This window comes from Delphinapterus leucas, chromosome 2, assembly GCF_059928025.1.
Source record: "Delphinapterus leucas isolate spDelLeu-1000000601 "Yukka" chromosome 2, BTC_Dleu_Yukka2, whole genome shotgun sequence".
NCBI lineage: Eukaryota > Metazoa > Chordata > Mammalia > Artiodactyla > Monodontidae > Delphinapterus > Delphinapterus leucas.
The window spans coordinates 177,910,867-177,981,798 of NC_143130.1; the positions used below are offsets into that span (position 1 = coordinate 177,910,867).

At 53.4% G+C, this 70,932-nt stretch overlaps 2 protein-coding genes and 1 long non-coding RNA gene across 4 annotated transcripts; 1 reads left to right on the forward strand and 2 right to left on the reverse strand.

The window, feature by feature from the left end:
* Positions 1-12,427: 12,427 nt before the first annotated feature.
* LOC111176067 (uncharacterized) lies at positions 12,428-15,557 on the reverse strand. Its single transcript, XM_089906288.1, is given in 8 exon segments — positions 12,428-13,627; positions 13,630-13,702; positions 13,704-13,846; positions 13,919-13,997; positions 14,181-14,252; positions 14,370-14,767; positions 14,912-14,963; positions 14,965-15,557. Coding segments are annotated over 8 exon segments (1,914 nt in total). The 5' UTR covers positions 15,490-15,557; the 3' UTR covers positions 12,428-13,055.
* Positions 15,558-16,742: 1,185 nt separating this feature from the next.
* On the forward strand, positions 16,743-17,657 carry DIO3 (iodothyronine deiodinase 3). Its single transcript, XM_022575848.1, has one exon. It carries the CDS (start codon positions 16,743-16,745, stop codon positions 17,655-17,657), a length of 915 nt encoding a protein of 304 aa, XP_022431556.1.
* A 26,596-nt stretch (positions 17,658-44,253) lies between these two features.
* LOC149750365 (uncharacterized) lies at positions 44,254-53,742 on the reverse strand. Of its 2 annotated transcripts, XR_016392272.1 has the most exons (4): positions 53,180-53,742; positions 46,155-46,233; positions 45,163-45,328; positions 44,254-44,521 (listed from the first exon to the last, which is right to left on the reverse strand). It is a non-coding gene; the product is annotated as an uncharacterized LOC149750365 (long non-coding RNA). The 2 variants fall into 2 exon arrangements; XR_016392273.1 differs by lacking the exon at positions 45,163-45,328 and having other exon boundaries at positions 44,269-44,521; positions 53,180-53,369.
* Between the last annotated feature and the right edge of the window lie 17,190 nt (positions 53,743-70,932).

The window sequence follows — 70,932 nt, forward strand, 5'->3', positions numbered from 1 at the left end:
GAAGTGGGTGCTGCTGGGGGGCTGTAGTTTCATCTGTGAAAGCTACGATCCCCCCTCCATGGAGGGGCATCTACCACAGCCATGCCCTAGTCCACAGGCTCCCACAGCTCCAGCGGCCTCCCAAAGAGATGTTTTTCAAGCCCACATCTGACCTTCTGCTGTTTAACACCTTCAGTGGCTCCCCTCACCATCCAGAAAAGGCTGTACCCAGTGGTCAGCAAAATCACTGCCCCCAAAGACGGCCTCATCCCGTTGCTGGGAACCTAGAACATGTTCTCTTCTGTGGCAGAGGGGACTTTGAAGAAGTGATTGAGTTAGGGATCTTGAGATGGAGGTGATCCTGGATTGTCTGGGTGGGCCCAGTGTCATCGCCAATGTCCTTTAAATGAAGGGGGGGCGCGGGGGCAGAAGAGTCAGAACCAGAGTGATGTGAGGTTGAAAGGAGGTCAAAGAAGTAAGGCGGCCTCTAGAAGCTGGAAAGGACAAGGAAATAGATTCTGCCCTGCAGCCTCCAGAAGCAACCAGCCCCGCTGGCCCATTTTGGGCTTCTAACCTCCAGTACTGTAATATGTGGTGTCTTCTACAACGAGGCATCACCTCACACCTGTCAGAATGGGCATCATCAGGAAATCTACAAACAACAAATGCTGGAGAGGGTGTGGAGAAAAGGGAACCCTCCTGCACTGTTGGTGGGAATGTAAATTGATACAGCCACTATGGAGAACAGTACGGAGGTTCCTTAAGAAACTAAAAAGAGAACTGCCATACGACCCAGCAATCCCACTCCTGGGCATATACCCAGAGAAAACCATAATTCACAAAGACACATGCACCCCAACGTTCACTGCAGCTCTATTTACAATAGTCAGGACATGGAAGCAACCTAAATGCCCATCGACAGACGAATGGATAAAGAAGATGTAGTACATGTATACAATGGAATATTACTCAGCCATAAAAAGGAACAAAGTTGGCTCATTTGTAGAGACATGGATGGATCTACAGACTGTTATATAGAGTGAGGTAAGTCAGAAAGAGAAAAATGTCGTATATTAACGCATATATGTGGAAACTAGAAAAATGGTACAGATGAACCAGTTTGCAGGGCAGAAATAGAGACACAGATGTAGAGAACAAACGTATGGACACCAAGGGGGGGAAGTGGCGGGGGGTGTTGAATTGGGAGACTGGGATTGACACGTATACACTAATATGTATAAAATGGATAACTAATAAGAACCTGCTATATAAAAAACTAAATAAAATAAAATTCAAAATATATATATATATATGTTGTTTTACTCCTTTTCATTTATGGTAATTTGCTGCTACAGCAGCGATAGGAAACTCATACAACCCCAACCCTTGCAGGGGTCCCCAAGGCCTGCCTGCCCGCATGCCACCCTTGAGGGAGCCTCTCCCCTCCCCCACTGCCTCTTTGGCCTTCAGCCATGCTGTCCCTTCTACCTGATATAACCCTCCTTGACCAGAGGCTGCCAGCAACTCCTCCCACACAGAGCTCTCATCTCAGTGTCCCGTCCTCAGTGGAGCATTCTAAATCTTCAGGGTTCTCTGCCTTGAAAAAATGAGGAATCTGTTGGAAGCTAATGGGGTAGTCCATGGCCTCCAGTTCTTGGATGGGATGGGCCTAGGGTTTCTAAAAGGCCTGAGCCTCAGGAAAGAAAGGACAGTCACTAGAGGGTCCCACCAGCAGGTGGCTTGGCAGTGACCATCCCCTGGCCTTGGGTCCCCCTACTCAAGACCCAAGTTCTGGCTTCTCGTGGGCTGTATGCCCATTCAGGGTCAAAATGGGGTGGGGCACCTTCACTAATGGCCCTGATCTGAGGCCACAGAAAGGGCGGCATTTTAGGAATGAAGAAAACTCAGGGGTCCCTGCCCCCTCCTGGTCCACCTCCCGGGTGGACCCCCATTAGAGTACATCTCACACAGGCACCCATGTGGCCCCTAACCCAGCCAGGAGCCCCTCAAGGGCAGGTGGCTGAATGCTCATCCCCTTTTCGGGATCTCTCCTCTGGAAGTCTGCCCGCACCTTCCTGAGCAGGCCTGTCAGGGAAGCATCCAGACTCGGGTGCCGGAGGGGGAGGCACACGGGGAATCACTGCCTAAAGCTTCGGTGAGCTCGGAGGCCGAGGGCTCTCAGGAAGGCCACGGGCCACCCCTAGGACGACCCCCTGGGGTGGACAGGGGAGCCTGAAGGCTGGACTTCCCAAGGGTCCCCACCCTAGACCCACAAACAGCCTTGGGACCAGCCGCCACCCTGCGTCTCCGTTCATCCCCTGTAAGAAGGGCGGCTCTGACCCTATGAGGATGGCTACTCTGAAATAAAACAGCAAAGAAAAGGAAAGAACGAGTGTGGTGAGCATGTGGAGACATAGGAGCCCCTGTGCATTGTTGGTGCGAATGTCAAACGGGGCAGAGGAGGTAGAGGACAGTACGGACCTGCCTCGAAGAAAAACATTCACAGGATTACCGTACGATGCAGCAATTCCACCCAAAAGAACTGAAATATCGAAGAGGCATTTGTACATCCATGTTCGCAGCAGCATTATCCACAATAGCCAAAAGGTGGACGTCACCCAATGCCCATCAACGGGATATTTACCAGAATGGAGCACTATCCGCCGTAAGAAGGAAGGGAATTCTGACACAGGCTACACCAGGGATGAATCTTGAGGACATTATGCTGGGTGAAATAAACCAGTCACAAAAGGACAAAGACTGTTATGATTCCACTTCTGTGACGTTCATAGAGACAGAAAGCAGAAGCGTGGTGGCCAGGGGCTGGGGGAGGGGGCTGGGGGAGGGGAAGGGAAGTTAGTGTCTAACGGGGACAGTTTCAGTTTTACAAGATGAACAAGTTCTGGGGATGGATGGTGGCGATGGTTACACAACACTGTGAGTGCCCTCAAGGCCACTGAACTGCACACTTGAAAATGGTTAAGATGCTAAATTTTATGTTATATGTCCTTTACCACAATTAAAACTGTTTAAAAGTGGGGGGCTTGGACCTGCACCATTTAATCTCAAACCATTGTTCTATAGCCATGAAACCCTTTGTAGCTTATTGAAAGGGATACCCTGTTCTTAAAGCAAGAGAGAGCAGGGCTGCCCAGGTTGACGTGGGGTGGGACCCCAGACCCACATTCTCAGTTCTCCACCCCTCAGCACCACCTGTGGGGACCCTGAAACTCCGGGCCTCTCTGGCCCCTTCCAGGCAAGTGGGTCTTGTAGTTCAAGGTCCTGAAGATGGATGGGGCTGAGGGAAGCCTTTTCCTGACTTTGCTGGTCAGAACTTCAGGGGCCCTTTATTGTCACCTGGAGGTTGCCAAGGGGCCAGGTGTGGCCGAGGGGGCACCGCGCAGCCAGCGAGAGGTGGGCAGAGGCCGCCAAGGAGCCTCCTGGAAAGGGTCAAGTCAGGACTGCTTCCTGTGGGCAGCTGGGCCTAGAGGGGCACATGGGCAGCCCTGGAGGCCCGTAACTCTGCAATATTAAAAAAACAGCTTCTGCAAAGGAAACGCCCCTTTCTCTTCTGCTGCCATTTCCAGAGATTTTGAGATCATTAATTTAAGCGCAAGAAAAGTCCTGGTGGAAAATATTCATTGTTACAAGCTGGATGTTTCATGTGGGCTCATTAAATCCACCAGCCCTCCCAGGGAAAGATGAGGGTGCAGGGGAGTGGAGGGCGGTCCCTTTGAATGGGAAGGGGGAGGGACAGGCGAGAGGAGGGGTGACCCTTCAGCTCTCACTAAAGCCAGTTCAGCCCAGGAGAAGAACCAACACGAGCAAGCACCTTTGAAACCAGGCCCTTTACATGCGTCACCTCATCTCAGCCACAAGTCATAGAAGAGGCATCTGAGCCGCTGAGCCATTACGCAGACTTGTCCGAGGAGCCACAATTACGACAAGGCAGAGCCAGCACGCAAACCCATGGACACACCCCTCCATACCGCAGAGTGCCACGTGCTCTAAGAAGCAGCCTCCAAGCTGCAGCTCGCTGACCTCTGGTTGGTAATCACTTAGTCATTCTGCAAACAGTTGACTGACTTCTCCGTCTAGATCTGTACTAATTAGGATACATCTTGGCTGCTGTAACAAATGCCAGAATAACACTGGATTTAACAAGAGAGAAGGTTGTTTTTCTTCCCCCCCCCTCATGTAACAGTCTGAGCTTCAGCCGTCTAGGCTGATGCCATGGTGACCCAGGTCCTTTCTGCCCTGTTGCTCTGTGATCCTCAACATCCAGCTTCCATCCTGCAGTCAACATGGCTGCTCCGGCTCCTGCCATCACTTCTGTCATCCAGCAGTGAGAACAGAAAGAAGAAGAAGGGAAGCCACCTCTCTTCCCGTTAGGAGCAGGACCCATAGGTTTCACACGTCACTTCTCACATGTCATTGGTCAAAGAGCTACATGGAGCTATGAGTGAGGCTGAGAACTTAGAAGAGCAGCCACGTAGCCAGCCCAAGTCTGGGGTTTCTTTTACTTTAGGAAGAGAGGAGATTGGATGTTGGGGGACAGCTAGCAATCTCTGCCTGGAACACCATCTCCCCTCCCCGCCCAGGACCATGGTGAGCCAAGGTCACGAGTAAAAGGCCACGCAGAAGGCAGGGGAGGGGAGAGGTGGTCTCAGGAGCCAATGTCCAGGCCAAGCCTTGAAGGACAGCTGGGGTTTGGAAGACAAGCTGGAAGGAGTTCCAGAAGGAGAGGTGGTAGCAGTAGCAGGTGGAGCACGTGTGCAGAAACTGTGGTTTGTTGTGAAGAGCGTGAACTTGGAGCCAGAGACAGGGGCCCAAGTCCAGACACTGAGTCAGATGACAAGGAGCCCCATCTCCCTGGTGCCTCGTGGAAAGGCTGATGGTCTCCACCACTGCTCGCAGGCCTGACATTCGTGGAATCGCGGCTGTGATGTTTCCATGGCAGAAGCGCTGGGTCAGTGTCAGGCAGGGGCAGGAGATGGACAGAAGAGGGAAGCAGAGGCCCCACCTGGAGGCCTCAAAGGCCAGGCCAAGCGGTTTGGATGTTACTCAGAAGCTGCGGGCAGTCGCAGGCAGGGCAGCCTCCTGAGCAGAGAGCAGATTTTCAAAGCCGGCTCTGGAGGATGGAGAGGAGGAGGTGAGATCGGAGGTGTGGAAGCCGAACAGAAGGCAGCTACAAAGTCCCCAGAGAGAGACAGCATGGCGCAGACCTGCCGATATCAGGGAACCCTTCAATCCTGAGCAGGCGTTTGGGTTTGGGAAGACAGCCTGGAGGAGGCAGCCCTGAAGCTGTGCCAAGGCAAGGGAAGGGAGAGGACTCACCCTGGAAGGGACGAGCAGATAGAGGGCGGATGAGCCGAAGCCCGGCCACGCCCAGGGCAGACAGGCCCCGCCCTCCCCACCACCCTGTCCCGAGGCACCCCATCCCAGCCACTCAGAGCACCATGGCAGCTGGAGCTGTGCCCGGCGATACACCCATGTCCCAGCTGACCCTCCCAGTAACTAGCAAGGTGGAGATCCTGCTCCCATTTACAGAAGAGAAAGCTAGAGCCCAGAGAGAGCCCATCACCTCACCGAGGCCACACAGCAGTCACGCCCAGAGCCCTCGGCACTCTTGAACCTTCCTGGGTCCAATAGGATGACCTTCAGAAATGCTCTGACCCTATCATCCTGGACTCCGGAAGGCTTTTTCATCCTGAAAAAAGGGATGAAGATCAAGAACTGCTTTATCCACATCACGTCCTCAAAGCATCCCTTATGAGGCAGGGAGGGGGGGCCCCATTGAACAGAAAGACAAACTGAGGCCAGAGAGGGCAAGTCGCCTGCCCGGGTCCCACTGCCAGTCGCTGGCCGGCAGGACTTGCATCCAGGTCCCTCTGGCTCCGCATCCTGTTTCCAGGATCCTCGTCCTTGCCGAGGCCTTTCTCCCCTCCCCCTCCCCCTCCCCCTCCCCCTCCCCCGCTCCCCCGCTGTTTTCCTGGCTCTGTCTCAGGGAAGGGAGCATGCTCTGAGTCTCTGTTTCCCTGGGAGAAATCCATTTTCAGAATCTGGAGGTGTTGAAATGTGTTCTTTTTTCCTCTCCAAAGAGCCCTTCTTGAGGACAGAGGTACCCCAAGAATCCCTCTGGGGCCACCACCAGCCAGGCCAGGCTGCCTATCAGGAGGGTCTGGCCCCAGCAGGGGGCCCTGCACAGGGTCTGGGGAGGTGACCGTATCCATCCTGGGATGATGGGCGGCTGGGCTGCCCCGGACATGCCCACGACCTGCAGCCTGATTTCCGGAGACGCTCACTTGCCATTACTCAGCTCTGGCTGCAGCCCTTCTGGTCCCGGAAGCAGGGCGGTTCTGAGCCCACCTGCTCAGCTGAGGGCCGGGGGTGGATTCCATGTCTTTACCAGACTGTCCCCGCTCATCGTCAGCTGACCCCATGGTGCTCACAGAAGCTGTAGCCGTAAAAGGCTCAGACATGGCTGTGAGCACCTTCTAACCTGCAGAGCCAGCCTCCAGGGAACACGGTCATGGGCACAGGGGTCACTGGCCGAGTGAGGGAGGGAGAGGGGGAGGAAGGGAGGGGCAGGTGCGGAGGAGGGGGGAGGGGGAGAGAGGAAGGGAGGGGCAGGTGCGGAGGAGGGGGAGGGGGAGAGAGGCAGGGAGCGGGAGAGAAGGAGGGAAGGAGGTCGGGGGCTTGGCCCTCTGTGCCAGCACACTCACGCTACACCTGCCCCAGCGCTTGCCAGCCTGCTACTTTCAAAATCTGCTCTAGAATGAGGATATGGCCTCTCCCTCCCCATCCTGGTCTCCGCCCACCCCATAGGCAGCTCTGACCCACCCTCCAGGGCTCACGGGCCCTCCCCTGGGCTCTCCTTGTCTGGTGTGGGCCCCACCTGCCGACCACCCACCCCCAGGGAGACCGGTGGCAGGCCTGGGGTCTTGGGGAGCAGTTCCTAGAACCCAAATCCCAAATTGTGGACTTGGGGGCTGCCCAGGCTGAAGCCTAGAAAGGCCCCAGGAAGACTAGGCTGTCCACCGCCCTCCCCAGGCCCCCAGGGCTCCCGGGAGTTCTCGGCCTCGGTGCTAAGCCTTCAGAACAGGAAGCAGGCTTGGGGACACCAAGGGGCGTCAGGGTGAGGATGTTCAGGAACCCACCCCAGGGGAGCCTCCCCACAGGGCGGCCACGTGATTACTCTTCCTGTCCCCCTCCTCCCCACAACCAAACCCACCGTATCTCTTACATCCCCAAACAAGTCGCTCTAAAACTCCAACGAAACTGGCTCACTGTGGGTCCCAGAAGGGCCCATAGGAAGCCAGGTCCTTCCGGGATGGGGTCTCTTCCCCTACCACCAGCAGTGGCATCTTGTCCCGCTGGCCACAGGGTACAGACCAGGTTTACACAGACTTGTGAAGACTTCCCGGCTGAGGGCATGACCACGCCATCATCTCTGCGATGCCAGCCCCAGGCCAACACCCAAACTGACCTGGAATTCCAGCACTCACCGTCCGCCGACCAGAGTCCCACCAAGACAGGGCTGGTGTGGTCTTCAGAACAGCTGAGCACTGCAGGTGCTGAATGAACGGACATGCCACCCCGCACGCCCTCGGCAGGACTCTGCGTGGACCCCTCTTCCAGCCTCCTCACCACGGCTGAGAACAGAGGTTCCTACCACAGGACTAACTCGTGCAAACACACTTCGCTTAGTACTTGGCACACAGTAGGGACTTGATGAAAGTTCTAAAGCATCCCTGCATCCCTCTCCCTCTGTCTACAGGCGGAGCAGCCAGTGCAGCTGTTGCTCTGCTCCTGAGAAATAACTTAGAACAGATCGTCCGCAGTCCCTCTCAGCAGCTGTACTTCCTGCATGCTGAAGAGCTTCACGGTAAGACGCTCCCGTCCCAGATGAACCCGCCCGCCCTACCAGGAACACCCCCAGGCAGGGAAGGGAGCCAAGATACGGCCCCTGATTCAGAGGGACCCCCACCCTGCCCTTCTGCCCAAAGGCCTGCCCAGCAGGCCAGCTGACAGGCAAATGGGGGGGGGGGGAGTTTCAGAGTCACAGAAGGGGGTTACATACCCCTGCAGCCACCCCCCAACCCAGGGGCCTGCAGAAGCTTCTGGAAAGAGGCAAATATCAGAGGCAGGAAGCCTGCCTGCCAGACTCCTGTCTCTGCCTCTCTCGATGGCTCTCTCTCAAACCTACTATCTGTCTCTCTCCCTGAGACCCCTTGACCCCCCAGCCCTAGGCTGGAAGTTCCTTTACAAATCACTGGGACCATCCCCATCGTATAGGTGAGAACAAGAGGCCCCTGGGAGCGGGAGTGTACCCCAGGTCACGCACAGGTCAGTGTCCAAGCAGGAAGTGGGGCCATTCCCTGAAGGACTCGCCAAGTGCATCAATGAGCCCACATGCCATTCGGTTATGGGACACGGGTCCTCCGAGAAGGGTGCTGCATCTCCCTCCCTGTCGCTGACGCTGGCCAGTCCTCCAGCCTCATATGGCTGTGGCAGGGGAGGGGTGAGGGGGGACCTGAGACCCTATGGAAATGCGTCTTCCCTCGAGACCGGGCTTGAGTCAGACAGGCTGGGTCTGGTCCAGCTTGGGCACCGGCTCCTACGTGACCTTGGGCCAGGCGCCAGGAGGGCAGGGTGAGGGTGCGACCAGCTCCAGTCCTGGCTCCATCCCCATGGCAGAGGGTCCTGCATACCTCCCGGTGCCCCGAGCTTCCCCGGTAGCTCTGCAGGCCCTCACTCCCGTGTGGGTGCTCTGCCGGGACCTCCCTGAGCCAGCAGGATGTGAGCAGACACAGAACCAGCAGTGGCTTCAAACGAGCTCGTGCATCAGGGCCGCTTCCTTTCTATGCCTCTCTGCCATCCCCATGGGATGGGGCCCGGGTGAGCCTGCTGGAGGACGAGGGACCCGTGGAGCAGAGCATCCCAGCCTGGGCCATCCTAGGTGAGCTGACACCAGCCGACACCCAGGCACACCAGGGAGCCCGCCAAGATCATCAGGGCACCCTGAGCCCCTGAACCCCACAGCATGTGAGAAACCGTGCTCGCTGCTGTGTGGTTATTTGTTACCCAGCATCGCAGGAATTGCCGCCTGCTCTGAGACGCGCCGTCACATCCCCTCAAGCAACTGAAGCTTAGAGAGGCTGAGGTCTTGCTCGAGGTCACCCTGGGAGCGGGTTCAAGTCCAGAAGCTCTCCTGGGCCCACCATGCGCTGGCCTGGCAGACAGCTGAGTCAGTCCCAGTCTGCCCTCGGGAAGCCCTAGGTCAGTGAGGGGACACGGGGAAGCACAGCTCTCTGTATTCAAAGTGTAAGGAGAAGGGGCAGTTGTGGAAGGATGAGATCAGCTTGTGCAGCTGGAGAATGAGGTGGCAGGGTCTTCTTGGTCCACTCTGGCTGCACGGTCACCACCACCACCCCCATTCACAGCCCATGAAACCCTGTGACACCACCAGTGCCGGTGAATTTCACCCTTTCAGAGCTGAGCTGCCGCCAACCCCTTCCATCCGATCCGTCAGACACTGGCAAAGGAAAAGCAGCCATATACAGACAGCTGCCATGTGCCAGGCACACCACATCCACGCCCTCCTGAGCTCTCCACAAACCCACAAGCAGAGGGTACTAGCACCCTCCTTCAGAGATGAGCAACCACAGCACAGAGAGGGTCAGGATCGCACCCAAGGCCACACAGCCTAGAGGAGGCGGAGGCGGGATTTGAATCAAGTCTGTGAGATTCCAAAGGTTGAGAGCGACCCCTCAGAGGGAAAGGCCTGGTCCTTACGGGATGGCCTTGGCCGATGGACATCCACACCCTGCCACAGCCCAAAGGCCCTGGAAACGCCATCCTCAGAGAAGTGTTTGCACTGGCTCGCGGCCAGCAGCCCAGCACTCGGCCCGCTCCGCCCGGGGTTAGCTGGCTTCTCCACCAAGGGGAAGGCACCGTGGAGTTTATCCCTCCCGCCATGTTCCCTCTGCTTGTCAGCAACCACCTTTCCCCACACAGTGTGAAATCCCAAAAGCAAAGCTTTATTATGCCCGTGATGCTGAGGCTCGACCCTCTGCCCACCCCCCCCCACCCCCGCCCAGTGCTGGAATCTTCTCCTGAGACCTGCAGACACCTCCAACTCAGTGTGTCCTCAAAGACCACAGCTGACCTCCTCTTCCCCAGGGCTCCCATCAAACTCAGAGGCCACATATCCCCTCCTCCCAGCCTCCCCCCGCCCAGTTCCCCTCCCTCCTCGGGTAGGCCCCTTCTGTCCCCAGAGTACGCTGATTGGACATCTCCTGTTAATCACTGAGTGTGAGCTTTGGAGTCAGACATTAGCTACGTGTTCCTAGGTAAATCACCTCTCTGAGCCTCAGTTTTCTCATCTATAAAATGGGAGTAATAAAAGTTCCTACCTCATTAAAAGGTGGGGTTGAATGATCTGCCCATTTCATAGATGATGAGATGGAGGCACAGAGAGTTCAGGCAACTTGCCCAAGATCACACCCCTTGGCCATGGTAGAGTGACACAGAGGCTGCTGTGACACACAGAGCCACACAGACCCTGCTTTCCCTGAGCCTTCGCGTCTCCCACCAGCTCCTGAAGGTCTCGTCGAAGACAAGGGGCCTTGCCCACGAGCACACCTACCCCTCCCAGGGACCTGGCTGGGCTGGGGGGCTCCTGGAGGGCAGACACCATGCCTAACTCACTGTGCACCCAGACCCCTCTGGGAGCCTGGCATGGACCAGGGCTTGGACTGGGGGCAGGGGGCGGGGCCCCAAAACAGTTCAGGAGGGCACTCTCACCACAAGACAGCCGGGTCTGTGGCGAGCCATCCCCGGAGAGCACACTGCTACCCTCGCCGCTTTACTGGCTGTCTCTGAGCCCTCAGCAATGCCGGGCAAGTGTCCCTGTCTGCTCTGAGCTCCTCGACGCTGGCAGCCACGAGCCTCATGGCATTTAATTTGCACACAGCCCTGGGGTGTCTGCACCATGGTGATCCCCGGATTCAGAGACCCAGGCTGGCTCGCCTCAGAAGCTGTATTGCTGGGATGCCGACCAGCACGGCCACACCCACAGGCGCACATTTCGGGCAGCTGGACTGTCACTTTTGTCTTCTGGACATTGGGAGTCATAGCCAATTGGGTTTAACCACCAGGATATTCAAGGCAAAATCTGTGATGGGTCCATGGCCCATGTGGAGGATGCTGAGGCTGCCCTGGGTCCCCAGTGGGGAGTGGGTCCTTCCTCTTGTTTGCACTTTTTCTTCTCCCCTGTGGCACCCGTGCTATTCCATGGCTTCCTGCAAGAGGCTTGAAGTGCACTTCAGAACAAGGCCGGGTGTAAACAGACACACACGCACACACATGCACAGCAGGCCCTGCCCGGCGTCAGTAACGTGAATACAGCACAGCCACAATGTCAGGCTCACCTCTCAGTCGAGGAAACTGAGACCTGGAGAAGCAAAGTGATTTGGGGGGCGTCTGCTGGCTGGTTGCACCCCACCTTTTTCCAGAGAGGGTAAGAGATGGACAGGACAGACTGACCCCAAAGATGGCTCTCCAGCCAGCTTTAGGGCTCAGAGCAGGGTCTGCCAGTCACACGAGTGGCCAAGCCTCCCACCGTCCCTCTAGCCCCAGGCAGGTCCCACAGCCACGGCCTCCCACACAGGCCCTTGGGCAAGGAGTCGGCCCAGCCTCCGCAGGGTCTGGCCGAACACTAGGCAGCGTGGAGGATGCTCAGTTGGGTCTGAGCTCAGGGCAGAACAAGTCAGAGCCAGGCCGGGTTTGAGAGTTAGGGATGGGCCGCAATGTGAGGTTCCAGGGCTGTGGCAGGAATGGGGCAGGTGAAAGATGGGCTGGGAGCAGGTACTGAGGACCTGAGGCCACAGGCACCTTCTGGCCTCAAGTGGGGGTCTCATCAGCCCCAGAGCGGCATGCAGGGGCAGGGCCCAGAGGACTTCCTAGAACCTTCTGGAACCTTCTGGAATTGTGGAGGAAGAGCACAAGAAGGCACTGGAAAGCGGTCATCCAACCCCCTTGCAGTGCAGATGAGGCCAGAGGGAGGGACAGGACACAGCCAGGTCACCAGCAGGTAGCCAGGGCCTCACCTCCAGGCCTTCCCCTCTCTTCGACCGGGAGCCCCGGGCCTCCCCCAGTCCTGGGATGCTGCCAACAGACCTGCTCCATCCAAGCTCTGGGGCCCCAGCAAGCTCTCCGGCCCTGGGTCCCAGGCTGCCAACCACCCCAGGGCCCCACCGTCAGCTCCCGGGAGGGTGCCCGGCCGGGGTGTGTCACGTGAAGAGGGATGGAGACCCTCTGTGTCAAGGACACCTCTAAGCCCAGACCGCTGAGGCCGCAGCCGCCAACCCACCTGCAGGGCGTCCACCCTTCAGCCGAGCCAAGCTGGAGTTGAGAGAGGTCGGGTCAGAGGGGAGGTTTGGAAAGAAGAAATCACTCTTGAAGCAAAAAAAAAGGGTGAGCACATTTGGGGGACGGCCCGGGTACCCGTGGGAGGACCTGCTTATCCCAGGAAGGGAAACCGATGGGCCAGCGGCCAGGGGACGGGTGGATTCGGGGACCCGGGGACTGCCTGCCCATGGCCCCAGTCCTCACTCTGCCCAGCCGCAGACACGCCCTACCTCGCTCACAGCTGCCTGCCAGCGTGCAAAAGGGCACGATGAAATATCTTGAAGTCCGCCCGAAACAAGTTTTCAATTAGTCCACACTGCACGCAGGTACTCATTTCACAAAGGTTTATTGGGCTCCTCCGGGGTGCTGGGTGCAGGTTAGTCACTGCAGAGGATCCCAGCCGGGCCTGAGTAGCAGCCGACACAGAAACTAGTGGTGAAACATGCCCGGGCTGAGGACGCGGCTGTGACGAAGGGAGAGGGCACAGGAGGGCGAGGAGGGAGGGCTCAGCTCCCCCAGTGGGGACGGGGCAGGCTGGACCCAGGTGGAGGTGAAGGCAGAGGAAGAGAAAAAATGGGTGTCGCCAGGGGAGGGAGGAGGGTAGAGGCAACAGCATGAGAGGAGGCTCAGAGGCAGGACAGGGCCTGGGATCTCCCAGAGCATCAGGAGGCCAGTGGAGGGGGCAGGGGAGACAGAGAGTCAGTAGCCAAGGAGGGCTGGGGCCCAGAAGCCAGGTCACTATGACGCTGGGCAAGGACACAGCCAAGGACACAGCCGTCACTCTGCGACCCTCTTCGGCAGGTGTGCCGGCGGCTGCCCCTTCTCCTCCCTAAAGCTCCAGGAGGCCCTCTGTAGGGTGGCCGGACCCGCCCCATGGTAAGTCTCAGCGTCAACCTCCCTGGCGCTGGGAGCTGCTCTACCCATAGGGAGACAGAGGCCGTGCCCACCGCACTCCCACCCACCAAGCCCCACACGGGGCAGTGTGGCAGAGGGGTCGGAGACAAGCCTTCCCTGTGTGGGTACCCAGCCCCCGGAGTACAGTCTGGGAAGAGGGGAGGCCCTCCCCACCCCGCCCCGGATGTTCCAGGGCCCCAGCTGCCTGCCCCTCCCCCTAGCCCGTGTCCAAGTTGCTCCTGGACACCAAATGGACCCCGTCCAACTTGTCTTTCCCTTTCTTTCCCCTGCCCGCCCCCTGCTGGAGCTGCTGGAGGGCAGGCAGGAAGGAGGCCAGCCTGCCCAGCCCAGTGGCGTGGGCACAGCCCCAGCTCCAACTCTGGTCCCCCTGGGCCCGAGGCTCAGTGCTCCCAGAGTCCCAGGTAGGACTTGGCCTTGGGCCAGGACAGGTCAGGGCAGGATGGGCAGCTGGTAGGAAGGGCCCTGGGGAGGTGGGGAAGGGGGCAACGGCTGCCTGGGAGGACAGAGGGAGGGAGGAGTGGGGCGGAGGTACAGAGCACTGGAGTGAGTCACCACACCAGGGTCTGTGTCCCAAAGGCCAGTATCACCTGGACCTTGGGCCTGTCCTCACCTGCACTAGCGTCTGTGGGAGCCAGATGGTCCTGAGCACCTTGTCCGATGTCCTGGAATCCCAAGGTGTGAGGTGTAGCCTGCCAGCCCAAGGAACAGAAGCACATCCACCGGAACAGCTGACAGCCCTGAGGGCAAAGCACTGCTGCCCTGAGCCTCCCTGGGGCCAGAGGGCTTGTGGGTTGGTGGTCTCGCTGGATGCCCACAGAGGGTCCAGAGGGACCAGTCTTGCCTCTGCGCCAGCCCACGTCTTCCCCACGCACCACCACCACCGCCACATCCCAGGCAGCTCCGAAGGCTCTCCAAGCCCGTGGTGGCTTTTTAATTTTCTGAGGCTAAATGTGGAAAGGGGGTAGGGGGTACTGCCCCATGCCCCTAGCCCAGTTCCTGTGTGGGTAGGGGCAGGGCACAGGTCCGAGACTGGCACCCCGAAGAAATCAAGGAAGCAGGGCTGGAGGGTCTGTGCAACAAAAGTTGGGGCTTCCTCGGCCCCTGCCCGGGAAGGGGCAACCTCGGGCCCCCAAAACGCCTCTCAGAGACCAGCCAAGTAGAAGACTTCTCTCCCTATTCCCCCCCGCCTCCCCCGCAAAAAATAAGGCAAGGAACCGATTTGCCAACTCAGAGGTGCCCTGCGGGGGTGGGGAGCAGGCAGGGGGGACGCCACCCCCCCAGCCAGGTTTGGATCGGGGAGAATTCCCTAACCCACCTGAAGAACCCCCCTTACCCACGGTGGTGAGGGGCGGTGCGGGGCCGCTGAGAAGAGCGGGGAGGAGGCTGCCTTTCCTCTGGGTGGGAAGTTCCCCGGCTGCGCAGCCCCCAACGCCGCCACCCCAGGCAGCAGAGAAATCTCCTGGCTGGAAGAAAGAGCAAAGGGTCTACCTTCACGCCCCGGCCTTCCTTCCACTCGGGTCTTGACCTGCTGGAGCCACGGTCCCAGGTGGGAGCTCGCGGGTCAGAGGGTCCCGCCAAGGCCGCGAAAACCGGAGGAGAGGACCCCTGCCCAAGATGGGCATCTCCCCCCGCGCCCGCTGGGGCCCGGTGAGTCCTAGGTTGGGGGCTCCTTGCCCCGAGGTTGACTCCTCCGGACTTGTGTCCTCGCCGCCGCCGCCGAGAGCGGTGCCCTCGCCGGGTACGGCCCAGCGAGCTCCCACCTCCGCCCGGGGCGCGAGCGCTGTCTCCGTCCCGGGAAGAAGTTAGGCGGCCGGTCCCCGGGGCGGGTGGCGCACGGGACGCAGGCGGCAGTGGCGCCGGACTCGGGCTCAGCCACCGCCGCCCCAGGCGAGTCCCCGCGACCGCGAGGGCGTCCCGTGAGGCTCGACTCCCCAGGGGTCCAAATCGCTCGCGACCGAGTCCAGGCCTCGCCCCGGGGGGCAAGGCGGGCCGAGGCTCGGCGGGCCTGGCTCCCGGCTTCGGGGACCCCAGGTCAAGGTACTCCCCGCCCCGCCGCCCCAAGTCGCCGACCCCGCGCCGCGCGCAGCGAGTCATCAGCAGATCTCGGACACGGCGGCAGGGCCGACCCCGGCCCCACGGAGTTGGGGAGTTGCCCCGCACCCTAAAAGCCTCCACACACATTCCCCGTTGAGAGTACGCACTTCCCGCGTCCCGGCGCCTCCGCAGTGAGTCGAGCCGCAGCGCTCCGGGTCGGCGAAGGTGGCTCAGCGCGGGCGCTCCAGTCTCGACGTTCCCGGGGCAGAGAGCAACGTCCGGGGACGCACGGGACGGGTGCGCCCGGCGGCCGGGTTTGCGCCGGGCGAGGCGAGCGGCAAGAGGGGAGCGCTCCGGCGTTCAGGCAACAGCTACCCCTAGTGGGAGAGCCGCCCGGGGCCGCCGCCGCCCCGCGCCCGCCGCCCAGCGCCCCGCGCCCGCCGCATCCCGCGCCCGGAGCGCTCCCGGCTCAGCTGGGGCGCAGGGACGGTGCTGCCTTCCCCGGCCCTCTGCGTCTCCGGCGCCGGGCGGTAACGGGCCCGCCGGCTCTGCCCTCCGCACCTCCCCGCCGGGCCCCGGAGGCCGCTGACCCGAGAACTGCGGCGCCGAGCCGGGGCGCGATGGGACGGGGCGGGCGCGGCCGGGGCGGCGCTCGGCGGCCTCGGGCGGCTGCGGGGGTCGCAGAGCGCGGTGTGCGTGGCGGGGCGATGCGGGGGGCGGCCGTGTGCGAGGCGCGAGTGTGAGCGCGCGCGGGAGGCGGGCGGGCTCCGGAAGGCGAGCGGCACCCGCGGGCGAACGCGGCAGGCGGCGGGGGCCCAAAGTTGCCTCCTCGCGGGCCCGCGTCCCTGGCGGGGCGGGAGCCAGGGCCGGCGAAGCGGCGGCCGCGGACCCGGCCTCCCGCGGCACCTGGGCAGCGGCCCCGCACGAGCAGCAGCGGCGGGGGCGGCGTTGGCGGCGGCGCGCGGGAAGCGAACCGGAGCTCCGGCGCAGCGCGGCGGCCGCCGGGGAGCTCGGCTCAGGTGCGCGGCGAGGGGGGCGCGGGCCGGAGCTGGGCCGCCGGGACCGGGACGGCGCGGCGCTCGCGCTCGCCGGAGGACCTCCGCCGCGGACCGGGTCCCAGCTTCAGCTGCCCGTCCCGGGCGCCCGCTGAGGTCCGGGTTACCCGCCCCCGCGAGCGGGCTTCGGGGCCCGGCCCCGCCCCCGCCGGCCCCCGGCCGGGCCGCCCCGCCCTCCGGCCGCCGGTGCCAGCGCTCGGCCCGCGATTTCTAAGGCACTGGCCGCGCCGCCGGGCGATCCCTCCGGGCTCCAGTTGCAAGGGGGCGGACCCGGGCCGGAGGTGGAGTCTCCCGCCAATTGAAGCCTCGGCTATAAATTGAGCTCCCCGCAGAGCCCAAGCCCAGATGCCTCGCCAAGCCACCCCGCGTTTGGTGGTGGGGGAAGGTAGAGGGTCCCAGGGGGCTCTGGGGGGCGCCGCCACCATGCTCCGCTCCCTGCTGCTTCACTCCCTGAGGCTCTGCGCCCAGACCGCCTCGTGCCTCGTGCTCTTCCCGCGCTTCCTCGGCACGGCCTTCATGCTCTGGCTGCTCGACTTCCTGTGCATCCGCAAGCATTTACTGGGCCGCCGACGCCGGGGTCAGCCCCAGACTGAAGTGGAGCTCAACAGCGATGGCGAGGAGATGCCCCCCGACGACCCGCCTATCTGCGTGTCCGACGACAACCGCCTGTGCACCCTGGCGTCGCTGAGGGCAGTGTGGCACGGCCAGAAGTTGGATTTCTTCAAGCAGGCACACGAAGGCGGTCCGGCGCCCAACTCCGAGGTGGTCCTGCCCGACGGCTTCCAGAACCAGCACATCCTCGACTACGCCCGAGGAAACCGCCCGCTGGTGCTCAATTTCGGCAGCTGCACCTGACCACCGTTCATGGCGCGTATGAGCGCCTTCCAGCGCCTGGTCACCAAGTATCAGCGCGACGTGGACTTCCTCATCATCTACATTGAGGAAGCACACCCTTCGGACGGCTGGGTCACCACGGACTCTCCCTACAGCATCCCGCAGCACCGCAGCCTGGAGGACCGGGTCAGCGCAGCGCGGGTACTGCAGCAAGGTGCTCCCGAATGCTCTCTCGTCCTCGACACCATGGCCAACTCTAGCAGCTCCGCCTACGGCGCCTACTTCGAGCGCCTCTATGTCATCCAGAGTGGCACCATTATGTACCAGGGCGGCCGTGGCCCTGATGGCTACCAGGTCTCCGAGCTGCGCACCTGGCTGGAGTGCTACGATGAGCAGCTGCATGGCCCTCAGACCCGTCGAGTGTAAACAGCCAATGGACAATTGACTGAACTTGGCGGGCTATGCCTTCGAGCCTTCGAAGCCCACGTGCAAACGCACCCAAACAAAGGCAGGCTTGGTGAGGGCCCAGTGACACAGCTGTGCTGAGCCATGGATCTGAGGCTGAGTCTGCGCTCTCAGCCAAGCCACCTGAAGACTCTCCTCCGCCCCGCCCCCCGCCCCCAGACTCTGCCTTTGTGACTGCCCTTGCCTGTACTTGCCTGGCTCGCTCTAAATCCCCTTCTGAGTGCGGAGGCAGCGCCACCCTTGCCTGTGTGCCCCTGGACTTGTCCTCGCAGAGGCCCCTGCCACGCGATCTCACACGCCCTCCTCAGAAGAGAATAGCCAGTGTGCCTTTAGCCAGGCGCAGTGGCCCCGCGCGAAGAGACTGGCTGCGCCCGCGCGCCCTGAGCGCAGCTGGGTTCCAGCAGCGCGAGCCGCTCGCCTTAGTTGCCTGGCACCCACACCTGTCGCGCACGGGGAAGGGATGCCCTGCTGCTTTTGTGTCTATTTCTTGTCCCCGAGTTGGGGGAGGAGGTTTGGGGTGGGGAGGGGTGGGCAGGGTTATTTCCCCTCCCTTTATTTTCGGTGCTCACGAGCCCCGCTGCTGATGACGAACTGTCTCTAACTGGTCTTGACCACGAGCTGGTTCTGAATTGCAGGAGGCCCGCAGTAGCGCCTAAAACGAGAGGGGAAAGTGCTCTGGGTTTCCATGTGGAAACCGCGTCGACGGGGTGGGAGAGGGAGGTTGGGGAACTGCTTCGGGACAGAGGAATACGGCTTGGGAGGCATTGGCGAGGTTCGCAGCGCCCCAGGGAGAAGGAAGGGGCTGGGGCTCCTGGCACACGGGGTTTGAGTGGTGGAGTCTGGGGGGGAGAGCCTGGGAACCCCGAACGAGGGGTCTCCCAGGCAAAGCTGCCGACTGCGGGGCCAGAAAACGGGGGGTCCCTGATCCGAAGGCCATTTAGTGAGTGTTTTACTGGAAATATTCCCTGTATATAAACTTCTTTTTACACTACAACAATAAAGGCTTGAAGTAAATTGCTTTCGGGTTGCCTTCGGTCCCTTTATTTTTTCTTCCCTCTGAATAGCGGTAGTAATTAAACACAAATCTCTCCTCTCCCTCGCGCCCCCATAGTGACCCTGGGGGGAAGGGTGGAGAGAAGGAGCCTACGCTAGCGGGGGCGCTGGAGGGGAAGGAAGAAGGAAAGGGGTCCGTGGCGGTGCCCGGGAGGCGCACAGGCACGCACGCAACCGCGGTGGGGAACGTGAGGTCGCGAGGAGAGCTAAGAAGTCGAGCCCGGCTGGGTCCTGGAAGGAGGCGGGAGAGGCAGCGGGGCCCGCACTTGCCACCGCGCGCGCGCACACACGCACGCAGTTACAGCTGACCCTGCAGCCTCCCATCTAACTTCCCCCAGCGACAGTCGATGGGGGGAGGGGACGGTGTGGGGGAGGGCCGGGGGACTTTGGACCCGGTAGGTCTGGGCTCACGCCCACCGCGGGCACCTCTGCGCACCTGGATCCTCCCTAACCCCCTTCTAGCACCTCCCTACTCCCTCGCGCCCTTCTCGAACCTACAAGATTGTCTCCCCCACCCCCCAATCTCCGCCTGGCTGCTGGGGTCCCCGGGAGGCGCTACTAGAATAGCGCAAGGTGGCGGAGGGAGGGGCGACGGGGGAGGGAGAGCGGGCCTGCAGCGCCATCGCTCTAGCAGCAGCTCCTACTGCGGGGCGGGGGTGGCGCCGCGTGCGCCCCCTGCCCAGGACACACCCCCCTCTTGCCCCTCCGCCGCTTCCCCAAGTTCAAGCCAAACCTCGTCACCACCCCCAACGCGCTCGGGTCTGGGAAGCTGAGGAGAGCGTGGTGGCTGAGCTGAGGGAGACCAGAAAGAGAGGGATGGTGGTGGCCGGGACCGGGGCTGGGAGAGGAGGGGGTCGTGGCTTTGGGCATAGACCCCCGCCCGCTGCCCAGGCCAGGCGCTCTGCCGCAGTCCCCGCTCTCACAATCTCCCCTGTTGCTCCCCAGGTGAGGAAGACTCCGGGAGAGCGAGATTAGCTCGGCCCCCTCCCTCTGCTATTGACCCCTTGAGCAGAAAAGTGGGTCGGGGGAGACAGAGGAAGGAGCGCTGAGGAGGGAGTCCGTGGACCGGGAGTCGGGGTAGGCGAGCAGCCTAACCTCCCCGGCCAGAGAACCCAGGACCATCCCAGTCCCGGGAAGGGGCGGGGGGCGGTGTCGGTGAGCGCCTGGGTGTGAGCGCTCGCGCTTGAAGCTGGGGCGTGGGGTAGTGGGGGTCTGCGGGGATGAGTGGAGGAGAAAGGCCCCTGCTCCACCAACGCCGCCTCCAATTTCCCGCCCAGCCCCCACGCCGCTCCTCCGTGAAACTTTTTGGAACTGACACCCTGAGCTGGGGAATTTTTTTTTTTTTTTGCTTTAAAAGTATTTAAATTGAAAAAAAATTACTTTTAAGAAAAACTTGGCACAGATGGTATTTCTGCGTCTCCTCCCATCCCCCTCCTCCCGCGCGCTTCTTCTCACCCCAAAACCCCCAAGAAGAATACTGAGCAAGCGGCGGGGAAGCGCCCGGACGCCGGGGAGGACCCGCCCAGAGCTCTTGCGCGCGCCGCCCGGCGGTGGGGGGGGGGCGCTTGGTGGCCGGGAGGAAGCGGAGGGAAGCCCGGGACGGCGGGGCGCCGCCGCGGGGTTCCCACTGCGTGCTCGGGCAGCTCCTCGACCCGGTCCTCCACTTGGGGGACTAGTTGGACGCGCTGAGCGCCCTGCCCTCCCCGTGGAGGCTGCGCCCCCTGAGCCTCCTCGGGCTTCCCGGACCGAAACTCGGAGCGCTCGGCGCCGGGACCTGCGGCTCCTGCCGCAGCCTGCGCGGCCCGGTGCGCTCACCGCTCCAGGGGCGCCCCGGCCACCCCCTCTTCTTTCTCTTCTCCGGCCTCTGTCTCCCTTCCTCCCCTTCATCAGTCCGTTGCCTTCTCGCTCTTCCTTTTCCCTCCTTTTCTTGTTTCTTTCTCTCCTTTCTTTTTCCCCCTTTAAAACCTCCCCTTCTTACAAAAAGAATGCATGCTCATTGCCGAAAACACAGAAAAGTCCCAAGAAAATAAAATCAACCTAAGGTAACCTCCTGGTGTGTGCACTTTCTCACTTGCCTCTCGCATTCAAGAACGGGATTATCCTTTTACAGGCTGGCATTAACTTTTGACTCCCTGGCACCCCTCTTTCCGTGCACCCCTCCCCTCTTTCCCTGTCTGTAAATAAGTATTGAATGACTCCAGGCCACGTCTTGGACCAGAGGGCCAGAGATGGCTCCATGGGCGCCCCAGGTGGGAGGGATGCTTCATTGTTGTAAACATTCTTCAAACTGTGCCCAAGGCTCTACACACTTTCACCCCGCTAGCACGTTTCTTAAAGTGAAATTGCTAGACACATGCACATCTATAAGATGCCTGTTTTGCCACATTTTGCTAAACTGCCTTCTAGAAAATCTATTTGATTTTATTGTTTTGTATTTTCCCGGTGCGCGCTCTCTCTCCCTTATTTTTAAGTGAAAAATATGAAGATACGACATAAATGCATTTTCAATATTAAATTTTAAATACAGAAGAACATACAGCAGAAAGTGCTTGCTTAGATCAGGAGTTTTCAAACTGCATGTCACGTCCCAGCGGTGGGTCAAAAACAACTTCTCAGATCAAGTCAAGCATTTTGGAGAACTGAAATGGAATCAATACCATGTAAACACCAAGGTACATGTCACCTAAGGTAACTATGGTTTCCTGAAACTTTGTTTTAACTGTGCGTGTGTGTGTGTGCACGTGTGCACACACACAAGCAATGTGGCTGATGTGAAATGTATTTCTCCCGAGGGACTAAAAATGTTTGGAAATGTTTGAAAGCCACCACCAACTGTCCCCAGTCTTTCCATCTCCAGACGGCCCCTGTGAACTGTTTTGTGTGTTTCCTTCCAGACTCTACTTCACCGATTGACAACCCTATCCAAGCACATTCTCAGATCTAGTTTCCGTCATTCTGTCGTCAGGATCATGCTGCAGAGTGTTTGATGATCACCCACACCGGCCCCACACACTTTTCATGCCGTTCCCTATCCCGGCATCCTCTGCCCATCCATACATCTAGTCTCAGCAGGTCTGTGCCTGCAGGATAACTTGTGCCAGGCACCATTTAGATGTCTGAGTGCCCCCCACCCCCAGAAGGAACTCATCTCTGCCCTCAAGGGATGCTCAGAGCAATGGGCAGGAGGGGGTGAGACAGCCGTCATTCTTATCATTACCATCACCAGCATCATCATTAGTATTTTCAAGGTCCATGTCAGCTTAGCACACGGTTTAGCCTTAAGCAGGGAGAGGGGCATGAAAGGAGTTCCTAGAGAAGGTCTTATTTGCCCCTTGAAGACACAAGTGCCTCCTCCAGGCAGACGGCGAAGGAAGGGCATCCTTGGCAGAGGGCACTGCCAGTGCAAAGCCACGGAGACGTAAAAGTGCAAGTTGTGTTCAGAAAACAATACCTGAAGGAAATAAACTGTTGGGTAAAGGGCTAGTTAGGTAACCAAGAGGTCCGTGGCCTCCTATTTATAGTATCCAGACATCCATCTGCAGAGAAGTAACATTTCCAACTGTGGGACTACCCACACGTGCCATAGTAGGAAGTGACATCTGAGTGTTTGATCTAGGGGCCAGGCACTGGGCAGAGTGCTTTATCAGAATTATTGGATTTGGTCATCCTCACATCCCTCTTAGATGAGTACGATCATTAGCCCCATTTCAAGGATGAAGAAACTGAGACTTGGCGTGGTTGGAGTGAGCTGGGCCAAGGGGTTATGGGCTGAATTGTGTCCACCCCCAAAAGTCATATGTCGAAGCCCTAACCCCTAGCCCCTCAGAATGTGACCTTATTTGGAGACAGGATCTTTAAAGAGGTAATAAGTTAGTATGAGGGCATCGGGGTGGGCCCTAATCCAATCTGACTGGTGTCCTTAAAAGAAGAGCTTAAGACACAGACACACACAGAGGGATGACCCTGTGAGGACACAGGGAGAAGACGGCCATCTACGAGCCAAGGAGAGAGCCCTCAGGAGAAACCAACTCTGCTGACACCTTGATCTCAGACTCACAGCCTCCAGAATTGTGAGCATAAATTCCTGTTGTTTAAGTCACGCAGTCTGTGGGACTTTGTGACAGCAGCCCTACAAAGTGAAATACAAGATCATGGACTAGAAAGCAGCTTTGACCACAGGCCTCTCTGCCCCTAGTGTCCGGGGTTTAACATCAGGCTACACAGAGTCCCTCTCACAGTGGCTAAATGATCAAGGACCTCGAGTCTCCCCCATGCAGACCGTTTGCTCCCTCTGTGGTTACATGAAAACGCAGCTCGTAGGACAGTGGGTCTGATTTGGGCAGTGAGTGTGCGTGCTCGTTTTTAATATCTGCAAAGAAACACACACATGCAGCTCTGGAAAAATCTATCCCAAGGAATTCACAGTAGCTGTCTCTGTGTGGGCGGGATTATGAGTGTTTTCTTACTTTCTTCTTGTTGCTTGTCTGTAGCCTGTTATTTTTCTGTAGTGAACGTGTATTGCTCTTATGACAGAAAAATAAGACTAAAAACAGAAAAAACAATGGCTGTAGCAAGTAGAAACCCAGATGTCAGGGCAGAGAGAGGTTCTGGCTGGAGATGGGGAGCTCTGGACCAGACCCAGGGGTGGGAGGTGGGCGCTGGGTGGGGTGGCGCTGAGATAAGAGACATTGGAAAGGGAGGAAGGGGATAAGGCTGCTAAACAAAGTACAGGACATCAGTTAAATTTGAATTTCAGATAAACGACAAAAATTTTTTTAGTATAGGTATATCCCAAATATTGCATGGATATACTTTTACTAAACCAAAATTATTCATTGTTTATCTGAAATGCAAATTTAACTGGACATCCTGCCTTGTTTTTTTTCTAAATGTGACAGTCCTAAGGGGGGAGGTGACAATAATGCAATCTCTCAGGCCCAGGCAGGGCCAGCCTCAGAGCTCAAAGGACCAGAGGTGGGAAAGGTAAAGCCGTGGTCTCTAAGATCTTGAGCTCCATCTTCCAGAGGCAGCTGGGCCTCTGTGGCCAGAGAGAGGCCCCCAGACTCCCCAGGGACTGTACCTGGCGACCTGGAGCCAAGGAAGAAAGGGCCATCAGTTCAGCCAGTTATGTCATTTGCAGGGCCCAGTGCAAAAGGAAAATGCAGAGCCCCTTGTACAAAAAGCAGGGGGCAAGGGGCCAGTAAAAGTACAAAATATAACACATTTTCCTTTCTTTCCTGGTACCTCAACTTGTGGTGTTTATTTGTTGCTTAACATCATTATCAATAACGAAAAATTAGCATTTTGGATGGTGTATTAGGCTGGGTTCTCCAGAGAAACAGAGCCAACGGGAGAGAGAGGGAGAGAGATTTACGATAAGGAATTGGCTCATGTGATTATGGAGGCTGACAAGTCCAAGATTTGCCGTGGGCAACCCAGAGGCCCGGAGGGCCGTTCACATAAGTTCTAGTCCAAGTCCGAAGGCCCAAGACCCAGGAGAGCTGATGGAATAAGTCCCAGTCTGAGTCTGAGTCTGAAGGCAGAAGAAGACTGATGTCCCAGCCCCAAGACAGTCAGGCAGAAAGAGCGAATTCTCCCTCCCTCCCTTTTATCCTGGTCAGGCCCTCAACTGATTGGACGAGGCCCACCCACACTGAGAGAGCAATCTGCTTTCCTTAGTCTCCTCAGATTCCAATGTTAACCTCATCCAGAAACACCCCACAGACTCACACAGAACCATGTTTGGCCAAATGACTGGACACCCCACAGCCCAGTCAAGTTGACTCATAACGTTGACCATCTCAGACTATTAGCACGAGTTTTGCCATTCATCTTTCCAGTTTTAAAGGCAAGTAGAAGAGCATTTAGTCCATAGCATGGAATCACTGAAATTACACACTTTGTACTTTGTAGCTCATACCTGCCCCTGTATTTCATCCTCACCAGCACAGTGGAAATACTGTGCAAACCTGACTCAGCTGCTTCCATCTCACTTCATGGTGCACGTTTTAAGGACACTCTGTTGCTGAGAAAGACAGGATGGAAGGGGAAGGAGCTATGGGCTGCCCGATTGCCCCCCTCCTCCGTGCCATCATGTTCAGGGTAAGTGATCGACTGCTTCCAAACACACCTACACACCTCTGACTCACTCTGAGCCCTGCTTAGCACCCTTCTGTTGCAGGGCTCCTGGCATCCTCTGCTCACCGCATCACGAATGCCACACGGGCACTTGGCAGCAGGGAACCGGGAGGCGCTATCACCTCTGCTCCATGCGTGCTCCTGTGTCCCATCCAACTTCACTTACAAAACACAGTGCAAAGACAAAAAGTATTAAGAATTTCAATTTGCGTCATTTTTAAGACTCCATATATAAGTGACGTCATACGATATTTGTCTTTTTCTGTCTTACTTCGCTTAGTAGGATAATCTCCAGGTCCATCCACGTGGCTGCAAATGGCATTATTTCATTCATTTTTTATGGCTGAGTAATATTCCATTGTAATATTCCACATCTTTATCCATTCTCTGTTGATGGACACTTAGGTTGCTTCCATGTCCTGGCTATTGTAAATAGTACTGCTATGAACAGTGGGGTGCATGTACCTTTTTGAATTAGAGTTTTCATCTTTTCTGCATGCATGCCCAGGAGTGGGATTGCTGGATGTTATGGTAGCTCTATTTTTAGTTTTTTAAGGAACCTCCGTGCTGTTCTCCATAATGGCTGTGCCAATTTACATTCCCACCAACAGTGCAGGAGGGTTCCCTTCTCTCCACACCCTTTCCAGCATTTGTTATTTGTAGATTTGTTGATGATGGCCATTCTGACCTGTGTGAGGTGATGCCTCATTGTAGGTATCACTTATTTACAAAACAGAAACAGACCCACAGACATAGAAAACAAACTTATGGTTACCAAAGGGGAAGTGGGAGAGGGATAAATTAGGAGTTTGGGATTAACAGAGACTCACTACTATATATAAAATAGCTAAACAACAAGGACCTACTGTATAGATCAGGTAACTATATTCAATATCCTGTAATATCCTGTAATGAAAGAATCTGAATATATATATATACATATATACATATATATATTCAGTTATACATATGTAACAGAATCCCTTTGCTGTATACCAGAAACTAACACAACATTGTAAATCACCTATACTTCAATTTATAAAAAAGAATTTCAAGCCGGTGACCACAGAGCGCTGAATCCAGCATGGGGCCCTTTAAGCAAGGGGCGGCCTGTACGGCTGCCCAGGAGGCACACTTGGGAATCCGACCCCTGCAGTCAGACCACCTGGGCCAGCCTTCTCATCACACCCGGCCCAGGCCTGCACGCAACCCCCACACTCACACAGACACACCAGCCGGAGGTGCCAGGAGTAGGGTTGATTTCTGAGGTCAGCACAGTAGACCGGGTTATGGTTGCTCCCAGTTCACCGGGCAGGAGAGTGGAGCTGGGCGATGTTAGGTAACATCCCCGGGATACACGCTGCTGGCCTCCAAAGCCATGTCCCTGGCTCTTCCCGCTGTCCAGGGGGACAACCCCTACTGGGTGTTTGCTCGCCCCGGGCCGGGCGCCGCGAAGATGGCAGGTGGATGCTCACCATCACAGCATGCCAGGACCCTGCTGGCCCAGGGAGGCCAAGGCTTGAGGCAGAGCCGGGGCGGGTAAGGGGAGGTGTGAGGCAGAGGGCGGAATGCGTGCAAAGGCCAGGAAAAGGCACAGCCCGCCATTCAGCCAGAGATGCAGTGCAGGTGTGTGAGGACGCGCCACGTACCTCCATTCTCCAGACCCTCAGTGTGCCCCCAACACCCACCAGGCCTGCATGAGGCACAGGACAGGCCTGGTCCCAGGCTCACAGAGCAGTCAGGCCAGTTGGAGAAACAGAAACCAACAATGGAGAAAGCCCGGGAGGTGGGAAACCCAAGGCAGGAGGACGAGCAGGGCTGCCCAGAGGTGTACCGTGAAGGACTGGGAACTCAGGTGGGAGCCCAGGGCCTCGGGGATGCAAAGAATGACACGTGCGGAGCGTTGGCAGCAAGAACACTCGGGCAGGTTTGGGCAGCAGCAGTAAAGCCCATGAGGCCAGCAAGGGGCAGGCAGGGGTCAAAGTGGGGCTGGAAGGTCCTTTGTGGCGCTGACGCTTTAGCCTGAGGGCCCTGGGGAGAGGCAGGAAAGTGCTATGCGGTGAGCAGTTGGGCTGTGGGACAAGCCTCTGTCCAGCTCCTGGGCTCGGGGCTGCTGTCTTTGGAAAAAGATCCTGGCACCGCCAGGGTAAGGGAATAGAGCAGCTTACAGGTGATAACAAAAAAGTAAGGCAGTAGCCCAGGATGGATAAGGACCGCAGAGCCCAGAGAGAGGCTGGTGCCCCTGGGGGGACACCGCACACAAGGCAGGGGTGTCGGCAGTCAGTGCCCCACCCATGACCAATGAGGAGGAAACTACACTGTATCCCTGTCCCACACCTACAGGAAAATAAGTTGCCAGTGGGCTAAAGATCTGAGTATGGAAATCAAACAGTTACAACTTTTGGAAGAATGTGCCTCTGTCGTAATGAGCTACCACCTCGCCCCCATTAGCATGGCTACTATTTTTAAAAAAGAAGAAAGTAACAAGTATTGGTAAGGGTGTACTGAAATTGGAATCCTTGTGCTCTGCTGGTGGAAATGTAAAATGGTGCAGCCACTGTGGGAAACAGTATGGCACGTCCCCAAAAAATTAAATGTAAAATTATCATTTGATCCAGCAATTCCACTTCTGGGTACACATTCAAAAGAATTGAAAGCAGACTCCTAAAGAGATATTTATACACCCACGTTCACAGCAGCATTATTCACAGTAGCCAAAAGGTGGAGACAACCCAAGTGTCCGTGGATGGAGGAATGGATAAACAAGACGTGATCTACACTAAAATGGAATGTTACTCAGCCTTAAGAAGGAAGGACATTCTGACACAGGGCACAACCTGGATGAACCTCGAGGTCATTATGCTGAGTGAAATAAGTCAGTGACAAAAGGACAAACATTTATGATTCCACTCATATGAGGTCCCTAAAGGAGTCAGATTCGTAGGGACAGAAATTTAAATGGTGGGTGTCAGGGGCTGAGGGAGGGGAGGAATAGAAATTGTATTTTAACGAGTACAGTTTTAGTTGTGCAAGATGAAAAGAGTTCTGAGGGTGAATGGTGGGGATGCTTGCACATCAATGGGATGGAACTTAATGCCACTGAATTACACACTCGAAAATGGTTTAAAATGGTAAATTTTATGTTATGTGTATTTTACCACAATTTTTAAATATATATATTTTGTATAGATACATACAGGGTTGTTTTATTTTTTTAAGAATATCTTTAGGGCTTCCCTGGTGGCACAGTGGTTGAGAGTCCGCCTGCCGATGCAGGGGACATGGGTTCGTGCCCCGATCTGCAAGGATCCCGCGTGCCGCGGAGTGGCTGGGCCCGTGAGCCATGGCCGCTGAGCCTGTGCGTCCAGAGCCTGTGCTCCGCAATGGCAGAGGCCACAACAGTGAGAGGCCCACGTACCGCAAAAAAAAAAAGAATATCTTTATGTTCTAAGGATAGGGAAGATTTTCCTATTTAAAAAAGATAAATAAACATAAAGGAAATATCACCCTATGGAAAAATTAAAAAATATTCTCTGTAACCAAAGATGCTGTGAAAAAAGTTGGAGCTTGTCCTGGTGTTTATGCTTCTCCCTCCAGACCCCCATCACTGCCGCAGCTGGCTCTCCAGCTGGCCAGCCTGGGTTCTCCAGCTACCGGGCCCTCTTCTACAGGCTCTGGGTTTTGCCAACAGGAGGTACCAGCAGAAGCCTGGAGGCGGCAGGGTTGCCTTGGGTGGACTTTCTCCAACCAGCCCTGCCTCTCCTAGCCCCTTAAGGCCTGGGGGTGGCAATGGCTCCCAGCCCTGCCAGCCCTGGGCACCGCCCCTTCCCTTGTTGGCTTCTTCGCACCTCGGTAAGTAGTCCTCTTATTAAAGTGTCCTCAAACCCCCGATTTGAGGGTACCAGTTGTTTCCTGCTGGCATCCTAGCTGTTTAAAAAAAAGGACAAAGCAGATCTGGAAGCATATTTGTGGCCCCTAGAGCCAAGAGAAGAATATAGACAATGAACCTTCACGCATAATGGAGGGATGGACAAAAAGTGGGAACCGGAAATTGCGCAACGTGGAAAGGAAGACGGCAAAGACCACGTGAGGCCACTCACCTTCCGTGGTGGACAGCAGAGTGCCCCCAGAGGTGTTCATATCCTAACCCCCGGACCCTGTGAATAGGTCCCTTTACAGGGCAGATGCGATGAAGTTAGGTACCTTGAGGTTGGGGAGATGATCCTGGATTTTCCCACTGAGGCTAATGTCATCTTCACAAGGTCCCCACAAGAGGGTCAGAGGAGAGAGAGACTGGAAGATGCTACGCTGCTGGCTTTGAAGAGGGGGGAAGGGGCCGTGAGCCAAGGGGTGCAGGTGTCTCTAGAAGCTGGAAAAGGCAAAAACAAAGAGGGATTCTCTCCCAGAGACTTCGGAAGGAGGACAGCCCTGCCAACACCTTGATCTCAGCCCAGTGAGACCCAAGCCAGACTTCTAACCTCCAGAACTATGAGAGAACAAATTTTCACGGTTCCAAGCCCCTAAACTGTGGTACTTTGTCACAGTAGCAGTAGGAAACTATTGCACCTTCACTAGGAATCAGGGAAATGCAAACCAAGACAGCAAAGCCACGCCACTTCCCACCTAGGCTGGCGACACGTAAGGGTGTCTGCACGGAGAACCCGGGATCGGTCCTCTGCCCAGTTGGGAGGGTCCGGCAGGAGACACGTTTTGGAGACACCCGACAGCGTCACAGGAACTGGACGCACTCGTAGCCATCACGCAGAAAAGCCACCTTGAGCCCCAGAGCCCGGTCCTCAGAGACGGGCCCCAACAACCACTCCTGCTGTGACCCCTCCCGCTCTGGCTCTGGGCCGGCCTGTCACTGGCTTTAACCAGCAGAAGGGACAGTGTGGGCATCTGGGTCCGGGCCTGAGGGAGACCTGGCAGCTTCTGCTTTCATGCTTTTGGGGTCCCAGATCCACCATGTAGGGGGTGAGCTACCCTGCTGGAAAGGGAGAGAGACCCGGCCGTCCCAGCATCCATAGCCCCCGGCACCAGCCACGACCTGACTGCAGGAGAGACTCTAAGCAAGACCAGTGGAAGAACCACCCGGCTGAGCCCAGTCAGTCCCCAGAAGCAGAGAAACAATTGTTTTAAGCACTACATTCTGGGTGCCCTGCTACCCATCAGGTAAGGAGAACACCTGGATGGGGACCCTCCCCAGAAACACAGGGAGGTCCCCCAGCTGGTGTAGCACTGGAGTGACATGTGGCAGGCACAGGGGGTCGGCGGGTATAAATTATGGAGCAGTGGACCCCTTATCGCAGCTAGAAAGAGCGAACCAAATGCACACGTCTCACCAGGGGCGAACCTCAGAAACATGATGTGCACATTCTGTATAACTCCATTTGTATGAAATATCTGGAAGATACAGAAAGCATATTGGTGGTTGCCAGACGGGTTGCTACTGGGTCTCAGGTATCCTTTGGGAGTGACGAAGGGAACTAGACAGAAGTGATGGCTGTACAACTCTGTGAATGCGCTAAACGCCACTCAAGTGTACACTTTAAAAAATGCTTAATTTGGGGAATTCCCTGCCAGTCCAGTGGATAGGACACCGCGTTTCCACTGGTCAGGGAACCAAGATCCACAGCACAGCTAAAAAAAAATTAAACATGAAAAAAATAAAATGGCTAATTTTATGTTATGTGAATTGTACCCCAATTTAAAATAAAATGATGTGGGCTGGAAAAAGCAAGTTGTAGAAGGATGTGTATAAAAGCACACCATGTATGTGAAAAGTGCACAAATTATCTAAGATACACTTAGGGACACTCACACATAGACACAGTGAGGACGTAGACACACGTGCAGGAGAGGTGGGATGGACCTTAAAGTGGTGCCTCCTCTGGGGAGGGGTGGGGGGGTGAGCTTTGAAGGAGGACAAAGGGACTCCGGCTGTATTTAACATAGATTTCATGCTTAAAAATCAAAAACAAAGGTTGCCATGCATTAATTTTGAGTAGTGGCCACAGTCATGGTTATATTTTTCTCTGTGTTTTTCTGTAGGCTTGAAATATTTCATAATTTAACATGAATAGCAGAGCACACTCCCCCTGTCCTACCACATTTCACCTCTCAAAACAGGTGAAATGAGAAATAAGACCTCAGCATCTATGAGGCCCCTCTCCTCCGTGATGGGGTCACATTGGTCTCACAGTAGGACATCGCCAGCAGCCCTCCCGATCCAGGGCCCCGGTTGGAGCAGGTGCACAGGAGCTGGCACGTAACTGCGGGGCACCTCCAGGTACCACTTCACATAGGCTCCCTAAAAGCACCTTCACAGCAACGCTCCAAAGAAGACCTGATTATAATTCCCATTTTGCAGGTGGGGAGACTGAGGCACGGGAGGTTCCATTACCCAGCTAGCAAAAGGCAGAGCCGAGATCCCACCACAGGCCATCAGGCTCCCAGGGGTGGGCTTAACTGCATTTACAACTTTGACTAACGAACGTACCAGAACATCACCCCAGTCAAGTCCAAGTGACTGTGGCCTGGGCTGCAGCGGCAGCCCCAGGGCTGGCACTTCCTTGCCGGAATACGGAAGTATTCCCACGGGCCTTGTTTCTACAAACTTCTAGCACCCTTGCATGAGCCAAAGGAAAAGGTAAGGTGAGTCCCCACAACTATTGGGGGGCCCCAGATAGGGTGGCTCCACGACCACCCTTGACACTTGTCCAGGCACCCTGCACTTGGGTTATACCACAGGCAGACATGGGTAAGAATGAATTTCTAGCCACTTCTCCGAACCTGGGTGGAGGGCCACTGAGCTGCGCTGTGAGCTTCCATTGCTTCAGCCTCTGCCACGTGCCATGAAGCCGCCCCGGGATCTACTCAGAGGAAAGGAAAGGCTCCTGGGGCTCAAGACTCCAGCAGGGCCCTGGGTGGGCAGCAGGGATAAGCTAGGGGTGGGGGACAAAATGAAACAGGACGCCCAGCTTTAGGAAACCCTGATACATCTGCACAAGCTCTGAATGAAAAGTGCAAGGCGCAAGTAGTTACCATCTCCCTGGACCTCAGTCTCCCTCCTCTGTGACACGGAGTGGTACTTCCCACCTCACTGCGTGGGTTTGGATTGAACAAGCTGCTGCCGCATCAGTGTGATAAGCTCCTTCCTTTCCTAGACTCAGTGTTTCCATCTGTGCAAGGGGTGGGCAGACATCCTGGAGCCAGAGGAGCTGACATTCCCTTCCGCCTTCCTGGACCCGCTGTTCCTGGAGCCCCAGGAGCTCCACAGAGCCTCTTGGCTGGAAACGTGTGCCCTTGGTTGAGACCCTGTTGTATGGGTTCATCTGCAGGGCAGCTCCCAGAGGGCTGGGGCCCAGAGCACAATCTTCCTGGTTTAGCAGATAAAGGCAGCCCCAGGTGCTTGGGAGGAGTGCCACAGACGCCGGAACTGGGGCAGACAACCTTACGGCTGCCCCCATTAGCAAACACCCATAGAGCCCCGAGGAGCAGGCTTCCTGCAGTGGAGCTTCCAGACGCAAAGAGCGGGGGCTCAGGCTGCTAGGAAGCAGTAGAGGTGGGATTTGAACTCGGGGCTGTGGATCGCCCAAGGCCAGCCCTCTCCCCTTCGAATCACCGTAGCACACAGGTTGCCCTACTGTGTGACCAAGGAAGGGTCGTTTTTCTCCCTGTGCCTCAATGTCCTTATTTGTAAGTAGCATTTTTCTATTTGTAAAAAACATATCTAATTTGTAAAAAATTATTTTCTCTGTTAAAAAATAATAATAGTAGCAGCTACATCATAGGGTTCTTGTGAGGACTGCTGGGGTTAAGTAAGGTGTGTGTCACAGTGCCTGGATGCAGCGCCAGGGAGATGTTGGCTGTTGCTATTTTGTGCTATGAGGGTTGCCGATCACACAGAGCCCCTGCCCCCCGCTCCAAATAAATCTCATCTCTCCCCAATGAGACCCAATGGCCCAGGTCTAAAAGCTTCCAGATTTCAGAAGTGTTTGCAATTGCCATGACACCTCTAGAAAATAAATCATTTACAGAAGGAGTCCTTTTTTTATTTTTTTAATCACCTTTCATTCTTCCAGATATTGCACAGGCCACTTGAAAAGGAAAAGCAGCCGGCGGGCGTCAGCAAATAATTCCTAGAGTTATAAAAAATCTAGATGCCTGAGCAGAAGGAGGCTCGGAGAGAAATTTATCCGAGCCCCTCGTCTTGCAAGGGCTACCCTTCATCTGAGAACCAAGAGGTAGGGTCGCCCAGATGCCGGGACGAAGCCCCGGTTCCCAGACCCCCACTCACAGCTCCCATGGCTGCAGCCCCTCGCTGTCAGCAGCTCTCCAGAGAGAAATATCATCAACAAGGTGGGATTTTCTAAAGCAGTGGGGCAGGTGGAGGGCGGAGACGTCACCCACGGGCTGTGTCCATCCAGAAGACCAGCACGTGGTGAGCGTAATGGGAGTGGAAGTGACGTTCCCAGAATTCAGGGCTTTCAGGGGAGCCATCATGGGGTTCTTTCCCCTCGCTGATGGAGGGTAAAGGGCTTTTCTTAAGAATTACAAAAAGAATAGATGCATGTGTCTGTATGACTGAATCACTTTGCTGTACACCTGAAATTAGCACAACACTATTAATCAACTATGCTCCAATAAAAAAATTTTTTTTTAATTTTTAAAGGGCTTTTCTTTACATACCAGCTTTGTTTCCATGGCCAACATGCCCTTCTTCATGGAGACAGGTACCTCCCATCAATAAACAGATAAGCCTGGGAGTTTCTGGGGCTCCTAGACCCTGTGTCATACGACCAGAAAGGGAGAGTCTGAGAAAACAACTGGCGAGCACACCCGGAGTGTGGGAAGGCAGGCACAAAGCCCACCCTGGGGTCCAGCTCCTGGTTGCAAAGAATTTCTCTGTCCGTCCACACTCGCCTGATTTGTAACTGCTCAGGGTCAACCCAGTCCCGCCCACATTTCCCAGGTGACTGCGCCTGGCCTGGCGCTGGTGTCAGCCCCCAATGGAGTTAGGCTCCCTTAGACACAAACACAGAGATGCCTCAGTCAGAGCGGTCTTCACCTGGAGCCCAGGTAGGACAGCATAGGTGGCTTCACCCCATGGGACTGTCAAAGAACACCTCTCGGAGACGAGGAAGGAAAAGGGAGGGCAAGGGATGGGGCTACAGTTTGGGATTACCAGATACAAATTACTGTATATAAAATAGATAAACAACAAGGACCTACTGTGTATTATATTCAATATCCTGTAATAAACCATTAAAAAAATCTATGCTCCTCTACTTATGACTGTGTGGCCTTGGGCAAGTGACTTAACCTCTCTGTCCTTTGATTTCTTCTCTGGAAAATGGGGCTCACACCATTGTAAAGCAATTATACTCCAATAAAGATGTTTTTTAAAACTGGGGTTGAAAGAGGCACCTACCTGCCCAGGTGGTTTTGGGTGTTCGTGGTACACCTGGCTCATGAGCGCTGAAGGCTGGCTGTTACCATGGTGACTGGCCTACCTTGGCCTCTTAGCAAGATGACCCAACATCTCAATGGGGTTCATTCTGGCTACAGTTGGGGAAGGCAGACGGAGCGGTGGTGGGCTCTGGCAGGTATCTGGCATCTGCATGCCCGTGTGCCCTGCCGTAGCCTGGAAGTTTGGGGAACCTGAGTCAGGGAGGACCAGGGTTCCAAGACAGCCGTGGGAAATAGTGTCCCTGAGGAGAGGGGGTCCCCAGGACCCAATATGGGGGGATTGGTCAGATGCCATAGACTGACAGCGCCACTGGGGTGGGGCAGCAGGGACCCGGGTGCTCCCAGAGCTGACAGCGCTGAAGCCGACAGCAAAGACTTGCGGAAGGAACCCGGGCTGCAGCCGCAATCCCAGGCCCAAGTTCACCCCCATCCTCTATCCCAAACAACCCTGCTCGGTGACTTCCAGCTGTGTCCAGCACGGCTTCTTGTTTCCAAGAAGTTCGGAAACAGTTCCTGGCTGCAGGGCGCTGAGAACTCTGGTTATTTAAACGGAAGTGGACCTGAGATGTTTGAGTTCAGAGCCTTGAAGAGAGTTTCTGTTTAGCGTGGAGCCGACCAGCTAAAGAGGGCCGAGAGGGCGCCGTGTTCCACGGGGCTTCTGAGGCTTCACCCCTGCTCTGGGTGTGTCTTCTCACTGCCACAGACAGACACACACACACACACAAGCAAGCACGGACAACACACAGGCAGGTGTGCACACACAGGAGACTCTACCCAGAGACCCAGGCACACATACAAGCACACACGCCCTCATGGACATGTGTGTGCATGTCTACACACGCAGCCCCAGGCTCCCATGCTCAGTTTCCTCCAAGGATGACAGGCCTGGAGGAAAGGGGACGCAGGCCACCTCTGCATCCTTAGTTGATACACTGCACAACCCCGGGGGAGCCATTCCCACAGAACACAGGGCGTCCCCGGAGGTGTGGGGTGCTCAGACACGGGGGCCCTGGGGCCCCATTTCCTAATGGCGTAACCATGGAGGCCAATTTCTCATTTCAAATATTCTGCCTGTGCCAAGGTAGAGAATGGACTTGAGGACATGGGGAGGGGGAAGGGCAAGCTGGGACGAAGTGAGAGAGTGGCATGGACATGTATACACTACCAAATGTAAAATAGATAGCTCGTGGGAAGCAGCCTCATATCACAGGGAGATCAGCTCGGTGCTCTGTGAACACCTAGAAGGGTGGGATAGGGAGGGTGGGAGGGAGATGCAAGAGGGAGGAGATATGGGGATATACGTTTATGTATAGCTGATTCACTTTGTTATACAGCAGAAACTAACACACCATTGTAAAGCAATTATACTACAATAAAGATGTTAAATATATATATATATATATATATATATATATATATCTCCTGCCTGGGATTTTCCCGTGTTGTGTCCCTGAGTCTACCTATGTTTCTCAACCCTGAACCTCATAAACAACTCCCTGATTTATGTTCCCTATCCTAGAATTCGCCCCTGGGAGAACAAACTCCGGGATTAGGAGCCCAGGACTGAATGTGCAGTGGGCAAATCTGCCCAGGCACTGCATCCCTGCCCCTCCCCCTCCCCTTTTCCCCTCTCCCTGCTCCCCGGCCTTCCAGAACAGAGCCTGGGGAGTATCTGGGTGAGCTTGTTGAGCCCTGAGCTAGCAAACCAAATCCTCAGCCACCCCTCTTTGAGTGTCAGAGCTCGAGGTGTATGTAAGGGGACATGCCTTCCTTGACATGAGGCAAAAATGTTGGACTTCCTTGGAAGAATGGGACCCCGGTCTGAACACCTGCTTCCCCAAATTAGGAAGCTCCACCCATCTACCCAACCATCCAAAATCCACCATTCAGCCACCCACTCATCCATCTATCCATGCACCCAGCCGCCTACCCACCTATCCCTCCATCCATCCATCCATCCATCCACTCCGCAATTCAATTGTCTGCAGTGGGGGAGACCATCAAGTCAACAGATATTTCAGTGACCCCTCGCTCTGGGCTGGGCTCTGGGACTGAAATCATTAGCAAGACCAAGGCTACCCAAGCCTTCCCTGTCACCCAGCCTCTTGGTCTCCCCTGAGTTTAAAAATTCCAGAGCCCTGGAGAAGGGTGGGCTGCAGTTTCGTTAGTTCTGTTGATTTCAGCATCTATGCAATTCTACAAGAGTCAGTAAGGAAATGGGACTCCTTTTACCTAAGTACGATTTGTACATCTTGGGGACCCCTTCTTCACGCGCAACCCCATTCCCAGAGGAGAAACATTTTTACAACTTCTGGAAATGCGGTAGAGCTGTCAAAAGCTCACGAACTCAGCTAGTAAGTTGTGAAACATACGTCTCAGTTCTGTTCGATGCCACAGAAAACATGACAGCTGTTATCAATTAGAGTGGTTTGGGCCTCAAGTCACGGCTGACTCCAATTCAAATGTGTTTCCTGACATTTAACCAGGATCAGGGAGGGTTCCGTGGTGAGATGCAGTGCCTCAGGAGCGGGGCCCCTGGGGGACACAGGTCCTCTTCCTCTCTCTGCTCTTGCACCCTCAGAGCTGGTGGCAGGATGGCAGCAGCCCTTCTGGTGTCACACCCAGGCCCAACAAGGCCCAAGGAAGAGGAGGGAGAGAGGAAGCATCTCTTCCCCAGGGACTCTGGGGGAGGCAGGAATTTCCCAGAAGCTCCCAGAGGAACTGGTCAGGGGACTCCCCAGAAGCAATCACCTACAGGCAGGATTTGGGAATGGTGATGACTAACTTCATGGAGGACTGGCTTGGGGGTCGCCATTGCAGACACCTCAAAGAAATCTGTTGCTACCCCATCCCAACAATATGTGTCCTAATTCACCCATAGGAAGTAGATGTGGTTTTCATTTTGTCCAGCATCCCTACCCCTCCTTTAATAATGAACCCCTTTTCCTATAGGAAAAGCATTCCGTGTGGCTCAGTGAGGCTGATCCCAGCTGGCCACAGGACAAGGCCCATGACCCAGGCCCAGCTTTCCATTCTTCCTGGAGATTTGCTATAGGGACCTGTGGGAGGTCTCTCCTCTTTGGCTATGATCATCAACTATAACAAAAATAGAGTGTTAAGGCCTTCCTATCCCCTCTGTGCAGAAGCAAGCAGGGGGATGAAAAGAAACTGAGTCCCACTGACACAGCTTGGGCTCCTGGATTCAGCTGTCCCTAAAGCCACACTGCACATGGACTTCCCCATTTGGAAAGCCATTTTTTGTTTAAACCAGTCCAGTTGTGTTCCTATTGTTGGCAATAAGGAGTCTGTCTGATACTTTGTTGGCTACAGTAGACATTTATTGAGTGCCTGTTGTATGCCAAGGTCCATGCTGGGCACTGAGACAGAGGGATCAGCGAGATCAACTTTGCCCTGTGCAAGCAGTTAACACCCCTTTTCTTCTCTCAAGGGCGGGGGCAGGGGGGAGCTAACGCTCTGGCACCAGCTCTGTGCCAAGAATTAATCTTGACAAGTTTCACACATCTTCTCACTTATTTGCTACGGCCCCGCAGCCTGTGAGCTTGCCATCCTGAGGGGCTGGGGGCGGGGGCAGATGTGTAAACCAGCAGCAGCAAAGCCTTGCTCACAGTGAGCAGTAATCAAGCATCTCCGTAGGACCAGCCAGTGGGAAGGTCTCAGTCAGCAGACCAGTGCTGATGGATGGTCAGGAGGTGCCCAGGGCATCAAAGAGCAAAGAGAAAGTGGAACCAGAAATAGAGATTCATATCGAAGGAAAAATAAAGTTGCATGAAATCCATGATCAATATGACAAAATCTGCATGGTCTCAGACATACACACACACACACACACACATACGTGGTTATGTGTGAAGCATGTGTACATAGAGAAAAAAGATTGAAAATAAATACAATGAAACATTAACAGGAAGAATTGCAGAAAATTTTTATTTCCTTTTTTATATACTTTGTATTTCCAAATTTTCTACAATAGAGGAAGTGGTTTGTTTTTTTTTTTAATAAATAAAGCAGCATGGGGCCCCAGGATGGGACCCATCCTAGGCAATGCTCGAGACCCTCTCGGGTCACCTCGTATTCTGCCACAGCTGTGGTCACAAGCCCCATGTAGGCCTCAGCTCAGGAGCCCCCTGGCTCTCTTCCTGGCCCTGCCCTTGGCTTTCTCCCAGAAATACCACTCTCCATCACGCGTGTCAACCTAGAGTCTGGGGCAGTTAGCTCCCCGGGGGTGACCTCCGACCTCTGCAGGTCAGAGCGGGAGCTTACTCCCCCTTGCCTGGGGGCACACGATCCTAAGACATCGCCACAGCTTCCTGGAGGACCCGGTGGGCCAAGCAGCCAGCCCCCAAGGTGGGCGTGCCCTCCCTGCCATTGCACCCCCAGCCCTGCTCCCACCCCTGGGCCCCTTCCCCAGTAAAGTCTGGCACCCAAGCTCCGTCTAAGGCTCTTCCCCGGGGGCCCTGCTCAAAGCACAGACCTCGTCACCCCATCTTATGCTGGTGTCACTGAAGCTTCTCTGCCTGGCTGTGCCCAGGTTGTCCCCCGGCCCTGGAGGAAGCCATGCCCATTTCTCCTTTTCAGCTGCAGGCAGCCCTGGAACCAAGAGAGAAAGGGCCTCCCCGTCCCCCTAGGAGGTCATCTTGTGCCCAGCGAATGTCATGGGGTGACTATGCTGCTCTGGCCTGTGCCCAGCTGGGGGGACAGGTGAACGAGGCCTCTGGATGCACCGGCTCATTGCAGCCAAGGAGAATTTTCTGAGCTGATCCATAAGAGCAGGTGGAAATGTCCAGAGCAAAGGCCTGGGGGCCGGAGGAGTGCTGGTGGGGGCCTGCCTCGGCCCCAGCGGCCCCATCCTAAGAACCACGGGCCTGGGACCTGTGGGTGGGGGAAGGGCTGGGGGAGATGAGGTCACAGCCTGCAGACTGGGCCAGTGCGGGGCCTTAAACACCCCCGGGCGAAGACCTTGGACCTTTTCTTGCCGGCTACTGGAGCTCAAAAGCAGGCCTTGGAGGCGGGAGCCAGGGGAATCAGTGGAGTTCAAAAGAATCCGTGAGGATTACCCAGACTGAGCGGCGGGCGCTGGCTCAGTAACGTGGCTGCTTTAGGTAATGGGGATTTGTCGTTTTCCAAGAACGCTAACGTGATAAACTGCGCTCGCTGCTAAAACCCTTCTCCATGCTGTCGAAGTGTCCTTAGCGACGCCAGTGGCCTCTGGCGGCTGGAGCAGCGATTCAGGGCTGCTGTAAATACCCATTGTCCCCATACAGTGAGCTGCGGAGCAAAACATGCGTGTGTCGCCGGGCTTCGCTGGACGTGCTGGTTGCTTAGATTCAGATGAATGCTCGCAGGGCAGCTCCGAGGGGGCGCAGACGGGATCTGGAGGCGGGAGGGAGCTGGCTGGGGCTCCGTCCAGGCTTGCCAGCTCTGCGCCAGGGCGAGCTCTGCGTTTCTGAGTCAGCCGCCGGCAAGAGCGCCTTCCCCCTCCCACCCTCGTGGATGCTAACCTCGGGTCACCCCACCCACCCGGGGCCTCAGCGTCCTGTTCTGTAACATGGGGGCAGTAATCTCAACAAAGTCCCTGTCCTTGGAGGCAGGTCACGAAGGGAAAAAGCTGTCACTGTAAAAGCCGGGTCAAAGTGTTCTCCCACCTATGGTTGGCGATGCCTGCAGGACACCGCTGGGCTCTCCGGGCGCCTCCGCTGCTGCCCCCGCCTCAGACCTGGGCCAGGATCCCTTTCCGGCTTTAACTCAGCACAGCAGACTGGGCACTTTGTCTGCCTTTCTTTCTGTCTGCCTCTGTCTCTCTTCATTTCTCTTTTAACCTCAGTTGCACAAAGCTGAGTTAATGGACCGCCCGGTTCACAGCACATGGTCCGTCACGCGTGCGTACACAGGTCCGCGGCTCACTGTTTGGTTTTCAGACCCTCTCCTCCCCCACCCCCGACAAAGGGCGGCAGCCCTGCCTGTGCGCTGCCTGGGCACTGTTTGACTGCATGTGCTCCGGGAGACTGGTCCTCTATGTTTTGTCTGCAATGTCATTTCAATTAACATAAACACCGCTGTGTAGCAGGTCACAAGCTTTCTCTTACTTTTTCCGTTCGGCTCTGTGTTCGTTAGATCCGTCTCCATGGCTGTGTCTATTTGGGTCCAGCCACAGCTCGGCTTCCACGGGGCGCATCTTACACACCCACCCCGGCTCCCACTCACACCTCTGGCCATGCCCCTTGCGGTGGGGCGGCTCAGAGCACCACTGGGCTACATCCAGGAGTGCGTCACCGCACACAGGGCACTGCACACAGGGCGGGTCATTTGCCCAACGTCTCTGCAGCACGACCACACCAGCCGGCACTCACACGAGGATGCCAGGGGCGGTCCGGCACGCACGTCCCCACAACTGCTGGCCTTCCTTTGGCACGAGTGACATGTACAATGACAGCGAAAGTCATGATTATGCCAGCTGGTACTTATGGAGAGCTGCTATGTGCCGGGCACGTGTGTCATCTAACAGCCCTGGGCGGCAGGTACCTTCAAATCTCCACTTTACAGCTGAGGAAGTTAAGGTCTGGAAGGTCCCTGCAACCCCAGGTCCCCAAGTCAGAGACAATGAGGGCCTGGGAGAAGTGACTTGCCAAGGCCACTGGTGAGCCAGCCCCCCAGCTAGGACAGCACCCAGTGGCCACCTGCTTGTCCCAGGGTCACCTCACTCCTCCTCTGAGCACATACCCGGGCCTCGGGAGGGTGGAAGATGCATTTTAAAGCCTAGAGAGGGCAATGTTTAACGCTGAGCCATGCAGCACCGCAGTGGGGCTTCAGCCTCTGTAGCAGGTTCCTATCTGCCCACATCCACCCCACTAAAAGCAGTGGCCCAGCACCCCCCGCCCCCTTCCTGTTTCAGGGCAAAGGAGAAGTTATGCACTTTACAAGCAAACCACTTTCCCTGCAAAGAACTGCATCTCTTTCCCCCTCACAGTGCTGGCACCAACTTTGGGCTGGAAATTATATTGAGATTTTTTCATGCATTTTCTCAGTGGGATGGGCATTATTAGCCCCAGTTTACAGATGAAGCTGCAGAGACTCACCCGAGGTCTCCCGGGCAGGGAGCCAAGAACGTGGGAGGGTCCGTGTGAGTCCACAGAGCCCCCGGAGCCAAGTCAGCTTGCCTCCCTGTGGGGCCCCGACAGGGGCTCCAGTAGGCACCTGACCTGGAGGGGAAACACTTCACGCCTGAGATCACCAGCTCTGGGGCCAGGTGGGAGGAAGTGGCTGACCCAGGGAAGGAGGTCAGCCTGCAGGTCAGCTCCACCAGGGGCTACATCAGGGGACACAGAGGTCAGATCCCCAGACAGGCCTCCTTCGTATCCTCCACCCCTCAGAAAACCCACTGCATCATCCCAAAGGCACCAATATTCCAGCATCCAGGCCACCATCCCCAGCGGGAGGACCAAACCTCTCTATGGGTAGCTCTTCCTGTTCTGGAAGACAAGGACAAAACCAGTTTGGGTTTGGTGGTCTTTCAAAGACAGTCTGAGGCCGAGGTTTGCGGCATCTCCTGGAGATGGACACCTGGACACAGGGACATGACAGGGGCCGCCTGCAAAGAGGGGGCCGAGGGCACGTGTTTGGGCTGCGCAGGGTCCAGCCCTGACTCGGCCTCTATGGGTGCTATGGGTGTGGCAGGAAGTTCTAGGTCTCAGTTTCCCTGCCTGTAACGTGGGGATACCTGTACCTGCTCTCATGAAAGGTGAAGTAAAATCATGCACAGGACACAGCCAGCCCAGAGTGGGTGTCCAGAGTTCGATTCAGCAACACTTACTGAGAGCCCCCTCTGCGCTCACAGCCGGGGAAACAGGCGACCAGACCACCAGGATGCCTGTACTCGCGGAGGGGGGAGGTCAGGCCAAGCACCTGTGACTCAGCGCAGCAGGGGCTGTGGCAGGCACGACGCACTGCTGGGGGTCAGGAGAGCGCCGGCCCGCCGTGCGAGCTGAGCCCAGGCAGATGCGCCGTGGCCGGTGGACTCGCTGCGAGGGACGTGCAGACAGACGAGTGTGACGGAGGCCGGACACGGCCCCTCCACGGAGGACCACCACCTCTCGCGGGCAGTGTGGTCAGCAAGGGCCTCCCGCCGCCACTCCCCTGCCCGCCTTGCCCAGGTCCCACCACCAGGCAGCCCGCATCCAGGGCCGGCTCCGTCAGGCCTGCCTGTCACACCAAACCCACTTCTTCCCCATCCTTTTCACGGGTGCCGACCCTGATAACCATCTTGGACCCACATCCTTCTCGGCATCTGCTTCCAGAAGCCAACCAGGAGGCGGAGAGGTGGGTCCCTCAGCGCCCGGCCCCACCCCCTACCCCCGCCCGGCACTGAGGCCCCCGGCTGGCAGCAGGGGCACAGGGTACAGGTGCAAAGTCACTGGGGAGAATCGGGAAGGGGCAACGGTGGGAGGGAAGCTCTGTGACGTGGTTAACGCATTTGAGTCATGTGGGGGACACAGGAGACGTGAGGACACCGGGAGCGGTGCTCCGTGGAAAGGTGACAACAGCTGCGGTGAGTGACAGGCAATGGAAAGCCCGGTGAAACCCCAGGGGCCTCTCCGAGGCTCTCCTCTCCCTCAAGGGCAGGACAGAGGAAGCCCCAGACCAAGCCCAGAGTCCAGCAGTCTGAGTGGCTGAAGTTCAAGCAAGACTAAACCCAATCAAGGCGGGGCTGTCACGTCAAAGCTGGGAAAACAGGGACTTCCCTGGCGGCCCAGTGGTTAAGACTCCGCGCTTCCACTGTGGATGCATGAGTTCGATCCCTGGTCGGGAAACTAAGATCCCGCATGCTGGCTGCACAGCCAAAAAAAAAAAAAGCTGGGGACCCTGAGTTATGGGATGGAGGCAGATGCCCCTGAAGGTTCTCACTCCCCCAGCGACTCAGCCCTCAGGGCCTGCGGAGGTGGCCGCCCAGCCCCCCATAGTAGTAGCTAACAGCAGACGGAGACCACGCAGAGGGCTGTCCCCTTCAGGGCATCCCGCACCCACCCTTCCCCACTCCCACGCCTCTGACGAGGGTTAGGGATGTGTTGGCCCCTGATAAGGGAGGAAAGGCACCAGGCCCCAGAGGAACTGCGGGATGCAGTCAGCACGCACTGGCAGGGCCCCAGGGCCCCTGGGGGCTCCCATCTGGTCAGAGCAGGAACACAGAACTGTCTGGGAGAGGTCTATTCACTCAGTAGCCTCTCCTGAGACACAGAATCAACTCCAGCAAGGACCCCAAGAGACGGTGCAGGCACTCAGGGGACTCCTGGGGGCCTTAACCAGTGACAGCCACTCTAGTTGACGCTGAAATGCCAGGACGGCTGTGGCAGACCGTGGTGAAGGGACTCGAAGGCTCAGGGAAACAGGCAGCTGGAGTGGACACCCTGTCAGGCCAGAGGGCAGCCGGGTGACTACGTTCCAGGGAAAGGCCTAGAGGACATGTCGAGTGCGGAGATCTGAGGGGCTCCAGCATCACCACAGCATCCGGGGCTGGCCATCCTCTGGAAGGAAGCCAGGGCTGATGGCAAGAAAGGCCATTACAGACCCCCGCCCGCTGACGGACGGCCCTGGGGAGGTGGGACCCAAGCAATAAAGGCCAGAGGGCAGCAGTTTTCACCAGGAGCCGGGGCTTTGCAATCATTGCCATGACCAGCCAGAAGCCAGCCACAAAGCCCCGCCCACAGAGAGTTACGACCCAAGGGCCAGGGACACAGAACAGACAAGGGCATTTCTTAGTTTGTGCCAACAGAAGAAATCAAGTGCAGATGAACCAAAGGCTGAGGGAGGTCCCAGCAATCAAAAGTCGTGATCCCTCTTTAACCAAATGCAGGTTTGGCCACTCGCTGCTCAACAGCCAATAAATTGAGGGGCAAGCTTCAGTAAAGAAGAAAGGACTTTATTCAGAAAAGCCAGCAGTCTGGGGAGATAGTGGACTTATGTCCAGAGACCAACTCTGAAGATTCTGCTCAGCCATGACAATTTTTAAAGGGTAAAGGGGGAAACCATCTCAGTTAATTATGAAGGCAGGAGGTCAAGTTCTTTGTCATTTTTCCATTGCATGCAGGCCTGCTCACTTCTCCTGATCTTCTCTGAGACAGTCTTGCCCACGTGGTCCACCTGCAAATTTACTAAGGGGGAGGGAGGGGTAGAGAGTCAGTCCTTCTTTAACTACTTAATTCTTCGCCCTTATTCCTTCTAATCTGGGAAAGGAATCAATAGATTAGGTAAGGTGTTGTGTATATTTAGAAAAGAAACCAGGAGCTAAGTTAAATGTTGCCTAATGGTCTCATTTTTATGATTAAAGGTCTAAGGAAAACAGGGATGAGCAAACAGAAAAGGGGCTAAGGAGCTGCAAACACCCTGCCCAGCTTCCATTCCTGCCTCACTCTTTTGATGCAGGACTCGTCGACTGAAGAGACAGCTGAGTCCCAGGGAGAAAGGACCCCACAATATAACAGCGAGTATACACGGTAATATTTTCCCCAATTCTCCTCCCAAGGGACCTATGTCTATCTGCTCAGCTAATAATGCAATAGGGAAAGGGGAACACGAAAACATTTTCAGGACTGTTGGACACAGGGCCTGAACTGGCTTGGATACCAGGGACGTCATGCATCATCACGGCCCCTGCTAGATCGGGGCCTACGGAGGCCAGGTAATAAATGGAGGACTCCTGTCCAAGGTCCGCTTTACATGAAGCCATGGGGTCCACAGACCCAACAAGAAGTGATTTCTGTGATCCCCAAGAGAACAGTTGAAGTCAGCTTACTCAGCAATCAGTGCGCTTCCTGCGTTGGGTTCCGGCCTGGGGGGTGAGAGCCATGGGAAGGGGGAGGCCAAGTGGGACGTTTTGAAACTGATCCGTCCTTGGCCAACATCACAAGTCAGAAACAGCATCACACCCCAGGAAAGCGGATGACAGAGATCAGTGTCACCTTTAAGGAGATAAAGGATGCGTGTTGGTACCCATTATGTCTCAGGTTAGTTCACCAGTCTGGCCTGAGCAGAAACGTAAAGGGTCCTGGAGGGTGATGAAAACCACCACAGGCTCCACCAAGGGATAGCCTGGACCACAGCCTGTGCCAGAGGAGGGGGTTCTCTGCTATAGCAGATTAAAAGGAGCTGCTCCTGGCATGCAGCAACCCACTAGCAAATACATCCTTTTCTATCCCAGACAAAAAGAAGGATTAGAAATACTGCACATCCACACATGGTATGAACGACAATATACATCTACAGTCCCCGGGGCGGTGGCAGCTTTCCTGCCCTCTGTCATTATATAGACCAGAGAATCAGTGTCTTGGTCCACAGAAAATCACAGGGGTCAGTTTTACCAACGGCATTGAGTTGACGGGGCCAAATAAGCAAGACAGAGCCAGACCACTAAAGGCCTTGGTGAGACACATACGCTCCAAAGGGCGGGTGATAAACCAGGGGTTGCCTTTTTAAGTGCAGCGGTCAGGGGCGTTCTGGGCCATCCGTTCAAAGTAAAAGACAAATTGTTGCAGCGTGCATCTCCTACCATGAAGAAGAAAGCACTGTGCTTGATGGGTTCTGGTTCTAGAAGCAGCACCCAGTGCCGCCCCACCCCACCCCACCCCAGCCCCAAGGGGCACTGCTCTGCCCACACCCTGGGTTAAGCAAAAAGCTTCCAGCTCTGAGTCCAGATCCAGAGCTGGCTCTGCTGCACGTCCCACCTGCAGTGCAACAGCCCTGCATCCTGGGCCACAGGACCCAACAGACCCTACTGAGCGGAGGTACCTAGGGCAGGAAGAGATGTCATCGGAGTTTGTGGCAAGCTGAGTGGGACGATCACAGCGCAGGCCGCCAGGCAGACCATCTGCAACAGAGAATTACACTTTTGGGGAAACTATTCCTGGAGTACACTCTTTGGTCCTAATAAAGACAGGATGCCTGACCACGTTAACACATAGTGACCACGCACCTTCAGCCGCAAACCGTGAGTTCTATCAGACCCAGGTCAGAAGACTGACCAGGCCAAGCAGCAACCCAGCACCATATGGAAATGGTGCTCCAGGATCAGACACCGGCAGGACCAGAGGGTGCGGCTGAGGGGCAGGGGGCCCCTGTTCCCACGGCACCCCTCCCTCTGTTCAGGCCCGTGCTCATGGCGAGGAGGAACCTCGAACGTGATTTATGAATGAGTCGGTTCAGTATTTGGATACAACCCCAAATGGATGACACGGCACTACCCACCCACCCCCACCCCGGCCAAAGGCAGCCTTGAAAGCAGCAGAGCTCAGGTGGTCGCTGGCTCTGTGTGGAAAGAGAAGCAGCCAGAGGTCGGGGTATAGATGAACTCCTGGGCTGTGACAAGTGGCCTGGCCAGTTGTCAGGATCCTGAATGGAAAAAAAGAAAATTGGTGGATGAGGGGCAAGGAATTCTGAGGCAGAGGCATGATGGACGCTTGGGTGCAAACGCAAGAGGCAACGCCAGAAAATAGCCACCCGAAAGGAGGCCCTACGTTACCAAGTGGACAAAATGACACAGCCCCGTGACACCGGCAGCCGGTCATGACCGCCCCAGGGCCGACGCGATGGGCACGTGAAGGAAGTACCGTAGTGGCTGCAGTGTTGAGACCCCAGGAACGTGGACCTCCACTTATCAAAGCTGGTGGGTCTGCTACCACCACAGAACGTCCAACATGACAGCGATGGAGACCATCGCTGACCCCCATTGTGGCAACCTCCTTAGAGGAAGCCAGCCAGCCCTTTGATGGCACCGTGACTACACCGGGCCACGTCCATCATAGGTAGTTTGTTCTTCTAAGAATAGACGCCTATTCTGGATATGAGTTTGCCTTTCTTGACCTCAGGGCCTCGGTCAGCACCGCTACCCAAGGGCTTACAGAGTGTTTACTCTGCCCCCAGCACGGGACCCTGCGAGACATCACAGCAGCCCAGGGGAGCCGCTCTACAGCAAGACTTGTGGGAGACGGCTCAGGAGCCTCTGCTCCTATCAAGACCATGCCATTCGGAGCTGCCAGCCCCTCAGTGTCCGCTAAGGGCATCCCTGGAGCACCGGCTTGGAGGCGGCCTCCGTAAGGACATGAATTGCGTGCAGCCCATGGCTTTCTGTGGTGCCGTGTGCCCACCAGGGAGAGCAACCCAAGGGATGAGAGCAGGAAGGGCTCCCTGATCCCCTAGGGAACTCTATGCTTCCCATCCCCACATTCTGGGCTCCACGGGGCTAGAGATCCTCATTCCCCAGAGGCACACCCTTTCACCAGGGGACAGAGAAGGGGCCCCATTGCATTAGAGGCTATGGCTGCTTCTGGGCAGAAGAATTACCTGTCTCAAGGAGTGATTGACTGATGGACAGGAAGAACCAGAGCCACTGGTACACGACAGGGGCAGGAAAGGATGCCTGTGGGATCAGGGGAGACTCGCGGTGCTTCCCTGCCCAACTGCGACTCTCAATGAACAAGTATAACACTGGCCTCTTCTCTTAGCGGGGACGGAGGGTCTGAGTCACGCCTCCAGGTCAGCCATGGAAGCAGCAGAGTTCACAGAGTTGACGGCGGAGGGGGTGGGTCTAGAATGGATCCTGGAAGATGGTGTCAGTGCGAGAGGGTGTCACGCACAAGACCAATTGTGGCGTCCAGTCACATCCCTCATCAAAGTATCCCCTCCGGAAGAGAGACAACCAGGACTCTGAAGGAGCTGCTCCCCAAGTATACACAGAGGAGTGGGGCTGCGCAGCGGACCGCAGCGGGCCCAGACACATGCCGCCCCAGTGTCCCTTCCAGGAGGGACTGGTGTCCCGGGGGCAGTGTGGCCATCACACCACCGCCAGTGGGCAGCTCCTGCTGGCCCTGCCTCTGCCTCCCCGAGCTGCCTCTGCTGGCGTGAATGAGAGCGGGCTGGCCTTCTAGGGGCCCCACCATGTGGGCCCTGTAAGGGACGCTCTAACAGGCTTGGTTGCGCCTGCATCGCAGCTGGGCCCCTGGCTTCACAGCTGCCCATTCCCCGTAAATGTCTCGTACCCCAAGTTTTGTTTCAGGGTCAGCCCGACCCACGATGCCTCCTGAGGGATTCAGGCTGCATCTAATAATGGTGAGCAAGGCGAAGGGGTGGCGTGACGGGGTACGCAGTTTAGAAAGATCACGCTGGCCCCAGGGTGGAGGAACAAGCGGCAGTGGACGAGATGCCAGGAAACTGCAGGCGCAGAAACGACGGGGCTGCCCAGCTCGGAGGATGGAGGACAGACAGCAGACGTCACAGGCAGCGGGGATGGAACCGGGCTCAAGATATTGAGTCTGACGTGCAAGGAGAGGGGCAGGTGATGTCAGGTTTGCAACCTGGTGTGCGCGGCGACGCCTTTGACCCGAAGCGCGGACACAGAGCGCGGGGCGGGCGGGGCGGGCGATGAGCTCAGTTTTCTGGGTCATCCAGGTGGAGGCGCCCCTGGACAAGCCCAGAGCTCCACCCTTTGGCCGGTCAGTGAGGTTCACGGAGATGAGGTGAAGGATACGAGAGCCACAGGGTGGCCGGGCTCTCCCAGGGACGTGTGTCCAGGGAGAAGGAAAGAAGACACGAGACGGAGCCCAGAGGGGCTGCAGTGTTTGCGGCCGAGCCTGAGAAGAGCTCCTTTACGCCTGGTGGGTGTAACTCGCAACCCACACTCAGACTCCCTTAACCCCGCATCACCCATTCAGTGTACAGTCACAGCGTGCGAGTGCCAGCACCCTTGGGGGAGGGAGTCAAGCCAGAGCAGCGAGGTCCCGCCTGGACCAGAGACCCGGGACACTAAACGGCAGCCAGAAGTTTTGGGCGGAGGAAGCCGGGCATGTGGGGGCGCCCCAGGACCACCCCCTTTGAGGAGTCTGCGCTGGCAAGGCCATGGCTCGCGGCCTCGCGTCGGGGCCAATACCCTATTTCTGAGGGCACGCGCCTCACCGCTCTGCAGTGTTGGGACCCAAGAAGAACAAAATGTGGGCAGCCAAGGAGGGAAGCAGCTGGAGAGCAGGGGCTCTGACCCACACCCCTACCCCGTCCAGCACCCTCCCAGCCCCAAGACGCCTCTCGACACAAGGATGCTCTGCTCCTGGGCGTCTCCCTGGGCTCCCCCCAGGGGCCCAGCTCTTCCACAGAAGAACGGAAAGCAGCTTCCAGTGGCCCCACTTGGGTGAATCTAAAGTCAGAGGCAAGAGCTCATGTGTGGAGTCACAGATTCCCACAGAATCAGCCCTTTTTTCCTCCGTGAAGCCATAGCTTTGGGGTTGTCTGTGTTCGTGGGCACCCTGACATCCTTCCGAAGCAGAGGAGGGAAAGCACCCACGCTGCCCCCATCTCCATAAAACAAGACGCCTATGATGGGGAAAATTTACAGACCCCAGGACATCCCAGCCTTTCCAGAAAGTTGGGTTGCCCTCATTTCTGGGGTTCCAGAGGCCCAGGGAGTGGGGAATCCTGCCCACTAGCTGGTGCCCAGTCAGAAGGAGAAGCCCGAAGGTATCCTGGGGGAGGTTGGGGAAAGAGTTTGTCTGGAGGCCGGGATGGGGGATCCCAGTCGTCAGCACCCCCAGCGAGTGGAGGGATCTGGGATGAGGAATATAGGAAACGAGAGGAACTTTCTTGGTCCCCAGCTGGACCCCACAGAGCTGACTCTTGCTGGGGGAGGGGGAGGGGGGAGGGAGTCAAGACTCAGTCCCTGGAAGCAGGAGCATTTCTGAGTGGAATCCCTGGTCCCATCTCTAAGAGCTGCAGGTGCCCACAATGGAGGTGGCTCCCTGGGAGTCCACAGCCGGAGTGTGACTTTACCAAATCCCAACATCAGTGCAACAGCCCCCGGCCAGCCTCTCCTGCAAAAGATCCTCAGAAGAACCCAAGGAGATGAAATTTTCCCCATCTTGTAGATAAGCAGATGAAGCTCACCTACTGTGTCCCCAAATACCTATGAAATCAGAAAAGGCAGAATTAAAAGAATAAAGACGTAGATAAAGAAATGAGGGCAGAAAGTCCATAAGAGTACAATTCCTAAAACTGGGCTCCAGTTTTGCCACTGAGCTCCCTAGCAGCCAAAGCAAAAAAGATATGCAGTCTGTTTTAAGATTTATGTTGTCCATGGCATGGAGCCATGTCAGGGTCTCAAGAGAAGCTGTAACTTGCCTGTGGTCCCCCAGCTCAGGAGAGCAAAGGATGCAATACATCCTGGTCTCAGGAGTGCCAGGCACTTGTCACCTGCTTGTTTAGCCCCTATACTGTGTCAGGAGAGACAGTGCAGACAAGTCACGCACAAACCTCCTACTCCTGCACGCTCCCAGGTTACCATCTCATCACCTGGACAACAGCACCCCAGCTTTTGGCTGCAGACTAGGCATGTGGACACTTCCAGGTTGGGACAGGAAAAAGGGAAAAGCTGTGCTGGGGATTCCCTGCCAAGCAATGAAGACAGCCCTGTCTGCTGCAGACCAAGGGCTTCTATGCTTTAAGTCCCTGCAACTGATGAGACAAGCAGAGGACCCCGGGTTCCTTGGCAGACACTTGACTCTGTGGGGCAGCCAGGGGGAATGAGGGAACTTAGTTCAAGCCTGTCATTGTCTGCCCTGCTTTGGGGACCCTGCCCCAGGAAATGACCCCCTAAAATGAGATTTAAAAAATCACTGGGGTGGGCATAAGATGGGACCACAGAGTAATTGGGAAATTATCACAGCCCAGCCCCAGGGGGCACCAAATAAGCCCTGGATTCCCGCCTGGAGAGTGGCTGTCAAATGTGACTCACATGTGTTGTGTGATACAAGAGGATGCGCGTGCGAGAAGGTCAAGGGGAAAGGACAACACAGGGGTGGAGGCACAATGGTGCAACTGCAGAGAACTTAGGAGTAAACGGTCTTCTCCTCACTGATCCAGCCCAGAAGGAACTTATCACCCACCCTCACCACCCCAATCTGCTCCTCTTCTGATATTCCCCATCTCTGGCAGAGACATCCAGTTTCATTTTTTCCCCCTACATTATAGAACCCCTGATTTTTGCTGGGCACATGCTCACCCAGAATAAAGACTACATTTCCCAGCATTCCTTGCAGCCAAGTGTGGCCATGTGATTAATTTCTAGCCAATGGGAGGTGAGCAGAGTATACTCTATGTTCCACTTCCCGGTCATGCTCTTAAAGGGGCAGCATGGCTCTACTCCTTCCCTCTCCTCCTCCTCTCACCCTGGAAAATGCAGCCCTGATGGGAGCCACCTCGGACCATGCAGATGAGGGCAAGACACCAGGGATGGCAGGGACCTTGACAGTTTCGCGGAGCACAGCTGGCCTGCAACCCAGACTTCTATGGGAAAGAAATAAACATCTACCCTGCTTAGTCGCAGTTATTTTGAGTCTGTCCCATGCAGCCCAACCTATGTCCCAACTAAGAAACCATCTCAACTGATGGTCACTCCGTCCCCTCATCTCCCAGGGCAGTACCTGGGAGTCTCAATAATTAAGCCGAATCCATTAAAAATAACCACAGCCACCAATTCCTGGGTGTTTCTCCTCGCCTGTATTTCTTCATGAACAACCCCAAAAGATGGCATCATGACTCCAGATTTACAGCTGAAAAAAGCTAAGACTTGGGCTTCCCTGGTGGCGCAGTGGTTGGGAGTCCGCCTGCCGATGCAGGGTACACGGGTTCGTGCCCTGGTCTGGGAAGATCCCACGTGCCGCCAAGCGGCTGGGCCCGTGAGCCATGGCCGCTGAGCCTGCGCGTCCGGAGCCTGTGCTCCGCAACGGGAGAGGCAACAGCGGTGAGAGGCCCGCGTACCGCAAAAAAAAAAAAAAGCTGAGACTCAAAGAAGTTAAGCAACTTGCCGAGATCACTAGTGACAAGATCACTGGTGACTTGCCAAGATCACAGCTAGTGACCCAGAGAGCCACTATTCAGAGATCATCAGACTGGAAAATCCAGCCTCCTAGTGTCTCCCCTTCTGCTTCTCCCTCAAAGCCACACCCTCCTTTCCATTGCCCTGGGCCTGGCTGCCACTTCCCCTCCCATCTCATGGCCTCTCTCTCCTCCCAGCAAGGCAGCCTCCACTCCTCAGGCAAAGTGACTTTTCGAAGGCAATCTGAGGGCATCACCACCCTGATTTAGCTTGCTATGGCTCCGCATTGCCTCCGGGCAAAGGCAGCTGCCTCACCACGTAACAACGTTTAAGGCCCCTGGTAGCCTGGCCCAGACCCGCCAGCCCAAAGCCACCCTGACCCTCACGGACTACCTCGTTCCCATTGCTGCCATTTCCTACTTATTATGCCAGACGCCAAGAGCCCCTGCGGTGGGGCTGGCATCATGCCAGGCCCTTGGCCCCGCCAGAGCCCAGAGGGGGAGGGGCTGCCGCACCCATTTAACTGGAGAAGAGCCTGAGGCTCCAGCGGATGGGTGACTCACCCAGGGAGCCACAGTCAGGGGTCCTTGGAGCTAGGACTCAAACCCAGGTTGTCCATCTTGCGAGGATATTCACTTCCCGTGTCCTCTGATTCAGGAGTGAGTGAGGCCAGAGCAGACGCCGGATCCCCTGCCCTCGGGGGGGGGGGACCATAGCTACACTACATGGTGGACGGGGGATCCCATGACACAGGATAGAAGGCTCAGAGAGGTGAGGTGACTGCCAAGCGTTTACAGCTGGGTAGCACTCAGGGGGGGCTGAAGCCAGGAGCCCAGGCACTCCTGGCTGAGCCCCCCTTTCACCACAGCTTCCTTGATTCACTCAACAGTGCTCTGACCTCGGGGGATCATGGGTCTGCACGTGGAAAGCACCAGGCTGCCCCTCCTCCCACACAAACCTGGTTGAGTCCCGGCAGCTCTCCGAGCCTCGGTCTCCCCTCCTGCACACAAGGGGGCCTGGGCAGGTATACGCAGAGGCTGGCGGCTCCCGTGCATCCCGAGCTTCCCAGAGGAGGAGGTGTCCCAGGCAGGGCACTGTGTGTGCAGAGGGTGGGATGGGGGATGGGGAACGCCAGGCCTGGCAGCCTCCCTACTCAGCACTCAGCTCCCCTGGGGTGCCTCCAACCCCGAAAGAGCCCCTACTTGCTGGGCCAAGGGCTCCTGCTCTAACTTGCAGTCCGCCCCATGTAATGTGCAAACAGTGGATGTGCCCGTCCACGGCCACGTGCTCTGGGCACCCCCAGCCCCACCCCTGCATGAGAGCCTGGGGGCAAGGGTGGACCGGGAGCCCCGGGGACAGGAGGGCCTGTGCTGAGGGCCTCTGGGAGCCGGTCCTGGTGCAGACCCCTGACTCCCCAGCCCCTGCCTGCGCAGGGGATCTTCAGGGGACACAGCCTCCCAGCTGCTCCCCACAGCTCAGGGTCCTCAGGAGCCCCTTGCCCCTCTGGGCCCCAGTTTCCCCAGCTGTGACACAGGAACAGTAGGCCTTGCCCTGCCCGAGGATGACCCAGGTTTGGGAGAGCCCTGTGGCCCCGCCAAGGGTGGCAGCCCCGCCCCTTGCTGCCAGGCTCACCCTGGTGGAGGATCTCAGGGAAGGACAGAAAGCAGCAGGCAGGACCCAGGGCAGCCTCCTGGCTCCCTGGCCCTGGGACGATCAAGGGAGCTGGCTGGGTGCAGGAACAGGGCAGGTAGCCCGCTGGAGCAGGGGACCCAGGAGAGCGCGGGATAGGGGGCCACCTGGGGGTCCTTGGAAGCCCTCCTCGAAGCTGTGCTGCTTCCTTGAGTTGGGGGAGGGCGGTACAGAGGTCACCACGGTGTTGACCCAGTGACTCCTGACAGGCAGGCGCCCCGGCGGGAAGCCCAGCTCTGCGGCTTATTTGCTGGATGTGCCCTTCCTCCCCTGTGCTGCATCCCGTACCCTGGGGCAGTTACCCCCTGCCCGTGCCCATCACTCCAGGAACAGGATATGCTCTGTAGGCCTCAGCGGGGTGGTACCAGCAGCTCGATCCCAGGTGCTCACCCTGAGCCCAGTAGCCAAGTCTCCAGGGGCCTGAGAGGGAGGAGAGAGGAAGGGAGCAAGCGACTCTGTGCCCATTTTATGAATGAGGACACTGGGCCCCGAGGGGCAGCGACCCAGCAGGGCTGCCCTGGGACCAAGGTGACTAGAGATTTTCAAGCATCACGCATCTGCCTGCGGCCTCCTTGCTAAATTGAATCGTCGACGTGGCCCTGGAAGGGAACAGAGGCCATCTGAGGGCTGCCAGGGCCTCTGAAGTCCACGTCCTGCGGGGTCCTCCCACCACTTACGTCCTGCCTTATGGCTGACCCTCCAGACACGGTGTCCTTCAGCCTGGTCTGTGGTATGCCAGTGGGACGGAACCCTGGGTGTCTGGCCTCATGGCAGGGGCAGGCCTGTGCAGAGAGAAAGAGGGGAAGGGGAGGAAGAGGGGAGGGGGGGGGGAAAGAGGGGATCGCACCCTGTGCTGAGGGCCCTTGGGAGCGCCCTGAGGGCCAAGCCCGGAGCAGACCCTGCTCCCAGGACCTGCCCCAGTCATCCCCAAGACTCTTTGAGCTTTGTTCTCACACCAAAAGCTTCCCCCAGTCTTCCCTTCCCTGGAGGATGGGGCTCAGCAGGGTGCTAATGGGCTTTAAGCCTTCTCTGGAAAGGCCTTGTCACTTTTTCTTCTCTTCATTCTAGAGGGCAGGGAGGTTCCCTATTAACCAGGGCAGGTGGGTCTGGGGCCCGGTGAGCAGAGGTTGCTCAGGCAGGAGCTGCAAGCCGCACCTGTGACAAGTTCCTACCCAGTGACTGCTGTGTCCTCTGCCCCGGGGGAGACGGGGGCAGAAATCTGTGCTCTGGGAACTAAGCATTCCAGGCCCACTGCCTGAGGTGAGCCAGGCCATCCATCCACCCATCCATCCATCCACCCATCCATCCACACATCCATCCACACATCCCTCCATCCACCCACCCATCCATCCATGCATTGAATCAATAAATATTCTCTAAACACCTGCTCTTGCCAGACCATCTTGGCCCCAGCAGCTTCAGGGCACCAGGAACACACAGAGAAGTATTAACACGGTCCTTTACTGACAACAGACACATCAGCACATAATGATAACACAGGGCAATGCCTGCTGTAGGAGAGCTGTATATCCAGTGTAGGGGGATCTCAGGGGGAAGAATTAAAAATACCACATAGGAATAGAGAAGGCTTACAAGAGAGGGAGAAACCAGGCTGGGCTTTGAAGGATGTATAGGAGTTCATCCAGTAGGCCAAATGGAACTGGACATTTGAAGTGGAAAAGTGTGAGGGATAATAAGAAAGGGCATGTTTGGTAAGTCTGGGTGGTAAGGCTGGGCATGGGGGGTGGCGGGGCAGGCAAGTCTTCAGCCACTGGGCCCAGATGGGGAAGGGCCTTTATCCTGGGCTGTCCCTGAAGTACAAGATTCCACCGAGGAGCCTTTTAGAAGGAGTGGCCTGTGGAAAAGGCAATGTAAGCAGTTCTTCTCCCTCCCAGCCCATCAGAAAGCCCATGTCTTGCCTGCACTATGGGCTTCCAGCTACAATTTCTTCTGGGGAAAACAGGGGGTGGGGGAAATTGTGAAGAAGGAAGTTTGGGACTCTGGGTCAGGGGAGGGGGAGGGTGCTGGTAGACTGGGGTAGTACTGTGATCCTCTTAGGAGGACCCTGTCACCCGGCTCTGAGATCCAAGCCCCTGAGACCTGCCTAAAGAAGCTACAAATCACAAGTTCCAAATGTGGGGCCCTGCTGGCCACCCCACCCAACCTAGAGGTGTAAGCAAGACCTTCCCATATCCTGGACTCTTCGTCCGCAGAACCCTCTCCATTCACTCCTCCAGTGGCAAAGATCTCATACCTCCAAGGGCCCAGAGGCACATAGCCTCTTGGCTCATTCTTCACAGATAGAGAGTTTTTCCCTTGGCTAAGTTAGGTCTGCTCCATAACTCTCCCACCCTCACCCCAGCCCTGGCTCTTGTCCACATGGGCAATGGAGAACAAGTTGGATCAGCTTGTCCCTGAAGGTTTAAACACTTCTAGCTTTTCCAACCTCCCTTATTGACTTTCTGTCAGAAAGTCTCCCAATGGCATGTCTAACGTCTCTCTCCAATACCATGTTTAAAATCATTCACAGTGAAGTTACTGCTGTGGCTCTTATTTGAATCAGAAAATATAAACCCAAATTATCAGTCAAAGCATACATTCAGCGGAGAAGGTGAGAGAGTACATAACTTTACAGTTTTACTGCTTAAACTCACTGTAGGATTTGTGTCCCCAAATTCAAGACCACCCCTCCAGTGGCCTCTTTAAGTCATTTTAACTAGCTTTATTCTACAAACGTAATGACCACAAGATCTGAAGTCCCAGCCACGTACCAACACTCATCCGACAGGCAAACAAGAAAACATGAAAATAAGTATAAAGCTAAAGGGGAAAAGCAAGGTAGGGTGGTGATAGTGATCCCTTCTAACCTGAGTAAGGCCTGAAAGGCCATTCGAGGTGCCCCGGCGGCAGCTGGAACAACAGGGGCACAGGTCCAGGGTCGGAACAAGCTCAGCTGTCCCAGCAAAGAGGTAGTGAAGGTGGGAGCGGCGGCAGGGTGGGCGGAGGCTGTTGGAGAGGTAGAAAAAGTGGGTGTCCATTGGAGGTCAAAAGTGCACATCGGGCTTCCCTGGTAGCGCAGTGGTTGAGAGTCCACCTGCCCATGCCGGGGACGCGGGTTCGTGTCCCGGTCCGGGAAGATCCCACATGCCGCGGAGCGGCTGGGCCCGTGAGCCGTGGCCACTGAGCCTGCACGTCCGGAGCCTGTGCTCCGCAACGGGAGAGGCCACAACAGTGAGAGGCCCGCGTACCGCAAAAAAAAAAAAAGTGCACATCTCCAGAGCGGGCCTTCTCATTCTCGGAGCAGAGAAAATGGACTAAAGGCTGCTCTGGGTGGCGGACGGGCGTGCTGAGGTTTGCAGAAGGGATGTGTCTGCGGGCAGAGGACAGACACCAAGGCATAAATCAAGACCCACCTCTTGACTGCTCTGGCTCACACATACAGGCTCAAGAGGCACCCCCAGCCTCTACCTGGGGGTGCAGGGGGCCCAGAGGGTGCCTGGAGCTGAGCCCAGACCCCTCCCCTCAGCATGAAAATGGGGCGGTGGTGGGAAAGACCCTGGGGTGGGCCCTCGTCCTCCTATCTCGCAAAGGTGGTGGCCTGGAGCACCCCATGCCCAGCTTCCTCCACCCAAACCTCCTTGCTGCTGTTTAGTGCCCTGGGTCTCTGGTCCAGGTAGGACCTCACTGCTCTGGCTTGAGCACCCCACACTCCAGGCCCAGGAACTGTGGGATAGCTGTACTGGCCTCAGGTCTGGTCACCACCTCATGGAACTGAGGCGGCCATGGCGCCCGGGATGCAGAGTCCTACATCCCCAGCCATGCCTGTTCCTTGGCCTCCAATCGCCCACTAAGTGCAAGTGACCCTTAGACAGTCCCCCAAAGGCCTCCCTACACTCTCCAATGCCTGCCTCGGGGACAGCAGCCCACCCTCCACCCCAAGCCCCTGGCCGCCCCTGGCTCCTGAGACCCATCCCAGCCTGTTCTCTTCGTGTCCCCCACCTGCCCTTCCACCCTCCTGACCAGCAGCTCCATCTGCCCAGTACTCTGAACCAGAGATGGGGGACAGCCCCCAACTTCTCCCCCAAACCTCGTGCCAAGTCACAAAGTCTCGCCTGTTCTACCTCCTTCATTAGACCTGAAGACAGTCTCTGTCGGACCACATCACCAGATCTTCTCCCACCCTGACTATCCATCTTGTATTCATAACTAGTGCTTTCACTTCACAGTGCACCTGCTCAAGAACCATCCATGGCTCCCTACTACCTAGAGGATCACATCCTCACTCTTCAGCCTGCCTTTCTGGCTGTCTCTCTTACCACTGTTTCTCATGTATTTCTGAGAAACTTGACGTGCATACGACTATTTCCACACATTTCGTCAGGCTGTTCCCACAGCCCAGAATGCCTGTACCACACCCCCGTCCCCAGCAAACTCCTATTTATTCTTCAGAACCCATCACCTCCAGATAGTCCTTCTCAATCCCCACCACCAGTCACCCAAAACCTCCCTCCTCATGATTCTCACAGGTCTTATGCACTCTGTTCTGACATTTGTGTAAGTGCTTAGAAGCCTGTGATCACTATATAAATGGTAGCTATTATTGATCACTAATTTTTCCAGTGAGGTTTCCAGGGTTTTTCTTGTAGTCTTTGTATATTCTAGACATTAACCCCTGGTCAGTTTTAGATGTTGCAAGTATGCTCTTCGTCTGTCACTTGCCTGTTAAATTTGCCTGTGACACAGATGTCAGAATTATCAGATCAAGAAATTAAAATAACTATGTTCAGTATGCTAAGAGTGCTGGCAGAAAAAGTAGAGAAAATGCAATAATCGATAGATAATGTAAGCAGAGAGATGGAAACTCTAAGAAAGAATCAAAAGGAAATGCTAGTAATTGGAAACACAGTAACAGAAATGAAGAATGCCTCTGATGGACTCATCAGTAGCTTGGATGTGGCCAAGGAAAGAATTAGTGAGCTTGGAAAATACGTCAACAGAAACTTTCCAAATTAAAATGCAAAGAGGAAAAGAATGAAACAAAGAGAGAACAAAACATCCAAGAACTCTGGAACAGTTTCAAAAGATGTAACATGCACATAATTGCAATAGCACAAGGAGAGAATGGAGAAGAAGAAATATTTGAAGTAAGAATGGCTGGGAACTTTCCAAAAGGAATGACAGATAGCAAACCACAGGTCTAAGAAGCTCAGAAAACACCAAGTAGGAAAAATACCCAAAAACTCTACACCTAGGCATTTCATATTCAAGCTAGAGAAAAAGAGAAAATGTTGAAAGAAGCAATAGGAAAAAGATACCTTACCTAGAGAGGAAAAAAGGATTATAATTACATCGGATTTCTCTTCAGAAAGCAAGCAAGAATAGAGTGAAGTGAAATATTTAAGTGTTTAAAGAAAAGGCCCAACAACCAATATATACCTCTATCTCCAGAAAAACTATCCTTCAAAAATGAAGGAGAAACAAAAGCTTTCCAGACAAATAAAAATGGAAGGAATTCATCCCCAGACCTGCCTTGCAAAAAAATGTTGAAAGAAGTTCTTCAAAGAGAAGGAAAAACATATATAGGTCAGAAACTTGAGCCTACATTTTTTTAAAAAAGGAAAAGTATCAGAGAAGGATTTTTAAAAGGTAAAATAAAATATTTTATTTTTCTTATTCATAATTAATCTGATAGATAAATGTTTATTTAAAGTAATAATAGTAAAACATATTTTATGCTAATAGCATATGAATAAGTGAAATTAATGCCAACAAATTTAAAAGATATAGGAGGGAGAAATTGGGAATACTCTGTTATAAGGTACTTTCACTACATGTGAAGTAGTATGTTATTTGAACGTGGATTTAATTTAGTTATAAATGTAAATTCCAAACTCTGGGGCTACCACTAAAATGTTTTTAAAGTATAATTGATATACCTAAGAGAGGAGAGAAAATGGAACCATTAAAATTGCTCAGTTAAAACTAGAGAAGGCAGAAAAAAGAGGAGAAGAAAAAAGAAGCAAAGAACAAGCACAATGAAAAGAAAGCAGTTACAAATATAGTACATAGTAATCCAACTCTATCCATAATCACTTTAAATATGAATGATCTAAATACACCAATTAAAGAGTAGATTAAAGAAACAAGACCCAGCTGTATGGTATCAATAAGAAACCGACTGTAAATATAATGACACATATAGATTAAAAACAAAGGAATGGAGAAAGATATACCATGCCAACACAAATCAAAAAAAAAAAAAAAAAGCTAAAATATCTTCATTAATTTCAGGCAAAGCAGACTTCAGAGCAAGGAAAATTATCAGGGATAAAGAGGGATATTACATAATGATAAAGGGGTAAATTCTTCAAGAAGACATAATAATCCTTAATGTGTATGTACCTAACAATAGAACTTCAAAATACACAAAGCAGAAACTGATAGAACTACATGGAGAAACAGACAAATCCACTATTATAGTTGGAGACTTCAACATCACTCTTTCAGTAATCGATAGATGAAGCATGCAGAAAATCAGTAAGGATATCGATGACAGGAACAGAACTATCAATCAACTTGATCTAATTGACATTTCTAGAATATTCCAACAACAGCAGAATACACACTTGTCGCAAGCTCACGTGAAACATTCACCAAGACAGACCACAATTGGAACTCTAAAATACACCTTAATAAATTTAAAAGAATAGAAGTCATACAAATTTTCATCTCAGGCCACAGTGGAATTAAACAAGAAATCAGTAATAGAAAGATAGCTGGAAAATCCAAAAATATTTGGAGGTTAAACAACACACATCTAAATAACACACGGGTCACGTAAGAAGTCTCAAGAGAAAATTTTAAATATTTTTAACTAAATGAAAGTGAAAATACAACTTTCAAAATTTGTGGGATGCAGTGAAAGTAAGGCTTAGAGAGAAATGTATAGCATTAAATGCATGCATTAAAAAAGAAACATCTAAAATCAATAATTTAAGCATTCATCTTAGGAAGCTTGAGAAAGAAGAACAATTTAAGCCTAAAACAAGCACAAGAAAAAATAATAGAAATTAGAGCAGAACTCAAATCAGGAAGCAAAAACAGGAAAACAGTAGAGAAAAATCAGCAAAACCAAAAGCTGGTTCTTTAGAAATATCAATAAAATTAATAAACCTCTAGCAAAGCTAACCAAGAAAAGATGACAGAAGACACAAACTACTAATATATGAAATGAAAGGGAGTTAATCACAATTGGTCCCCTGGACATTAAAAGGATAAGGATAATAAAGGAATACTGGAACAACTCTATGTCCATAAATGTGATAACTTAGACGAAATGGACCAATTTCTTGAAAGACACATCTACCAAAATTCACATAAGGAGAGTAAGGTCATCTAAATGCGCCTACTCTTATTTGTCAATTACATCGCAATAAAGTTGAAAAAATTAAGTAGGCCTATTCTATAGACTTGTCTATTAAAGAAATTGAATCAATAATTAATGGTCTTCCAAAAAAAAGAAAGCACCAGGCCCATATGATTTCACTGTTGAATTCTATCAAACATGTAAGGAAGAAATGATACCAATTCTCTATGGTCTCTTCCAGAAAATGGAAGCAGAGGGAATGCTTCCTAATTCATCTATGAGGCCAGCATTATCTTAATACCAAAACCAAATAAATATATTATAAGAAAGGAAAATGACAGACCAATATGTCTCATGAACATAAAGGTTAAAGTCATCAATAAAATATTATCTAATTGAATGCAATAATACACAAAAGAATTATATAACTTGACCAAGTGGTATTTACTCCAGGTATGCAATACTGGTTCAATTAACTGAAATCAATTGAAATTGAAAATCAATTAATGTAATCCACCACATCAACAGACTAAAGAAGAAAAATCATATGACCATACTAATTAATGCAGAAAAAACATCTGACAAAATCAAATACTCATTTGAGATTTTTAAAAATTCTCAGCAAACTAGGAATAGAGAGGAACTTTCTCAACTTGATAAAGAACATCTGTCAAAAAAAAAGTTAACATCATACTTAAGAGTGAGAAACTGATGCTTTCTCTCTAAGATTAGGAACAAGGCAAGGATTTCCCTCTCACCACACCTATTCAACATCATACTGGCAGTTCCAACTATTGCTCTAAGAAAAGGAAATAAAAAATGTACAGACTGTGAAGGAAGAAATAAAACTGTCTTTGTTCATAGTTGACATGATTATCTATAAAGAAAACCGCAAAGAATTCACACACACACACACACACACACACACACACACACACACACACACACACACCTGGAACTATAAGCAAATATAACAAGGTCAAAGGATACAATTTTAAAATACAAAAGTCATTTGCTTTCCTTATGAAAGCATAAGCAATTGGAATTTGAAATTAAAAACACAACATCATTTACAATGGCACCAAAAATGAAATACTTACGCATAAATCTAACAAAATATGTTCAGGATCTATATGCAGAAAACTATAGAACTCTGATGAAGGAAATCAGAGAATATCTAAATAAATGGTGGATGTTCTGTGTTAAAGGATTAGAAGACTCAATATTTTGAGATGTCAATTCTTCCCAACTTTATCTATTGAACCTACACAATCCAAATCAAAACCCTAGCAAGCTATTTTGTAGATATTGAAAAATTATTCTAAAGTTTATATGAAAACACACCATAATGGAAAAGAATACGAAAGGAATATGTATATGTATGTATAACTGAATCACTTTGCTGTACACCAGAAACTAGCACAAAACTGTAAATCAGCTATACTTCAGTAAAAAAAATAAAGAAAAAGAACTTTGAATAAAGTTTATATGAAAACACAAAAGACCCAGAATAACCAAAGCAATGCTGAAGAAGAACAAAGTTGGAGGACAGATACTACCTGACATCAAGACATGCTATCAAGCTACATAATCAAGACAGCCTGGTGTTGGTGAAAGAAAAGACAAACATATCAATAGAATAGAATAGAGAGCCCAGAAACAGACTCACACAAATATGATCAACTGACTTTTGACAGAAGAGCAAAGGCAATACATTGGAGAAAGTATAGTCTTTCATCAAATGGTGCTAGAACAATTGAACAGTCAAATGTTTAAAAAAAAGAAACTAGAAATAGACTTTACACCTTTCACAAAAATTAACTCAAAATGTATTCTTGAAAATGGCACTTTATCTCTGGTTTTCCTCCCAAAGCCCATAACTCCAGTATAATCATCAGGAAGACATCAGACAAATCCCAGTTAAGGAACATCCTACAAAATACCTGACCAGTACTCCTCAAAAGTACCAAGATCATCAAAAACAACAAAAGTCTGAGAAACTCTCATGGCCTATAGGAGCCTTAGGAGACATGAAAAGTAAGTGGGATAAGATTCTGGAACAGAAAGAGACATTGGGTAAAAACTAATGAGGTCTGAATGAACCATAGTCATTAGTTAATAATGATGTAATAATATTGCTTCATTAATTGTAATAGAATGAAAGAGGAAAGAGTGAGTAACCTCAAACTTACTCACTCTAGATTAATAGAAATTATCTCTGAAGGACAGAGAGAAATCGGATTGAAAAGAAATGAACCTTTCAGGGGCCCATGGGGTGATTATCAAAAGGTCAAACCATAAACGTAATTGGAGTCACAAAAAGAGAGGGAGGAGAAAATAAGGAAGAATAAATAGTTAAAGAAATAATGCTCAAGATTTTCCAAATGTGGTAAAGGCAAAAATTTAAGGATTCAAGAAGCTCAGCAGACCCCAAGCAGAATGAAAAAAAAAAAAGTGACTAAGCACACAATAGCTGAATTGCTGAAAACCAAAAATAAAGGAGAAAAATCATAAAAGCAGCCAGAGTAAACCACAATTATATACAGTAGAACAACGATTCAAATAACCACTGATTTCTCATCAGAAGCTACAGAGATGAGAAGGCAGTAGAATAATACCTTTAAAATGCTGAAAGAAAAAGAATTTTCAACTCAGAACTCAGATATAAATCCAAATAAAATACCTTTCTAGATCATAAGTGAAATAAGAACATTTTCAGATCAAAGAAAACTAATAGAATTCATACTTAACACACCTGCACTGCAAGAGATCTTTTAAAACGTTCTTTAGGTTGAAGGAAAGTGATACCAAATGGAAACTTAGATCTTCAGGAAGAAATAAAGAGCCTCAAAAAATGATACGTATCTGGTAAATATTTTTTTTAAATCCTCTTATTTCTTAGAAGTAGATAAGACTTTTAAAAGCAAACACCACTTTCCTGTGGGGTTTATGATACGTGTTGATATACTATATATAAAAACTATAACATAAGTGGAGTGGTGATGGTGGACATACATGGTTGCAAGATTTCTAGATTTTACATGAAGTGGTAAACTATTTACTCTAAGCAGGCTGTGAAAAGTTAAGAATGTACATTTTTTAACACCTAGCACAACTACTAAAATTTTTAAAAATATAAGAAGGTATAACTAAAAATATCAATAGATAAATTAAAATCAATCTCTAAAAGATATTCAAATTATCCAAAAGAAGACAGAAAAGAACATCAGAGGAACCAAAAACAAAGGCGACGATCAGAAAACAGATAATAAAATGAGAGACATAAATGTACTAACACTACAATTAAAGGGCAGATATTGTCAGAATGGATAGAAAAGCAAGAGCCAACTGCAGGCTTCTACAAGTGATATTCTTTAAATATAAAGACAACAGAGTGGTTGAAAGTAAATGGATGTGAATAGAGAGAGGTGGGAAAACTAGTAATTATAAGAAGACTGGAACCATTATATTAATATCAGGTAAAAGGGACCTCAAGACCAAGGGTTTTACTAGCGATAATTAAAACCAGTTCATAGAGATAAAAGGATCAATTCATTAGGAAGACATAACAAACATAAATGTGTATTCATATAATAGTAAAACTTTAAAATATATAAATCAAAAGATGAGAGAATTAAAAGTAGACAACTCTTTAATCATCATTAGATATTTTAAGTCCACTCTCTCAATAATTGATAGAACAATAGACTGAAACACTAAGCTCATACATAAATGACATAGATGATCTGAACAGTACTATCAACCACATTGACCTAATTGATATTTATGAAATACTACATCCAACCACTACATAGTCCACATTCATTTCAAGGGCATTCACCAAGGTAAACCATATGCTGAGCTATAAAATAAGGTTCAATAAATTTAAAAGGACTGAAATCAGAGTATATCTGACAACAATGGAGTTAAATCCAATAACAGTACAATACCTAGGAAAGCCCCAAATGTTTTGGAATTAAACAACACATTTCTAAATAATCAACAGATCAAAGAAATCACAAGAACTGAATAATAGTGAAAATACAATATATCAAAATCTATGAGATGCAACTAAAACAGTCCTTAGAGGCAAATCTATAGCTTTAAATGCTTGAAAAGAAGAGGAAAAAGATGAAATCAATGGCCTAAGGTTACACTCTAAGAAGCTATAAAAGGAAAGGCAAAGTAAAGTGAAGTGGAAGGAAAGCAATAATAAAGGGTGGAAGGAAAGCAATAATAAAAGAAATCAATAAAGTAGAAAACTATAGAGAAAATTAACAAGGTCAAAAGTTGGTTTGTTCTTTGAAAAGATGGACAAAATTGATAGGAAGACTGATCACTACAAAGAGAGAAAATACAAATTACCAATACCAGAAATTAAAAAGAGATTATCACTACAGATCCTGCAGACAACTTTATGCCAACAAATTCAACAACTTAGATGAAATGGACAAATTCCTTGAAAAATGCAACTTACCAGGGCTTCCCTGGTGGCACAGTGGTTGGGAGTCTGCCTGCCAATGCAGGGGATGCAGGTTCGTGCCCCGGTCCGGGAAGATCCCACATGCCGCAGAGCGGTTGGGTCCGTGAGCCATGGCCACTGAGCCTGCGCGTCCAGAGCCTGTGCTCCACAATGGGAGAGGCCACAACAGTGAGAGGCCTGCGTACTGCAAAAATAAAAAATAAAAAATAAATGGTGCTGGGAAAACTGGACAGCTACATGTAAAAGAATGAATTAGAACACTCCCTAACACCATACACAAAAATAAACTCAAAATGGATTAGAGACCTAAATGTAAAGCCAGACACTATAAAACTCTTAGAGGAAAACATAAGCAGAACACTCTATGACATAAATCACAGCAAGATCCTTTTTGACCCACCTCCTAGAGAAAGGTAATAAAAACAAAAATAAACAAATGGGACCTAATGAAACTTAAAAGCTTTTGCACAGCAAAGGAAACCATAAACAAGACCAAAAGACAACCCTCAGAATGGGAGAAAATATTTGCAAATGAAGCAACTGACAAAGAATTAATCTCCAAAATATACAAGCAGCTCATGCAGCTCAATAACAAAAAAACAAACAACCCAATCCAAAAATGGGAAGAAGACATAAATAGACATTTCTCCAAAGAAGATATACAGATTGCCCACAAACACATGAACGGATGCTCAACATCACTAATCATTAGAGAAATGCAAATCAAAACTACAATGAGGTATCACCTCACACCAGTCAGAATGGCCATCATCAAAAACTCTACAAACAATAAATGCTGGAGAGGGTGTGGAGAAAAGGGAACACTCTTGCACTGCTGGTGGGAATGTGAATTGATACAGCCACTATGGAGAACAGTATGGAGGTTCCTTAAAAAACTACAAATAGAACTATTTGTACATCCGAAAGAACACCATACGACCCAGCAATCCCACTACTGGGCATATACCCTGAGGAAATCATAATTCAAAAAGTCATGTACCACGATGTTCATTGCAGCTCTATTTACAATAGCCAGGACACGGAAGCAACCTAAGTGTCCATCGACAGATGAATGGATAAAGAAGATGTGGCACATATATACAATGGAATATTACTCAGCCGTAAACAGAAACAAAATTGAGTTATTTGTAGTGAGATGGATGGACCTAGAGTCTGTCATGCAGAGTGAAGTAAGTCAGAAACAGGAAAACAAATACCGTATGCTAACACGTATGTATGGAATCTAAAAAAAAAAAAAAATGGTTCTGAAGAACCTAGGGGCAGGACAGGAATAAAGACTCAGACCTACTAGAGAATGGACTTGAGGACATGGGGAGGGGGAAGGGTAAGCTGGGACGAAGTGAGAGAGTGGCATGGACATATACACACTACCAAACGTAAAACAGATAGCTAGTGGGAAGCAGCCGCATAGCACAGGGAGATCAGCTCAGTGCTTTGTGACCACCTAGAGAGGTGGGATAGGGAGGGTGGGAGGGAGGGAGATGCAAGAGGGAAGAGATATGGGAACATATGTATATGTAAGTTTCATTCACTTTGTTATAAAGCAGAAAATAACACACCACTGTAAAGCAATTATACTCCAATAAAGATGTTAAAAAAAAAAAAAAAAGAGAGAGAGACCCTTGGCTGCAAGCTGGTGGGCCTGTTCTCTACCCCTTCGGGACCCCAGCATCCTCATGGGCATAGAGGGATAAGATCTCTGCCCTGGGGGATTTGAGAGAATCAGGGGAGTGGAAGCACACACAGCCTGTCTACTTCTGAGGACAGGGCACTCAGCTATCTGTATTACTCTTTCTCTTACCCTACTGTGTGCCAAACCCAGGGCACGCCTGAGAGAATCAGGCACAGCCCTCAGGTTGCTCCTGGGATGAAAATCAACCAGACAGTGACATGAAGTGTGAAAAACACTCCACAGAGGGCCTCAGGGGCTCCACAGAGGGCCTCAGGCAGCCATGGAGGGCTTCTGGAAAGAAGCGACACCTGAGCTCTGTTTTCTTGTAAATTAATATTTATTAGTCACGTGTGCCAGGCACTGTACTACCCAAACCAGGTACATCACTTCATTCATGCCTCCCAGCACCTGTGAGGCAGGTACAATGATTATTACCCTCATTTTACAGATGGGGAAGCTAGGGTTTGGGGAGGAGAAGTCCCTTGCCCTGGTCACACAGATGGCACGCTCAGAGCCAGGTAGAAGAAGGTGGGGCGGGGGTGGTGCGTTCCAGGTGGAGGGGACAGAGGGAATAGCAGTGTTGGAAGCAGGAAGAGGCTGGGTGCTTGTGGGGCAGTGGGGCGTGGGGACTCCAGGAAGTTTGGCCAGAGCATAAGTGAGCAGCCAAGTGTGGTGAGAGCAGGGGCTGGAGAAAGTGCAAGGGCCTTGAGGACCTGTCTGGTAACAGGGGCAGCAGGGAGCCATGGATGGTACTAGGCAGGGAGGCATCTGGTCAAATGGGTGGTTTAGAAAGATAGTTCTGGGCTGAGAGGGCAATAGATCCAGCCCCCAACCCCACCCTGACCTCATCTCCTACCACTCTGTGTCCCCTCCACCAGCCTCCTTGGCCTCTTCAGTGGTCCTCAAACTCACTAAGTAATACCTGCCTCAAGGCCTTTGCACTTCCCGTTCCTTGCCTGGAATGTTGTCTCCCGAGACAGTCAGGTGACTTGCCCCCTCTATTCATTCTGTTTAAACATCACCTCTTCGGCTCAGTTGGGACCTCCCTTCCCATTATTCTCGGTCCCCCTCCCCACTCCCCGATTTTCTTCATACTACTTAGTCCTCACATTGTATTAGGTAATGATTTGTTTATCTGGTCAATCACTGTTCGCCTCCCTCTCTAGATGGTCAGTGCCCTGAGGTTATGGTCCTGACCTTATTCACTGCTGGAACCCCAGTGCCATAAGGGGCCTGGAAGAATATATGTTCATTGAACGAACGAATGACAATTTCAATTGATGTTCCTGGCACTTTCCCGCTCATAGCTTTCTTTCACATCCACGGTTTCCCTGGATCACCCTCAGGAATGGGAGGCTCAGAGAGGGTGAGATGCTTGTACAAAACCACACAGTTCAAGCTCTGTCCGTGAGTCTGTCTGAGCTCGCCCTCCTCCCCTCACGGGTTCAGGGTGTGTTTGGCAGACTCCAGTGCCTGTGGAGTAAGGAGAAACAACTCACACTGGAAGGAGGGAGGGAGGTCCCACAGGTGCGATTCCAGGGACTCATGGCAGTAGGGCCTGAAAACTGCCAGGCTGGGGGTCCCACAGGCCTGAATTATTCACTGGGTCCCTGGGCAAGTCAGGTTTACTCATCTGTAAAATGTACGTTCCTGCAATAAGAACAAGAAGAAGACATGCACGTATCACTATAGGGTCAAAAGCATAGGTTCTGGTGTTGGGCTGCCTAGTTCGAATTCCAGATCCCCACCTCCTGGCCGCATGACCCTGGGCAAGTTACATCACCACTGTGTGCCTCAGTGGTCTCGTTTTTAAAGTGGGCACAGCAATTTCCACCTATCTGACTGGGCTGGTGGACGGTTAATGAATCAATACATGACAGCATAAGGCCTGGCCCCTGATAAAAATTCAGAAGGTAGTAGTAGTAATAATCACAATAATAATGGAGAGCACGTGGCTCTGTGTGAACTGAGCCAGATGGCACCTGGCACTGACCCCTAGTTAGTTCTCGCTAACGCTTCAAGAATAACCAGCACGCAAATGTCAGCCAGAGAGCTGTACCTCCCACTCAGTCCCTGACCTGCCCCTTCATCCTCACTGTCATGACCAGCCGACCTCCCAGCCCACAGGTAAGCTGAGTCTTGTCTCCTCCATGGCTCAGAGTAGGAAGCAGGGTGGGAGACAGGGGGACTCACCCAAGGTCACATGTAGAGTGTCAGTGGGGGGCCAGGATTCATCCTCCTCAGGAAGAGTCCCCTGACCCCTGCCCAACTAGCTCTGGCTTCTCTATCGTATGCTACTCTAACAGCCTAACCCTCACCTTGCAGATAAGTCATCACACCTGTGGTCATTTCTTTACGGTCCGCCTTCCCTGCAAGAGCCAGAGCCATTCATGCAAAATTCCCTGCACCTGGGCCTGAATCAGAGCTGCTTCTCAGTAAATATTTATTGAATAGATGAGTGGATGGATGGATGGATGGATGGATGGATGGATGGATGGATGGATGAGTGGATGGATAGATGGATGGGTGGTTAGTTGATGGATAGATGGATGGATGAGTGGATGCGTGGATGGATGGATGGATGAGTGGATGAATAGATGGATGGGTAGTTAGTGGATGAATAGATGGATGGATGAGTGGATGGATGGATGGATGGATGGATGGATGGATGAATGGATGGATGGATGGATGGATGAATGAGTAGATGGATGGATGGATGGGTGGTTAGTGGATGAATGAATGGATGGATGAGTGGATGGGTGGGTAAGTAGATAGATGGGTGGATGGATGAGTGGATGGACAGATGGATGGGTAGTTAGTGGATGAATGGATGGATGGATGAGTAGATGGGTGGATAGGTGGGTAAGTGGATAGATGGGTAGATGGATGGGTGGGTTAGTGAGTGGATGAATGGATGAGTAGCTGGGTGGATGGGCAGGTAAGTGGATGGATGGATGGATGGATTAGTGGATGGATGGATGGATGAATGAATGAGTAGATGGGTGGGTGGGCAGGTAAGTGGATAGATGGGTAGATGAATGGTTGGATGGATAGATGAATGAGTGGATGGGTGGATGGTTAAGTGGATTGGTGGATGGATGCATGGGTGGGTGGAGGGGTGGGTGGGTAGGTGGAGAGGCAGACTCCAGAGACAGTGCTCTCCCTGTCACATCTCAGTCTTTCACCATCATCTGAAACACAAGGAGGCTTTAATGGTCCCTGAGATCTAAAAGACACTCTAAAATCTTCTGAGCCAAATGTACCTGACCTCAATGGTCTTGGTCTCTCCATGTATGAAACAGTGAGAGCATGACCAGCCTGCCTACATTTCCAGATCCCCAGGATAAGCCAGCGAAAGGACAAGTATGGCAGCACCTTGAAAACAGTGTGTGCCGCAAAGAGCTCGTCAGAAGGTAATGTCAGCTTTGGCAAGGGCACCAAGGGCACTGTTGTGAGACGGCCCCTGCCAGGCCTGCGCTG